This window comes from Olea europaea, chromosome 12 (assembly GCF_002742605.1).
Source record: "Olea europaea var. sylvestris chromosome 12, O_europaea_v1, whole genome shotgun sequence".
Classification (NCBI taxonomy): Eukaryota; Viridiplantae; Streptophyta; class Magnoliopsida; order Lamiales; family Oleaceae; genus Olea; species Olea europaea.
In genome coordinates, this window is record NC_036248.1 from 14859041 (window position 1) to 14931129 (window position 72089).

The following is a 72089-nucleotide window of genomic DNA, read 5'->3' on the forward strand; positions in this document are numbered from 1 at the left end:
AAGATTCCGTATTCTAATGCTGTAGGATTAATAATGTATCTTATAGTTTGTACCAGACCTGATTTAGCTCATGGCATTAGTACCTTGAGTAGGTTTATGTCAAATCCAGGTGAAACACACTGGTTAGTCATGAAGTGGATGCTGAGATACTTAAAAGGAAATTCTGATTTAGGTTTAATGTTTAAAAGAAGCAATGAAGGAGTAATGTTAAAAGGCTACACAGATTCTGACTTTATTGGTGATTTAGATAGAAGAAGATCAACATCTTCTTATGTTTTCACTTTGTGTGATGGTTGCATTAGTTGGAAATCACAACTGCAGAAATTAGTTGCACTTTCTTCTACAGAAGCTGAATATATTGCTGCATGTGATGCAGTAAAAGAAAGTCTTTGGCTTAGGGGTTTATTAAATGAAATGGGTTTTGGAAATAATACTGTTAAGATTTATACTGATAACCAAAGTGCCATACACCTGAGCAAAAATCTTGTATACCATGATAGGACTAAACATATAGATATAAAATTCCACTTTGTGAGAAACATGGTAGAAAAGGGTTTGATTGAATTGGTTAAAGTTCCTACAGAATTCAACCCATCAGATTTAGAAACCAAAGTGTTACCCCTGAATAAATTCAAAAATTGCTTGAAGATTTTGAATATTACATGAAGGTGTAACATTGAAAACTTCAAGTGTTTATGATAAAATTTTCGAACTAATTTTTTCTTTGTTTTTGCAGGTACTGAGAGCAAATGAACCAAAATGTGAGATGAAACTTGAGATTCACTAATTAAAATCAAGAAATAGTTCAGCAATGTGGAGGTTGTTAGTAATAATGGGCTGCTTCACTATTACTTGATGGCCCAAAACAAAGAAAATCCACTCAATGGACTTGGACCATTCTCATTTTCGGGTTGATAAAAACGTGCCTTTGTGAAATGCGATTTTATGCCTCTTGTGGGAGGGGATCTGCCGTCAACGTGGCATCATCCCAACCCTTGGATGTGGTAGTTGACTGATCAGGTATTTATCATGTTTTGGCTCTCATTCTGGACTCTTTGCTTCATTCAGTCCTTTCGTCTCTTCCATTTTCTCTGAGTGAGAGACTAGGGTTTCGTTTTTACTCTGAATACTGAAAATGTTTTTCGTGATCTTCTCAATCTGTATAATTTGTGATATTTTAGATTGTTGTGTACGATCTATGAGTGATTGAGAGTCTTGTAGTTAGGTTTTAAAGGAGGCGAAAGGAATATCGAAGGAACTTGGTTCCTTCATACATCTGTACTAATTCTTGGTGCTTTTCTTAGGGAAATCTTGAGCTATATCTCCCTTGGGGATGCTTAACGGGTGATTAGGCGAAAGCTGAACATCCAGGCTCTCTTTTGAGGGCAAAACCATATCGTTGTGTTTCGATTTCTTTTCTGAAACTTTATTTCTTTTTTGAATATCTCACAATCCAACAAACACTTAGGGTGTTTTGACGTAACAGGGATAATAGTCCCCATACTCCCTTCTCGTCCTCCCTTTCTCGAATCAAATGTGAGCTAAGTTCTCTCATACTAGATCAAATTTTCTACCAGACTTAAAAATGCAGGGAACCTAATTCCTTATAAATCGAGATCAAGCAACTGAGCTGCTCCATCATAAAAAACAGTTTCTCTCCCCTTCTGGAGCCATCTGATCAACTCATTTGTTACCCTGTCTTCAGATGTTCTGAACTTTCATGTCGAAGGCATTGCTAGCAATCTTCCAACATCTTCTTTGATATGTATATCTCGATGTCAACAAGAACCCACATCCTTGATAAGTTTCTCCGTTAGTTCGAAGTGACTTTTAGTCTCCAAGAGTGGGATTCTCATTTCATTGGCTTGCTTTTTGCCAAATCCTTTAGCCAAAGAGAGACATTTGATAGCCGACTGCTTTGAAGCACAAACAAACTGACTTTATTTGTCACCAACATTTGCTGGACATGTCCGAGATGAACTCGCAGCGAATAATGTTGGCAAGTTTCATGAAAAAGGGAAAGAAAATCTATCACTGGGGCAAAGAAATTCTTCCAAAAATAGTATAAACAATTGATAGTTTTCAGCAAAACAAATTAGAACAAACCATGACGAATCCAACAAAATAGTCACTGTCGTGAATCTCTTCTTTGTTGGTGATATCAGAAGGTAATTAATGACAGGGAGATAGGAGAGATGTCTGCGCAAGAGAGATAGACAACTTGCGGAGAAGGGGAGGGAGAGTACATGGGGCTGCACTAGAGAGGAGGGACAGGGTGGACACATAAAGAGAGGAAAAGGGGAGAGATGGGAAATGGAGAAGGAAGCTTTGGTAGAATGCGTGCACGTGAAGTAGTTGGAGATTGGAGAAGTGAAATTTTTCGTTAGCAACCATGGTATGTATTAATTGGAATTTTTTGGGAGAAATTTGTCATTAAGTTCATAACAATGAGAGAGTGGCCGAAAGGGGAAAAGTTTGTTTTTATGAGTATTATATTTGTTGACCTATTCAGGTTAAAAGCTGGTGGAACACAATAGAAACACAATGACAACCAGCATCAAACAAGGTTGAATTCAGGAGAGAAAACTATGAAAACGAAACTCAACCCTAATTATGAAATAGAAACAGCGCTAAACAATGTCCCTACTCAATTTAAAAGATAATAGAGTTCTAAGAATAATAGAGTTTTAATTTAATGAATTAAGTAAAATAAAACACCACTAAAATAAAATAAAACATTAGCAAATTGAATTCCATCAGGCTTCCTTCTGGTCTCCTGGTGGGAGTGCAGCCCATTAAAAATGAGCATCACACTTATTCTATTGGAAAACTAAAAAATTGTTTAAAGATTAAATAATTTTAAGTGATATGTCACTGTCCTACTTTTAAAACTTCTGCATTTATGTCTGTTCTTGATAGGCTGAGCCTGACAATTCAACCACGTATGTAGGGATGTCAAATGGGTCGAACTGCTTGTGGACGGCTCGGGCTAGCCATTTGACGTGGACGGCTCGGGCTAGTCATTTGACGAGCCCGAGCCGAGCAGGGGGTTCAATCCCATGAGCAAAGCCTGCTCGGCTCGTCGAGCCCACGAGCCATTTTGACGAGTCCACGAGCTCGTCAAAAATATGAAATTTTTTTTAAAAAAAAGGTCCAAAAATGTGCAAGTTTACAACCAAAAAAAAAATCACGAGCTCATGGGCCACTCGTCTTTCACGAGCCACAAGCTCGGCTTGGGTGGGCCGCTCGTCTTTCACGAGCCACGAGCCCGAGCCGGGCTCGTGAGTTAAAGGGCCGAGTCGAGCCGGCTCGACCCATTGCCATCCCTACACGTATGTGACGCACTCCGAATCTATCAAAGAAACCTTGAGACGAAAGCGGACAAATTGTGACAATCCCCTATCTTCTTCTCAATGTAAGCTCATCCGCCACACCCATTTTCAATTTTTCAAAACTGAGTGAATGGTGGCAACTTAATATGAAAATAGGCATAGGACTCTTTTTGTTGACCAAAGAGATTGAGCCTAGATGAAAAATAAGAAAAGGCCCGAGAAAATTTGAAGTGATGCATATTTCATGAGAGAGTCAAGTGGCACTTTAACGGAGATTTAGCGCTATGTGCAACTATAATGACTGGTTAAGCATCAACTTGCTCTGGGAGATCAAATTGCTACTTCGGCAGTTGGTTGGGAAAACTAATGGTTTAATGTTGCAGATTAAAATTTCTCATATTGTCAGCTCGATTATAAGACTAATTTTAAATATGCATAGTTTTATTTTTGAGTTGTTATTCTTTCGGTTAATATTTTACCATTATTTTTGTTTTCCTCATGGTCAGGGGGAAGCCGCATTGGTAGTTGTGACAGAACATTTTTGCCCGTCTCTTAAATGAAGAAAGAACTTTAAAGTGGTGCTGAATATTCATGGAATTACACCTTAATGTAAATTATAATAGCCTTAAACAGGCAGATAATATTTATTTTATCAAAATAAAGTTCTCACTGGCTGATAAAAAGTAATAATGGTTTTCTGATACTTCCACAAATGCCCTCTGATCATCTGATGTCACTTAAACTAGTTCAACGGATACTGTTAGCACGAATTGTTACTTCCATTTTCAGTTTGTTTGATTCTGTGAGTTATTCTTTAATTTTTGTTCCCGTTTGCCTTTTGGATTTGCACAAGACAGTCAATGATCTGTTTTCGCACATTGTGCACAAGTACTGTTTCAATTTATTAGTTATAAGTTTTCACTGCTTAAATAATTATATAATACATACTGTTAAACTACACCAGAATGGAGAACTCGAACCTTTGCCATCTGATGCCGTTGCCAAGAAGACACAGAGTTAGGCCAAGTTCAATATCCTTGAAGGGATCCCCGGCTCTCACTCCGATGATTTTTGTGACAAGACTAGTAGATTTGTAAGTATTTACTAAATTTTCCAAGGTAAATGGTATCTGGATATGGTTTTACTTTTATTACAACGATGAATGCATTCCGCAAGTATTGAAGACTGCTTAATCATATTTCTTCGAGGAATCTCAATTGTCTCAAATTCATGAGAAGCATGGTGAAATTGAAGACTTCTAGCATTTGCCTGCCCCCCGTTTTTTCATAGTTTTATAAAAAGCCAAGCACGTTCCTTGGATTCAGTCACTGGTGGAGAGTGCAACTAAAGCCAAGTTGGTTCCTATTTTGGAACATGTAGATATGATATGGGATTTGCTTATCAATGTCTTTTTACATGCTGAGAAAGTGTTACCTTTTATAAATTAAATATTAGTGAGAATTAAAGGATTGAAGCATGATATATACCCATATTCATACACAAGCAAGCAAGGTGTTGTATTAAATATTAAACAGGAGAGGAATTCTACATTTTATGACATGGGATGGGATTGCCCTCATTCGACTTCCTGGATTTCATCCAATGCATAGTTGTTTGTAGATACATTTGCATAATTCACTTTGTTGAACCGCACGACGACTGGGTACCGAGTCTTGGGGTCCTGCATATATATATCATCAAACATTTCTGAATATCGAAGTTCGGAAAAATAACATCAATGGCGTATTTTGTCACACAATTCACCATTGGTCATGTCAATGGTTCTGTTTGTTACTTGAATGCCAATGTGTGTATAAAAATTACAAAAACATATATTCACCTGGTCAACTGCAACAACTGAGCCAACTCCCTTGTACCAGTAGGACTCCTTCCTCAGAATTCTCACCTGAGATGCGGATGCCAACAATATCAACTCAATACTCCATCCTCTGTAGTAAACTATGCAATTCACTTTCTTGTTTGGTCCCCTTTTTTCAAAATCCTTTTTTTTTTAATTAAAACTTATTTTCAACCAAACATTTCCTGGCATAGACGATATTTCAAATACACATTTCGTCAACTTTCATTAAAATCTACCTTTTTTTCCTTTAATCAAAATCAAATAGGGGATCGATCTTGATCGGCACATTGAATCGAACTAATGAGATAGTATAACTAACGAATTCGTTACGTATTTCGTTTTTTAATCTATTCAAAAAAAGAAAAAAGAACATGTACGTAAATACAAAGGAAGTTGTCACTCACCTTGGTGCCCCTCTTGGGGCCAATCGGAGGTGGCTTGGCCGCTTTTGCAGGCGGGGCTTCACCTTCGGCCGCAGGCGTTGCAGTGGTGGCCGCCGGTGCTTTCGCCTCTTCTGCAGCCTTCACAACCAGCCTTGAATTGCTGTTGTTCTTGGAAGAAAAGAATAGTATACCACTTTTGGGTGCACTTACTGAATTGGCTGTGAAATTTGGTGCCACCACAAATCCAGGAGTTGCCAAGCTGCTTGTTGCCATATTATCCCCTCTCTCTCAATTCTATGCTGCGAAAAAGGAACGAATTTTGAGTTTATTAATGAAGAATGCAATACTTCAAATATGTTTAGGATATCTTTTTACTGGACAATGATCGATCTAAGAAAAGCATGTTATCTCTCCAACCACTAGGAAGCTGCCATCTGACACCGTATCCCACTGTTTAGGATAATGTCATCTACTTATTTATTATTTCTTATATTTCTTTAGAAAGTTATGACTACGTGTCATTTCTCCAGTTCTTTGTTAGGCTACAGTCGATTTTGATCTAAAAAATGTAAATGTGGAAATTGGCCAAATAGTCCCTTTCATAATACATTTTGCTATTTTAGCCTTTGACCAGAGTAAAAATTTTAAAATAATTATAGTAAATTAAATTTAATAAACTACCTAAATTATCCTTATTCAACACTACAGAATTTCCTCTTCCATTCCAAAATCGCAAACCCTAGATTGGCATCCAGTTCTTCTCTCTCGAACAAGGGAGACACAACTGATTCTTCCCCTTCGAATCCCCAACGCGAAATCAATATATTCAGCCCCATCTCTTCTTGTCTTCTTCCTTCACGGATTACGGAGTTCATACACTATAGCAAATCGTTATCGCCATTGTCGCGAGTCGGAGTTGTCACTGTATAAGAGTTATTCACCAACTGGAACCAATATCTGTAGGTATGAAATTTCTAACGATATTTAGAGTTATTGTCCCATAATTGCATAGGAAAACCATGGTATATAGTTTTTTAGAATATAATGAGTGCCGAGCAAAATCTTGATGTACTGCATTTATCATGCTTTATAATGTGCTGTGTACAGCTCTAGATGATTCTGCCTGGAAGTGTTGTTGATTTGAGTGCTCTTAGTGTAATTGAGTCAAATGAAAGTTGTGAAGCTTGGAAGAAAAATCGATTTTTTATTTTTTTTTTCTCGATTTTTGGCAAAAACAAACAGTGCTGCTGTTATTTTTATCAGAATCTGACTTACAAATCTATTATAATTGATCAAAATATATCACAATGTAAAGATTAAATAAATGATTAACATTCATTTGTCCGTAACAAATGCGAATGAACAAAAATGAACACGAAATGAGTAGACATGGTACCCATACATTTAAAATGACCTGATGCCGTTTTGGTCTGAACAAACTGTGATGCTGTCATATTTACCAAAAATCTGTCTGAAGTAGCTATCATACTTTGTCAGACAACTATCACAATATATCAAAAATCATCATAATCTATTATAATTTCAAGATTAAGTTAAACAAAAAATGTTTTATGCATTTGTCAGCTAGTGTAGAGCAGTTTTGCAAGTCAGACGATTATGGCCCTCTGGCCACTCCTACTACATTTACGAGTCTTTTTTCCCTCTCCTCTTGATGGAATTCGACGATTTTTTGGACGTCCACTTTGTCGTCGATTCGAAAGGGGTGGTAACATCTTTGGCTGATTGGAGATTTCCCAGTCAACCTCATTTGCCACTGGATATATACATTCAGCATATACTTGTTTCCAACTAGCACTGGTATAATAAGGTGAGCAAAACTGTAACAAGATATTCCCTTAAATTTCACTGCTGAAGTGCATGTTTGCAAGGAAGCTTTTCCAAATCAAATTCCCTAAAACTACAGGTTCTTGCCTCCAAGTTCACGATATGCATTTCATTCTCAACACCGACGTGCAACTCATACTCATTTACTGGTACCACTATCAGTCCCTTTGCATCATTATACTTTTTACGCATTTTATCCTCAATGGGCAGGGTTAGAGTAGTTGCACATTTTTCTGCCTCAATGTGTCTCTCATAAAATTAATTTTGTAAAGTTTTTCTTATTTGCTCAACCATAGCAAGTACCGGAAATTCCCGAGCATTCTTGAATAATGAGTTCAAAGATTCTGCATTGTTAGTTATCATAATATTGTAACGGATTCCTTTGAAATGTGCTCGGGGACCAAAATTCATACCCAACTTTCTTTTCTAGGTATTGTCCAACTGCCGACTTTTACGATATAGATTTGTCATTGATTTTTCAAAATTAATCAAACTATACTCCTTTGCAGTTGCCATAAACAATGGTAGAATATCGGCCTTATGATAATTTGACTTTATGTTTAGTTGTAGATGCTACATGCAACATCCATGATGTGCATAAGGATAAACAATTTTTATAGCGTTACCAATGCTATCCTTGCGATCAGAAATGAAAACAAGCCTTTCCAACAAACCTGTTACCTGAAACAACTTATCGAAGAACCAAGTTCATGATGCATCATTTTCAGAATCAACAATGCCAAATGCAAGAGGATATATCTGAAGATTTGCATCTTGACACGTGGCAACAACCTACCTTGAAATTTTGATTTCATAAATGTTCCGTCCACAGAAATGACATGTCTCATTGATGAGTGAAAACGACTTATGCTTGGTCCTAAAGCCATAAAAAAGTATTTGAATCGGTTCTCATTATCAACCTCAATGAATGTCACTGTACCGGGATTATTCTTCTTCAGAATATTGCAATACTTGGCCAATCTATCATAACTAAGATCAGGTGAACATCCTAATAGCTCTATAGCACATTCTCTAGTCATCCATGCCTTATAATAATTTATATCTATGCCAAACTCCCGACGAATATCATTTTGAATGTTCGAAGGTCTGTATATAATATTGGGATCCTCAAACTTTGACATGATGTGTTTTCCTATCATCCAACAACTAGCTTGTCTATGATCTTTGTGGCAAACATCCAATGAACAATTATGATAACGTGAATACTTTTGAATTTCAAATTCGTCACTTTCCTTCAATCGTGTTGTCCGCAAACGCCATTTGCAAATTTTCTCAACCCAAACTACTACATATGTACTCTTATTTGATTTAATGACCTTAAATTCGAAAGAGTTTCTTACAGCAAGCATTTGTAGTGATGCCTAAAGATCCTTCTTGTTGCGAAAAATTTGGTTAACGTGCACATCATCGACGTCAGGAATCTTAACTAATGTTCCACAAGGATTCGGACAGGCAACAACTTGGGAAATGCCAATGATCTCATCTACCAATGTAAAAGGTGTATTATGAGTAACATTGTCTTCATTTATCACATGAGAATCATCTATGTAGTTGCCATGTACTACTTCTAACCCATCCCAATAATCATCACTTGTAAAGTTCACACAATCGTTTTCACAATTTTGATTACATGGAGACAAGGTCGCATATAATTGTCATCGGACTGATCATTTTGCATATACAATTCATCCATATCCACCGCATTGTTAGTTGCAACAACATTTGAATTGTATTCATGATTCTCCTGAACATTTACAATATCAACATCCATGTCTTGTTGATCGACATAACACTTTTCTACAAGGGTCACACAAATTGGAACTTTGTCATGCAAAGAAAGAAACCAACTAACATCCATATCGCAAGTAATCTTCATTGGCAGAACTGATAATTTTGACATGTCGAGAACGAGAAATTTCATCTCGATGTCATACACGTTGGGATCAACCTTAACTGCTTTTCGGATTTCGTTATACAACTTTGCATATGAGATTGTTTTTGATACAAAAATATTTGTTGCGGTGTCTTCATCATTCCCTATCCATTTCCAACTCCATCCACCTTCATCACTCTTTTCAAATTTAAGAAAATAACAAATAACAATCATTGCATAAGAGTCTATATCTGCAATTCAACAAAAAAAATATAATATATTACTACATTAATTGTCAAAACTGAATACTATAAATCACAGCTTCAATAACAAACAAAATGCTACTCATATTGTTACATAACTGATTTAAACAAAACAAAACGGCATTCCGTAGTTTAAAATGGGTATATGCCGTTTAAATTTATTTATGATAATAAAATGCTATAAAAAAATGGAGAAACAACTAATTTACCAACAAGTATATCAATACCTTCATTGTCTTATTAAAATGGCAGCCAGCTGGGAAAAAGGGCACCCAACTACTGAGAAACGACACCATTCCGTTTCAATATTTTACAGCAAATTTTAATTACCCAATTGATTTTTCTCATAGTATACAACTAAAAAATAACAACAAATCGATAATTTTCAATTTATAAAGCTCACCTTCAACTGTGTGAAATCGATTCTTGCTAACCCACCTATAAAATTTGCACTTTGTCATTTGTTCTTGGTTCAAAAAATGGAACTTCAACATGCAATCATTCATTGTGAGCAAGAATAATACATATGAAGAAGAATAAAGCTGAATTTAAAGATGAGTTTAATATGGTGAAAATGGACTTGGAAACAAGAGAAATGAAGGGGATTTAGCGATTTATATTTGGGGATTTGGGTAATATTCATTTCCAAATTGGACATTTTAGTCATTTCAGTTTAAGGGTATTTAAGACTTTTAATATATAATCAAATAGACTATGGATTACTTGAACAAAAAGTATTGATATAGGCTATTTTACCAAAGATTATGGTTGACTGGGTTTCTTAAACAAAAACCCCCCTAATATATTGACAATTAAAAGAATTATTTTTGAACTTATTATTTGAATTAAAATTTGACTTGTATTATGCCCAATACATAGATACATAGAAAATAAAGTTACAGTTATGAGGGAAATTTGCACTTTTCTGGTCCAATTTTTATGATTCGTTATTAGTCCATGATCAACCTTTTATTAACATCAAACACCATCAACCTTTTGAAAAAGTAGCAAAACTCGTTCTTCTAGCCATTTTGTTGTTAAAGCCACGTAAATCACAAAATTTCTCCACTCTTCACACAAACACAAAAACAAAGAAGCAACTAAATAGAAAATGAAGGGTCAAAGTAAAGTATGATCATCCACCAATTCGATGAACGGAAATGAAATTTAAGGGGTGTTTGAGAAGCATTTTTTTTCTAGAAATAGAAGAATTCCTACCGTTGCTTGTCAAATCCAACCCACAATTGTTGATTTCATGTGTGTTGTGTAGGGCCCACAACGGCACAATTTCACATTCTCATTTTGTCAAGAATATGACCCAAATAGGGGCTTAGAATTACGACGTATCAACCACCTAGACTCGAGCATCAAAGAAGAATAATGAGATTTTATACCTGGCCAGATAAAGACGCAAAAATGCCTATGTTTACTTGTGTTTGTCAATTGAACCCACCCAAAAAAAATCCCATGCTGTGGTATTCAAAGTTTTTTAAGATAGAGGGAGGCCAACGGTACTTGAGAAGAATGCAAAAATGAACCAAGGATCACCAAGTTAATAAGACACGACCAACTTGCCATGAATAAAGTGAGGGAATTCCAACTTGCATTTAGTCCTACCCGCCCAAGGAAGTAACCAATAAAAAGGTGGACGGCTAGATAAATCATAGAATCACCACCTCTTGAATACTGGACATGAGAAGTTAATGATTCGAGTCCCTAAAATTAACTCTGGCACGAGAGGGAACCATAAAGCTCAAAGGTACCGAGGAGAAGCTCAATAGGACAGTAAAAAATCATCAGCATAAACAAAATGTATTTGGATATCTTAGAGTGCATTTGGTTTACCGTTTTGAAGTCATTTTCAGTTCTCTAAAACTCTTAAAATGTGTTTGGTATGTTATTTTCAAAAATGTGTTTTTGAAAATAAGGAAAATTTTACAACATAAATTTCAAAATGATTTTTTTTTTTTACTTTAATGAAAATACTCACAATGCTCGAAACAAGAAAAATGAAATTAAAAATTTCTCAAATTAAAATAATTAATAAAATCACACAAAACCTACCCAAATACAAATACATCTCTCTCTCTCTTTCGCTCGTTCCAAGCTCTAATTGAGAATTCATCTTTCTGGTGCTATTTCTCAATCTTACAATGATTTTTTTTTACCAGCTTTAAAATTTATATTTTTTGATCATATATTAACATACAATTGATATGTTTTACTAAATAATCAAATTAATTGAAAAAATGTTATAAAATTATTTTTAAAATTTTTAAGTCAAACATATTTTCTAGTTTTTTATTTTGAAAAACTTTTTTTCAGAATGAAAAATTAAACACGTTTTTTACAATCTTAGAATAATGCTTTAAAATAGAAAATGGAAAATGAATGTTTACTTTTTAAAAGTGACCCTCTTAAGTTACTATCAAAATAATTAACTAAATTATTTTTAACTTTAACTAATAGATAAGTTATTTATTTTAAAACTTGCTCATTTACTTTAATTTAGCTCATTTTTTTAGTAAATTCTTTTGGACTTTTTTTATATTCTTTTTAAATTTATGTTTGAACTAAAACCCTAATATTCATAAAATATCCTTATCTACAAAAGTCAAAATAACAACGAAAGAGACACGAGTAATGCCTTTTTATATTCTTCTTGTCATCGTCATTTTTCTTGGACCTTAATGTGCATTAGTCCTTTCAAATTACAAAATAACCAATAAAGCCAAGATTTCTTTTAACATACTGTTTTTAGATACTGTAACCAACCTTAAGAACACTCTTTTTTTGTCTTATCCTTTGATTTTTCTCTAATTTTTATTATTGCCCTTTCCTTACCCATGCCATGCTATTAATTCCATAACTTTTTCAGCTCTCAAATACTATTAGCAGAGCCGGCCCTGAAATTTTGGGTGCCCTGTGAAAGATTTTAAAATAGTACCCCCTTCAAGTAACTAAAACATATATGAAAAGAAAATATTTCAATAATATTATTTCATTGCAAAAATATGATATTTTATTTTAATTTTTTTTTTACATACATAAACAAGAAAAACATAAATAAAACTCAAAAACATCTCTCGAACTTCATTAAAATTCATATGTCATCAACAAAGAACCATCCAAACCACTAACCTCTTCATGCAATTCTATATAAGCAAACCTTGAAAAAATATATGTGTCAAGTGTAAAGTTTGAAATGCAATAAATCATGTAAAAATATTTCTTCTCGCATTTTTAGAAGCAAACTCACTAATTAAATTTTCGTAATCAATATTTTCTAAAAAGTCTTGCTCAATAGATATCAACGCTAATACATTCAATCGTTCTTGTAACAAGGTTGATCGCAAATAAGATTTTAATAACTTCAATTTTGAAAAAAAAAATTCTCTCAACAGATGCAACAGTAACAGGAATTGTCAATAATATTTTATAAGTAATACATGCATTTGGAAAGCAATTCAACCTTTTCAAATAAGTCAATATATCAAAAACTATATTTATTTCTTTTGGTAAAAGATTTCGCAAAACTTTTAACTCTTGAAATAAATCTTCGCCATAAAAATCACAAAAATTTACATGTTTTAAAACAATATCAAGATAATCACAACATGCTTTCAAATTAGCATCATCCAATGAGTTTAACTTATCAGAAGAAAATAGAAATTCAAATTTGTTTTTTCATATGAATTGAATTGATCAAACCTTCGTTCAAGTTTTCCAATTGCTTGATCCACTATATAAAAGAAATAATTGGTTTTGAAAGAATTTTCAGGTGATTGTGCATTGTCTACAGTAGCATTTTCATCAAAATGTTTCTTCCCACGTTCTGGCAAGACGAATTTAGATTTTAACAAGTTCTTGCAAAGCGAATTCAAATCAGTGAAATCATGGAACGATATTGACGAAAAGATAATAAAGAAAAGATAACAGGTAATTCAAATTTTCAGCAAGTGTTTAATGAAAATTATAAATCGTCAATCGTCGCTGAAGGAAAAATAGAGAATTTTTTGGAGCATTAGAGAAAAAGACGATTTCTCCAAAAAAAAGGGTTGGTTTTTTCTCTTCTTTGCTTCAATTATCTTTGATGCAATTGGAAAGACAGTTGGTTTTTTTAATTCTTTTCTTCAAAAAGATGATTGGAAAACGCAGTTGTTCAATTTTTCTTTCTTCTCTCAGTTCTCTGGCCGGCCTGATCTCTTTTTGACTTTTCCCTCACATTATTTAAGGTATGAATACTATTTAAGAATATTATATTCAAGAAAATTATATTTAGTTAATCACATTATTCTTAATTTTAATATCTTATGCATAATAATAAAAATTTATATTTTAAAATTAATATATATTTTAAATATTTAATTATCAATAATATACAACTATAAAAAAAATAATAATAATAAAATTTGGTGCCCCTACAATTTTGAAATCCTGTGCGGTAGCTCAACTCGCGCACCCTCAAGATTGCATCTGACTATTAGTTTCCAAATCCATAGTCAAGTTTGTTGTTTGTTCAATACACAAAACCCTGATATTATCTTCTTTCGACCAATCCAAAGGTAAAGGAAAAAGAGCGAAAATTGAAAACTAAAGTAACTTGCAAAATAATATTAGAAAAATGAAATATGGAGGCATATCAAAGTTCATTAGGGAGTTTCCAGCCTAGATACTTTCTGTGAGTTGGATTGGTCTGCAACTTGGCTGTATAGTACTTGGCTGTATAGTATTTTACTTTGTGTAATCAAATGGTATAATTTTTTTAATATTTATATATGCCAGCGTCCAATGGCTAACGTGTTTGAAGTAGGAGGTGACAACCTTATTGTTGCGACCTTCGAGTTGCTACGCTTGGTTGGGTTGGGGGGCGGGGGGAGTGTAAACATCTCCACCTTGACACAAATTCCAAAGCAATAAACGAAATTTCAAAATTTTTCCACTTGAAAAAATTGATCTGCTGCAATGATAAAATCCGAACTTTTCAATAAATACCGAACTTTCTCCAATAAAAAAAATACTCCTCATCTTCCACTATATCCAACACGAATACATGAACCCAAATACAGGATTTCCCAAAATTCACAAAGAATTAGAAATTATCAATATTTTAAAAATCGGACCGATCATCGAGCCGGAAAAGATGAAGGGTCAAGGATTAGAAGGTCGAATTGGGGTCGAACTGGTGACTTTCGATGAAGGAAAAGGAAAAAGAAAAAGAAATGAGAGACCCAGCTGGCTGCCCAAAAAAATTGAAGAAGAAGAGTTCTGGTCTTGGTTGAATGTTTTAAACTAAAATCTAGAGGAAATTGCAACATTGGTCCCTAAAATTTTGAAAACAATTAAAAACGGCCCAAGTGGCGCCTTGGCGCCATAGTTTCTGTTTTCTTCTCGCGGCGCCCAGCTCTATATATATATATATATATATATAAAGAAAGAAAAGAATGAAAAGTAAATATTTATATCAAATCACAAAACCAATTAATTACAATCAACTAAGTCTAAGTGCTACTCAATGCAATTATATAATTTAAGATAACTTATAAATCAATAACGTAAAGTAAACAATAATGTCAATAACTAAATAACATGAAAACTTAAATAGCTGAAATTTAAAGTTTCACATCAACTATCACCTCAATTTAAAAGTAAAGATAAATACAAAATTTTAAATACTAAAATAAGATTAGATAATAGTAAATACTGCTAATTAATGTTAGAAGAATTTTAAATTTTTTAATAATTAAGGCAAGGTTAAAAAAATGATTAATTAACTATAAAGGTCCTTTTTGGTAGAGATTTTGAGAATTGATTTTTTTACTATTAGGAGAAAAGTGGGGCCACCTGTGAGAGAAGAAGTAAAAAATTATAGCTCGAATAATGAAATAACGGTCAAAAAACCAATTTTTTGGGTGAAAAATTACTCCCAAACACCCCCAAAATGTATATGAACAATAACACGATAGATCCCATATTGAAATCCACTATATATGTGTACACAAGTGTTCAGTGTTCCACGGCCAAAGGAATTGATCCCAAATCGGAATCCTTTTAATAAAGCACTAGAATGGTGTCCTGGAAATAGATGGGCCAACAAATACATGTTTGACTTTTCGGGCCTATCAATTGCTGGGCTAAAAGTTGGAGTTTATAGTTTATGCTTATACAATAAAAAATCGGTAAAACTTGATAAATTGGTTTTGGGTCACCGGTTAGTCATTAAACTAGATAAATAGAATGATTTTTTCCTGGGTTTTAGTTAAACGAGTTTTAAGCCTTGACTGAACAGGATATTTGACTGGTTCCATGTCTAGTTTTTAAAACATTGAAAATTATCAAACGGTGTCAAAACACTGTAGCAAAATCAACTCTCAATGCTTTCGTAGAAGGTCCCTTACCTTGTCTAAACGCCTTCAAAAACGTTAAAAACGTGTACAACTAAATCAGCATTCACGTACATATCTCAAATAAGTTTATCCCTAGCAATTGAATACGATCGCAAGTCATGGTGGCAAAATGGAATTATCCATATCTTCTAAACTTATCTGAGTAGTATTCTTCAATATGGATCTTAAACAAAATATCAAAGGTGTAGTATCTCCACCACAGTAATAAATCTATGCTGACTTTTCTTTACAAATTTTGTCCGACCTTGCAAGATGTATAATTGGGACCTCTTCTGCCCCTCCAATAAAACATTAACACCCTTTCGAACCCTCAAGACTCCACCTCCTCCAAAGAAGGTATATCATTTTGAATCAAAAAGTACTTAACGAAATGAGATCATTCTTAAGTCTAGATTAAGTCGAACGTGCAAGTGTTCTATATATTTCATCCACCTGCTTCAATCTAACTCTATCAATACCAACTATGCGACAAAGTTCATTGTTATCCATGACAACGACACCTTGCATCACTGTTTCTTATGTTTCAAAAAAATCTCGATTAGGGGACATATGGAACGTGCAAGCTGTATCCATAGCCAACCCCTCGTTAGGTTTGTATTCCATGTCAAAAATCATCAAAGCATCTCCATCACTAAAATAGCTCTCGATATGTTGGTCTTATCTGAAATATTTGATTGCTTTACATGATTTGTAGTCAATTTACCTCTGTTATGAATTTGTCCCACTCAATGTGTCATTTCTTCTTGCAATAATAACAAATCTGATTACTGATATTTGACCCCGACTTACCCTTCTCTGATCACCATGAATAACAAGGTCTTCTCCATATTCGGCCTTAGATCAACCAAATACTTCATCTTCTCTTTTAAAAACAAGGTATCATAGCACTTCAATAGTGAGAGTACCACGACTACACAAGATCGTGTCTCCAAACAAAGAAAACGAAGCGGGCAGTGAACACAAAAGGATTAAGGCCAAATATTGTTCATCATACTTTATCTAAAAAGTCTCCAAATCAGCGATGATCTCTTTGAATACAGCTAAATTATCTTTCAAAGATCCGCCTTCTACCGTGCGATGAGAATACAACCTCTGCTTCAGCAATTTGCTTGTCAAACTTGTACTCAAGCACAATTGCTCAAACTTTAACCAAAACGCAGCTATCGTTTTCTCCATCAAAACATCTTGAAGTAAATTGTTAGAGAGATGAAGATAGATTTGTTAAAGTGCCTTTGATCCTTTTGTTGTTTCTTCTCCGTTGTCCAACTTGTGAGCATTTTGTTAAATCCCAAAATGCATCATTCAAATTCATTTGCGGGAGTACAGCTTGTATTTTCACTTACCACAACAAGAATCTTGTATTTCAATCCAAAAGCAAAATTTCATACTTGATTATCAACATAACCCTTTCCTACAAGGGTCACACAAATTAGAACTTTGTTTTGCAAAGAAAGAAACCAACTAACATCTATATCGCAAGTAATCTTTATTGGCGGAACTGATAATTTTGACATGCCGGAAACGAGAAATTTCATCTCGATGTCATACACATTGGGATCAACCTTAACTGCTTTTCGAATTTCGTTATACAACTCTGCATATGAGATTGTTTTTTATACAAAAATATTTGCTACGGTGTCTTCATCATTCCCTATCCATTTCCAACTCCATCCACCTTCATCACTATTTTCAAATTTAACAAAATAACAAATAACGATCATTGCACCAGAGTCCATATCTGCAATTCAACGAAAAAAATTATAATATATTACTCCATTAATTGTCAAAACTGAATACTATAAATCACGGCTTCAATAACAAACAAAAGGTTACTTATATTGTTACATAACTGATTTAAGCAGAACAAAACGGCATTCCGTAGTTTAAAATGTGTATGTGCCGTTTAAATTTATTTATAATAATAAAATGCTATAAAAGAATGGGGAAATAACTAGTTTGCCAACAAGTATATTAATACCTCCATTGTCTTATTAAAACGGCAGCCAGCTGGGAAAAAAGGACACCCAACTACTGAGAAACGGCACCATTCCATTTCAATATTTTACAGCAAATTTTAATTACCCAATTGATTTTTCTCATAGTATACAACTAGAAAATAACAACAAATCGATAATTTTCAATTTATAAAGCTCACCTTCAACTGTGTGAAATCGATTCTTGCTAACCCACCTCCAAAATTTGCACTATTTCATTTGTTCTTGGTTCAAGAAAGTGAACTTCAACATGCAATCATTCATTGTAAGCAAGAATAATGCATATGAAGAAGAATAAAACTGAATTTGAAGATGAGTTTAATATGGTGAAAATGGACTTGGAAACAAGAGAAATGAAGGAGATTTAGGGATTTATATTTGGGGATTTGTGTAATATTCATTTCCAAATTGGACATTTTAGTCATTTCAATTTAAGGGTATTTAAAACTTTTAATATATAATCAAATAGACTATGGACTACTTGAACAAAAAGTATTGATATAGGCTATTTTACCAAAAATTATGGTTGATTATGTTTCTTAAACAAAACCCCCCTAATATATTGACAATTAAAACAATTATTTTTGAACTTATTATTTGAATTAAAATTTGACTTGTATTATGCCCAATACATAGATACATAGAAAATAAAGTTTCATTTATGAGGGAAATTTGCACTTTTCTGGCCCAATTTTTATGATTCGTTATTAGTCCATCATCAACCTTTTATTAACATCAAACATCATCAACCTTTTGAAAAAGTAGCAGAACTCGTTCTTCTAGCCATTTTGTTGTTAAAGCCACGTAAATCACAAAATTTCTCCACTCTTCACACAAACACAAAAAACAAAGAAGCAACTAAATAGAAAATGAAGGGTCAAAGTAAAGTATGGTCATCCACCAATTCGATGAACGGAAATGAAATTTAAGGGCTGCTTGAAATGCATTTTTTCTCCAAAAATAGAAGAATTTCTACTGTTGCTTGTCAAATCCAACCCACAATTGTTGATTTCATGTGTGTTGTGTAGGGCCCCACAACGGCACAATTTCTCATTCTCATTTTGTCAAGAATATGGCCCAAACAGGGGCTTAGAATGACGACATATCAACCACCTAGACTCGAGCATCAAAGAAGAATAATGAGATTTTAGACCTGGCCAGATAAAGACGCGAAAATGCCTATGTTTACTTGTGTTTGTCAATTGAACCTGTCCAAAAAAAAAAATCCCACGCAGTGGTATTCAAAGTGTTTTAAGATAGAGGGAGGCCAACGTTACTTGAAAAGAGCGCAAAAATGAACTAAGGACCACCAAGTTAATAAGATACGACCTACTTGCCATGAAAAGTGAGGGAATTCCAACTTGCATTTAGTCCTACCCGCCCAAGGAAGTAACCAATAAAAAGGTGGACGGCTAGATAAATCATAGAATCACCACCTCTTGAATACTGGACATGAGAAGTTAATGATTCGAGTCCCTAAAATTAACTCTGGCACGAGAGGGAACCATAAAGCTCAAAGGTACCGAGGAGAAGCTCAATAGAACGGTAAAAAATCATCAGCATAAACAAATGTATTTGGATATCTTAGAGTGCATTTGGTTTACCGTTTTGAAGTCATTTTCAGTTCTTTAAAACTCTTAAAACGTGTTTGTATGTTATTTTCAAAAATGTGTTTTTGAAAATAAGGAAAATTTTACAACATAAAATTAAAAATGATTTTTTTTTTTTACTTTAATGAAAATACTCACAATACTCGAAACAAGAAAAATGAAATTAAAAATTTCTCAAATTAAAATAATTAATAAAATCACACAAAATCTACCCAAATACAAATACATCTCTCTCTCTCTCTCTCTCCAAGCTCTAGTTGAGAATTCATCTTTCTGGTACTATTTCTCAATCTTACAATGATTCTTTTTTTTTTACCAACTTTAAAATTTATATTTTTTGATTACATATTAACATACAATTGATATGTTTTACTAAATAATCAAATTAATTGAAAAAATGTTATAAAATTATTTTTAAAGTTTTTAAGTCAAACGTATTTTCTAGTTTTTTATTTTGAGAAACTTTTTTTTTAGAATGACAAATCAAACACGTTTTCTACAATCTTAGAATAGTACTTCAAAATAGAAAATGGAAAATGAATTTAAAATTGAAAACACAAAATAGAAACGCACCCTGACTTTTTCAGCTTTTTCTTATTTTAACTAAGAATATTTACTTTTTAAAAGTGGCCCTCTTAAGTTACTATCAAAATAATTAACTAAATTATTTTTAACTTTAACTAATAGATAAATTATTTATTTTAAAACTTGCTCATTTACTTTAATTTAGCTCATTTTTTTCAGTAAATTCATTTGGACTTTTTTTATATTCTTTTTAAATTTATGTTTAAACTAAAACCTTAATATTCATACAATATTCTCATCTACTAAAGTCAAAATAACAACGAAAGAGACACTGTTAATGCCTTTTTATATTCTTCTCGTCATCGTCATTTTTCTTGGACCTTAATGTGCATTAGTCCTTTCAAATTACAAAATAACCAATAGAGCCAAGATTTCTTTAACATACTGTTTTTAGATACTGTAACCAACCTTAAGAACACTCTTTTTTTTTTTTATCCTTTGATTTTTCTCTAATTTTTATTATTGCCCTTTCCTTACCCATGCCATGCTATTAATTCCATAACTTTTTCAGCTCTCAAATACTATTAGCAGAGCCGGCCCTGAAATTTTGGGTGCCCTGTGAAAGATTTTAAAATAGTACCCCCTTCAAGTAACTAAAACATATATGAAAAGAAAATATTTCAATAATATTATTTCATTGCAAAAATACGATATTAATTTTAATTTTTACATACATGAACAAGAAAAACATAAATAAAGCTCAAAAGCATCTCTCGAACTTCATTAAGATTCATATGTCATCAACAAAGAACCATCATAGCCACTAACCTCTTCACGCAATTCCATATAAGCAAACCTTGAAAAAATATATATGTCAGGTGTAAAAGCTTGAAATGCAATAAATCATATAAATATATTTCTTCTCGCATTTTTAAAAGCAAACTCACTAATTAAACTTTCGTAATCAATATTTTCTAGAAAATCTTGCTCAATAGATATCAAAGCTAATCCACTCAATCGTTCTTGTAACGTGGTTGATCGCAAATAAGATTTTAATAACTTTAATTTAAAAAAAAAAAAAGATTCTCTCAACAGATGCAACAGTAACAGGAATTGTTAATAATATTCTATAAGCAATATATGTATTCGAAAAGCAATTCAATCTTTTCAAATAAGTCAATATATCAAAAGCTGTCTTTATTTCTTTTGGTAAAAGATTTCTCAAAACTTTTAACTCCTGAAATAAATCTTTGCCATAAAAATCGCAAAAAATTACATGTTTTAAAACAATATCAAGACAATCACAAAATGCTTTCAAATTAGCATCATCCAATGAGTTTAACTTATCAGAAGAAAATAGAAATCCAATTTTTTTCATATGAATTGAATTGATCAAACTTTCATTTAAGTGATCGAATTGCTTGATCCATTATATAAAAGAAATAATTGGTTTTAAAAGATTCTTCAGGTGATTGTGCATTGTCTACAGAAGTATTTTCATCAAAATGTTTCTTTCCACGTTCAGGCAAAGCGAATTCAGATTTTAACAAGTTCTTGTAAAGCGAAGTCAAATCAACGAAATCATAGAACGAGATTGATGAAAAGATAATAAAGAAAAGATAAAAGGTAATTCAAAATTTCAGCAAGGATTTAATGAAAATTATGAATCGTCAATCGTCGCTTAAGGAAAAAGAGAGAATTTTTTGGAGTATTAGAGAAAAAGACGATTTCTCCAAAAAGATGGTTCGTTTTTGTCTTCTCTGCTTCAATTATATTTGATGTAATTGGAAAAGATAGTTGGTTTCTTTAATTCTTTTTTTTTTTTCAAAAAGATTATTGGAAAACGCGGTTGTTCAATTTTTCTTTCTTTTCTCAGTTATATGGCTGGCCTGATCTCTTTTCGACTTTTCCTACACATTATTTAAAGTAGGAATACTATTTAAGAATATTATATTCAAGGAAATTATATTTAGTTAGTCACATTATTCTTAATTTTAATATCTTATGCATCATAATAAAAATTTTATATTTTAAAATTAATATATATTTTAAATATTTAATTATAAATAAATATACAACTATAAAGAAAAATAATAATAAAATTTGGTGCCCTTACAATTTTGAGGTCCCGTGCGGTTACTCAACTCGCGCACCCTCATGACCACATCTGACTATTAGTTTCCAAATCCATAGTCAAGTTTGTTGTTTGTTCAATATACAAAGCCCTGATATTATCTTCTTTCAACCAATCCAAAGGTAAAGGAAAAAGAGCGAAAATTGAAAACTAAAGTAACTTGCAAAATAATATTAAAAAAAATGAAATATGGAGGCATATCAAAGTTCAATAGGGAGTTTCCTGTTTCCAGCCTAGATACTTTCTGTGAGTTGGATTGGTCTGCAACTTGGCTGTATAGTATTTTACTTTGTGTAATCAAATGGTAAAATTTTTTTAATATTTATATATGCCAGCGTCTTCCCGAAATGGATGAGTGAGGAATTTCTTGTTCATAGATCTTGAACCAAATCAATAATATTCATTTCTTAATAGATTTATCTATTTATTGATGAAACAAAAGTCCGTGATGATCTATGGTGATATGTAATTATGGCTCTCCCATTTGTAATTGCTCTTACTGTATGTGAGTTTGTGTGGTATGCTTTGGTGATTATGATTCCAGCAAGACTATGATGTCACAAATTTATTTCTTGAATTATCTATATTCTCAATTTCCATTTATGAAAATTCTAATATTATACTACTTCATTTTCGCCTTATTTTGTAAATTATCTGTTCCCAGAGATGCTTTGTTGTAATAAGATCACTTGTCGTGGGTGGGTCGGAGGCCTTGAGAGACTCTGAAGTAGCTTATGCGCTATAAAGTCATGTTGACGTTACATGTAATGGGATGAATATATTGTGTTTTTTCTTTTAATTTTGAAATTATAATACGAATAAATTTAGAGTGAAATAAATATATAAAAGATGCATAGATTGATAGTGTTTAAATGAATAAATTTAATAAAAATAAAATTGAAATGTGATGCGAAAGAAAATAGTAATTTTTAAAATTTTATTGGGATTAGTGATAGATATATCTCAGTCTTTTCACATTCCAATTTTCTGATCCAAAAGGGCCAAAACTGGCACTGAATGAATACAAGTTATCCTGACTTCTTACAGCCATGAAAAAGTTGCAGTGATGCCAAATTAAATAGCCGAAAAATAAGGTATTCATAAATGGACTTCTGATTTCTGACAGCCAGAGGTGACATAGAGCAACTGCCTCTGTATTTTGACTTTTCCTAATTTTGACTAATTCACAATTGACTATACCTATTAATTTTGCAACTTCAAGTAGAGTTGAACAAAATTTTCGAATCAAACTCGATTCGAACTGAATTGAATCGAGCAGTATTTTTTATGTTAAATATTCGAACAAATATTTGAATTGAGAACCGACAAATTTGATTCAATTCTCAATTTTAAATTAAGAACCGAAGAATCGAATAAAATTCGAATCTCCCTAATTTTTTAATTAATTTAAATAAATCAAATTATTTTATTTTTCTCAATAGATTTACTAAATAGTTAATTTAGTTCAAATCCAAAAATATAATTTTTCTATTTCTAATTTTCAATTCAAAGTCAACTTAATCAAATTAACCTAAATTTTATCCAAATCTGTTACTCTACCGTAATGTCATTTCTATCATTTTGAAAAAATTGAATTGAAGTTCGACGATGCCTCTTAATTTTTTAATATTTATATATGCCAGCGTCTTTTCAAAATGGATGAGTTAGGAATTTCATGTTCATAGATCTTGAACCAAATCAATAATATACATTTCTTAATAGATTTATCTATTTATTGATGAAACAAAAGTCTGTGATGATCTACGGTGATATTTAATTATGGCTCTCCCATTTGTAATTGCTCTTACTGTATGTGAGTTTGTGTGGTATGCTTTGGTGATTATGATTCCAGCAAGACTATGATGTCACAAATTTATTTCTTGAATTATCTATATTCTCAATTTCCATTTATGAAAAATCTAATATTATACTACTTCATTTTCGCCTTATTTTGTAAATTATCTGTTCCCAGAGATGTTTTGTTGTAATAAGATCACTTGTCGTGGGAGGGTCGGAGGTCTTGAGAGATTCTGAAGTAGGTTATGCGTTATAAAGCCATGTTGGCGTTACATGTAATGGGATGAATATATTGGGCAAAATATTTTATTTTATAAATTTATAATTAAAAATGAGTATGAAAATTTAAAAACTTTATTTTAAAGGGAGATAATCAAGTGCTAAATTAACATTGTTTTGAATCCTCTTTTTTCTTACTTCTTATTATGCTCCTATTTGGTGGTCATTATCGAGGAAAAATGATGTTTTGAATAGTATTTTTTGAAAAATATATAGTTAAAATGTAAGAAAAGATTTTGGATTTAGGTATAAAATATTTTATTGTGTGAATGTATGATTGAAAATTAGTATGATAATTAAAGAATTTTGTTTTAAAATGAAACAAATAAGGGGGTAAACTGTAAAACGGTGTTCCTATAGTTGTTACAAGGTTAAGTGTCATTTATGGATTAGTATGGGAGTCATTTACTACAAATGACTTTGAAACTTTTAGGGACGACCTCATTTAGCTCTTGTTTATTTTTGTTAAAGCTTAAATTTTTAATTAATTTTAATTTTGGTAAAATTTGATGAAATTTGTTATTAAAAAATTGATAATAATGAATCAAACTTGATTCGAACTGAATTGAATCGAGCAGTATTTTTTATGTTAAATATTCGAACAAATATTTGAATTGAGAACCGACAAATTTGATTCAATTCTCAATTTTAAATCAAGAACCGAAGAATCGAATAAAATTCGAATCTCCCTAATTTTTTAATTAATTTAAATAAATCAAATTATTTTATTTTTCTCAATTGTGACCTAAAAAAAATTGATAAAATATAAAGACCATACTGGAGCTTAATTTATAACGTACTCCTAATTTAGCTCTTGTTTGATGGTCATTATTTTGTCAAAACAATATTTTGAATAGTAATTTTAAGGAGAATGTATGATTAAAAATACAGAAAAAAGTTTTAAATTTTCTTGCATAATATTTTATAATGTGAATGTATATATAAAAAAATTAATTTTTAAATGGAGTTTTGTTATTTGTACCCGGAGTTTGACACTCCAAGTTACCTGATATGAGTGAGGGGGTCGGGCCCTACACATTTATTGACGTGGATCCCCCGACCCTCATGTAAGTAGCAGGTAATTCGGAGTGTCAAACTCCGAGTACTTGTAGTAAAACTTTTTTTTAATAATAGTTATTAAACAGGGAATTATTATAACCCATACAAATGACATGACAAAGAGGCAATACAGAGTTAAAAGAAGTAGCTTGTCCCAGATGATACGTAATACTGTATAGCATCATAAATTAAAATTTTAGTTTGTTTTCCCAAAAAAATTAATTATAATACGATACTTTGGAACCGAATGAAACCGAACAGAATGATTCCATAATTAAATTTGGACTCGACGATTCCACTTAAATACTCAAAAATCTCAGGTCCGATTCAATTCTCATTAGAACCAAATCGAACCGGACCATATTTAGCCTTAACTCCAAGGGTGAACTTTAAGCCGATGTCAAACTGCCAATTTTCATCAATGGTCTTTCTAGAATGTGTGGTTAAAAAGTAGGAAAAAATTTAATTTTACAGGCAAAATATTTTATTTTATAAATTTATAATTAAAAATGAGTATGAAAATTTTAAAACTTTATTTTAAAGGGAGATAATCAAGTGCTAAATTAACATTGTTTTGAATCCTCTTTTTTCTTACTTCTTATTATGCTCTTATTTGGTGGTCATTATCGAGGAAAAATGATGTTTTGAATAGTATTTTTTGAAAAATATATAGTTAAAATGTAAGGAAAGATTTTGGATTTAGGTACAAAATATTTTATTGTGTGAATGTATGATTGAAAATTAGTATGATAATTAAAGAATTTTATTTTAAAATGAAACAAATAAGGGGGTAAACTGTAAAACGGTGTTCCTATAGTTGTTACAAGGTTAAGTGTCATTTATGGATAAGTATGGGAGTCATTTACTACAAATGACTTTGAAACTTTTAGGGACGACCTCATTTAGCTCTTGTTTATTTTTGTTAAAGCTTAAATTTTTAATTAATTTTAATTTTGGTAAAATTTGATGAAATTTGTTATTAAAAAATTGATAATAATTGTGAGAAAAAATTTACGTGACCAAAAAAAAGTTGATAAAATATAAAGACCATACTGGAGCTTAATTTACAACGTACTACTAATTTAGTTCTTGTTTGATGGTCATTATTTTGTCAAAACAATATTTTGAATAGTAATTTTAAGGAGAATGTATGATTAAAAATACAGAAAAAGTTTTAAATTTTCTTGCATAATATTTTATAGTGTGAATGTGTATATAAAAAAATTAATTTTTAAATAGAGTTTTGTTATTTGTACCCGGAGTTTGATACTCCAAGTTACCTGATGTGAGTGAGGGGGTCGGGTCCTACACATTTATTGACATGGATCCCCCGACCCCCATGTAAGTAGCAGGTAATTCGGAGTGTCAAACTCCGAGTACTTGTAGTAAAACTTTTTTTTAATAATAGTTATTAAACAGGGAATTATTATAACCCATACAAATGACATGACAAAGAGGCAATACAGAGTTAAAAGAAGTAGCTTGTCCCAGATGATACGTAATACTGTATAGCATCATAAATTAAAATTTTAGTTTGTTTTCCTTGTATAATGATAAGTAATGTTCATTCATATAGATGCAAAGGGCAGAAGTGAGGTTATCTCAAATCTTTCTGGCAGTCATAGTGTGAGGGTTCGATTCCTGAGATATGAAATTTGACTCTTTGTAGGCATAGTGTATATGAAACTCTTGTTCCCTGATTTGTTGGGGCACATCTCGCGATTTACCTCCTTCACAAAACTCTAAAGATGGAGCTGTAGGGACCCTCAGGATTAGAGTTCAACCTTTAATAATGTTGCTTGGACCGGGGCGAGGGGGGCGGGGGAATGTGCAATTACAGGATGATTTGGCAGCTCCTGATCAAGCATTTTTATCTTTTTTTTTTTTTTTTTTAAGAAGAGTTCTGTGATTGACTTGGAGTGTAGCAGAAACTACACTGTAGATATCTTTGGTCAGTAGGCTGAAAATTCTTTGACAGCCATGAATTAAATAACTCCTACACCATGCTGTGTAGAATAGTACACTGTATGTCCAGTCCTTGAGCAGACACACTCATAAATGGGCCTATCAGTGAGTAGGTCATACAGGATTCAGGTCTGTTTGCAAATTTATAGGTTGGTTGATTAATAGTTTTTGGTTGAATACTTTACTTTTTTAGTTATTTATTTTGAAATGTATAATGGTAAATAAATAAATTTATTTTCAGATATAATAGAAAATTATTCACGCCTACTGGTGCTCACTAAACTCAAATTAAGGCATATAAATTTTTACCTTTTTACACATATCTTTGATAAATAGAGTATTTTTCATCTACATGTGTCCTTTTAAATTTTAGGCAAATTTCAAGGCAAATACAACTTGGTTAAAAGTTCTAAGTGCATTTTTGGGCTTAAATTAAAATTTAAGTGATAATATACTTTGAATTTTACGAAATGTGTGGATAACAAGTGTGTAGTAATTGTGAATCCTACTAAATATGAAGATGAAAAGAATGTTTGATCATAAGTAATTAAATAATGAGTAATGTTATTTAATCTCATTAGGGTTACAATCTCAATTTAAGTAATGTCAATGTGATATTAAATGATAGGTGAAATTAAATAAGTACACTTATTATTTAACGTCACCTAAATTGAGGTTGTAATTTCAATGGGCTATATAGCATTATTCTTAAATAATAATCACTTCCCAAACATGCGATAAATTTATTCTGAATATCTATTTAGTTATTCCGTCTCTACTAACTACATTAACAAAGAATCCCATCACCTCATTCATGCATCCTTGTCACATACATACCTATGTATTGAGGCATCACGAATACAGTATAACTAAGAAACTAAATCGATACGGCGAAATTAACTAGAGCAATGGACACTCCTAAAATGTATTGTTACAAAATTGGGAAATAAAGATTTTGTAAATTCATAATTATAGATCTGATATTGGAATAGATTCAATGACAGATTTTTATACACGGGTACACTTGACAAATTTTCATTAACAGTTAAAAATATTAAAACAAAAAATTGCAAATCAAAAACTACCAAATCAATTTTTAAAAAAGTGGCCTATCATTGAGCCTGCTAAAACGGCATTATTATAATAACTAATACCTCATGGTTGTCAAAGATGACAAACCTTAAAATCTAGGATTTAAAGAAAACAAGAAACCTTAATCAGCGCGGGGGGGGGGGGGGGGGGGTGGATTTTCCATTGCCAAAAATAATAAGTGTATAAAAATAGTATCAAAATAAAGCTAAGGCCACGAGGGCCTTGCCTAGAACTGGATCAGTCCTACAGCAAAATTGCTGTCTTTCTACTGCATCATAGTTGACCACAGTTTTTATTCAATATCTCATGATTTGGACACTGCCATTTATTAGGGTTCAACCAAATATCACTATAAATCTATTCATATACTTCTCATACAGACTGCAACTCACATACTTCACTGATATATACATATATAAAGAGAGAGAATCTCCTTCTAAGTATTTTAAACATGTCTGCTTCAAAGTCTTTCACCATCTTGGTTGTCTGCCTAGCGATGATCATGATCAGTATAGTTGCACCACCAGTCGAGGGTGCCCGTGCTTTCTTTGTGTTTGGGGATTCACTTGTCGATAATGGTAATAACAACTACTTGGTAACCTATGCGCGGGCCGATTCTCCTCCTTACGGCATTGACTATCCGTCCCATCGTCCCACTGGCCGTTTTTCTAACGGCTATAACATTCCTGATCTCATCAGTAAGTTTGAAAATCGTATATTTTGTTCAACTCTTGCTACCAACCATCTATTCAAATATTATGCTTATTCGTGGAGCACATCCTGCGATTTATAAGTTTTAGAAACGGGACGGTGGGATCCTCAAGATTGGGGTTCAACCTTTTTTTTTTTTTTTTCAAATATTATGCTTATACGTTGCTGCTTAATTATGTTATTGTATTTTGACGTGACAATGTTTATTAATAGGCCAATATCTAGGTGCTGAGTCGACATTGCCCTACTTGAGCCCCGAGTTAAGAGGGCAAAGACTTCTGGTTGGGGCAAATTTCGCCTCTGCAGGAATCGGAATTTTAAATGACACCGGGATTCAGTTCGTAAGTACTGTCAACTTTCTTGTACAGAATTTCGTCTACAGTCCATATTTTGCTTAGAAAATTGAAAAGAAAGCAAAAAAGAAGGCGCATATTTGTATCTATTTATGAAAAATCGTCTCATTTAAAAACTTAAACGATTAAAGAAAAAATATCGTCTCTAAAAAATTATATTGTAAAGGAAAGCAGAATTTGATTTATAGTTATACATATTAAACGATATTTTCCTTCAAATCAACCCTTCTCTGTCTCTCCCTCCAAAACTTCTATGAAATTAAAATTTGAAGAGCATGTACAAAATGGTGCAATATTTCCTCTAATGAAAAGGACAGTTTTCTAACCATATATTTACAAATGTCTTGATATGCAAGAAAATGACATTAAGGGCATCTCCAACCTTTACACCATTTTGCACCAAATATTTGGTGAAATCCCTCTCCGACTCAACACCAAATTTTACATCATTTCATTGATTTTGCAACAAAATAGTGTAAGTGAATAGTATTACACTAAGTAAAATGGTACAAGGGAATAATGTTGCAATTTACTTGCATCATTTTACACCAAATTGGTAAAAGTCCTTTTTGCCATTTTTCGTTTATCACCAAATGATATCAAGGGTATTTGTGTCATTTTGCATTATACATAATTATTAATTATTAATTAAGTAATTAATTAATTTATTATTATTATTATTATTATTATTATTATTATTATTATTATTATTATTTATTTTATTTTTTTTGTAGTAAATCCTGTAATTAATAATAATCGAGGAATGTAGGATGAATATATGAATTTCGATAATTAAATTACGAAACTAGGTCGAATTTGTCGTATCATAATTTCGGGATTCAAAATAAACTACGTTGTTTTTAATAACATGATTTAATACTTTCTTAGTTGTGGTATTTTTATTAATTGTACTATATTTTTAATTTATTGACGAATTTAATATTTTCGTAAACGAAACATAATTATGTATGTAGTAATTTATGTAGTAGTAAATTAAATAAATAAATAATTTTTCAGCTATATAAATTGTTAAGTATAAAAAAATTGAAGAAAATGATTAAACACCATTCATTTGGAGCAACTTTTGGTGTAATGAGTTGGAGATGATTTTTAGTTTGATGTAAGATTTGGTGCAAAATGATGCAAATTTTGATACGGAATTGAAGATGGTATAATTTCTTTCTGCATTTGGTCTCGTGTTATACATGGACCACCTCGTCTATAAGGTCAAAATTCTTAAAATAATGGCATTTATTTATTATAATTTAGTCTTCAAAACAACCCATCATATCATTTATTTTGGTATTTTCATTCTCCAAATTAATTTTGGCCTGCAGGCAAACATAATAAGAATCTTCAAGCAACTAGAGTTTTTCCAAGTTTACCAGACGCGAGTTACTGCTCTCATTGGGGCAGAAGAGACACAGAGGCTTGTGAATGGGGCCCTCGTTCTTATCACACTTGGTGGCAATGATTTTGTCAACAATTACTTTTATACCCCCGTTACTGCTCGAAGGCTTCAATATAGTCTCCAGGATTTCTCACGTTATCTCATTTCTGAATATAAGAAGATTTTAACAGTAATTACTTTTCTTTCTTTGTTGTTTTTATAATCTATTTCCTTAGCACTACAAGATGATTTTAGAAGTAAATCTTATGATATATTCGGTAGGAATATTTACATAATATCGGACAGTATTAAAGAAAAAGATAAAATCTTGTTAATTATAAATTTGTAGTGTATGTCTACTAATTGATACCAAACATGCTTAGCTCACCTTAAATTTATTGAGATAAGATAAAGACTCCATCCCTATTTGGTTCTTATTTTTTAAAATTTATTAATTTTTTTAAAAATAATTTTTAATCTTAGAAATGATGGGACCAATAAATTTTATCAACTTTTATAAAAAAATTGTTAAAAATCTGATTTTTAGTCAAAGCAACACAGGAGTTTCATTTACTTTTGTAATTGGAGTATGTTATTAACATGTTAGGACAATTAAAAAAGCAATCACTTAATGATTTGAAATGAGGGATCAGTATTCAATGCTAATGGGTCAAATTTCACAGGAAGAAATTTAATGAAGTTATTGACTTATTATTGCAATAAAAATACTGCAAAAGTTGACTTATTTGGATGCACCGCAGAGACTTTATGAATTGGGAGCCCGAAGGGTCCTTGTCACAGGAACTGGACCATTAGGTTGTGTTCCAGCAGAACTGGCGCGAAGGAGCCTTAATGGCGAATGTGCGGTGGAGCCACAACGTGCGTCCGAAATATTCAACCCCCTTCTCGTCCAAATGGTTCGAGATCTCAATCAGGAGATTGGCTCAGACGTGTTCGTTGCTGTTAACACAATGCAAATGCAAAACAACTTCATCAACAATCCTCAAACCTACGGTCAGTACATCTCACTCCATCCTTTGCATGTCTCGAATCTTTAAAAAGGGTCATTTCGCAAACATTTTAAACAATCTAGTTCGTTTTCTAATATAATGTATTTTTTCATGCTCCTAGTTGACTCTAAAATTATGGAGAACATTTGAACAGGTTTTATCACGTCGAAGATAGCATGTTGTGGACAAGGACCCTATAACGGACTAGGAATTTGCACACCTGCATCCAGTTTGTGCCCCAACAGGGATTTATATGCATTTTGGGATGCATTCCATCCATCAGAAAAAGCGAACAAGATTATTGTCAAAACAATACTCAGTGGTTCTCAGAACTACATGTTTCCTATGAACCTAAGCACAATCATGGCCATGGATTCCAGGACCTAATTTAGTAATGATATGAGATCTTGAAAATAAATCTATATTAAATTTAAGTATGTAACCAGTTCTTAAGTTTGCTTCAAGTTGTTTGTAATCCATGCTCCATTCACTGCACCTCAATGCAGCTGATCAATATGTGCGGTGAAAGGGGTGGGCGGTTGGGTCTAAGTGTGAAAGATTTGTCAACTAGTTTAATACAATGCCCTGTCATATAAGAGTGCAAGCAATTACTGTGTAGGGACGGTTCTCTTTTTTATAGTTTTATATTATTATGTAATTCTAGACGTTGATTGTTTTCATTCAAGAAATATAAGTATTAAAATAAAATAATAATATATGATTTTTTTTTGTCTTCTTTACCTTTTATATGAAGTAATTAAATCATGGCTTGAGAGTAGATATAGGAATTAATGCATTAATGAAATTTGAGGTAATGGATAGTCAAAATTAGAATAACTAGTCATACTATGTGTAGCCCCTCAAGCAATAATAGAAAAAGTTGGTTGTGGGCAACATATATAAGGTTGTAGAAAAAAAATATGTTTGATCTAAGAAAATAAAACAAATACAAACTTCAAGAATGTTGGTTGGGACATATAGATATCTTCGGAGAGATAACCTTGTAAGAATGCATTATTAACATCAAGTTGGCGAAGAAACCATCCCCTACTAATAGCATAACTAAGAGCAAGTCTTATAGTTGTTGGCTTGAATATAGGGCTAAATGTATCATGATAATCTACTCATGATTGTTGATGAAAACCTTTTGCAATCAAACGTGCTTTGTATCTATCAATAGAATCATCATATTTTCTTTTAATGCGAAAATCCACTTACAACCAACTATATTGTGACTAGAAATAGATGGCACTAGCTCCCATGTTCCATAGACATTGCTCTAAGCCATTTTGGATCCTTGAGTGCTTGAGTGGCTGAAGAGGGTTCAATGGCTGTGGTGGAAGATATTTGGGTGGAAAGGTATAATTTTTGTATAGGTTTGTGGATGTTATTTTTAGCTCTTGTTGTCATCGAGTGGGCACGATGTCGAGAGGTGGATGGATTTAAGGTGTTAATTGATGTGGGTTGTATGTTTGGGTTAGACATAATGGTAGTTGGAGGAGATGGTGGAGATAATGCCTTTATTGGTAGGGTTGATAGTGTTATAGATGTTACATAAAAACTCAAGAAATACACAAAGTATTTTCAGATCTCAGATAGAGGAAAAATCGACCAAGAACTGGACCAAACCAACTGTATATAGTTCAATTAATTGTTAGGGCTCAGAAATTAACATTGTACCCTTCTGTACAATGGTAGAGACACCAAGAACCAACCCAAACCCACAAAAAGACCTCGAACGCAGCTACTTCAACGAGCCAAAATGAAAAACCCCTTCACTAACTCCTCTAACTCCTTTCAAAAGAATCACTAAGATTTACTGTTCACACAAAAAGAATCAATTTCCAAATCACAGAGAACTTGGAAGAAAAAACACGAAGCAGACGAAGGCGAAGAGAGGCAGAGAAAATGACTCATTCTAGAGAGTTCAAGAGTCACCAGAAAATATCACACACACGGTCAACTAGGGCATCCACAAAATGTCCCTTATATTGAAGACCAAATCACCGTAGATCAGCTGGGTGATCCAATGGCTCGGAGTAGCACACGTGGCCTCATGTTTGGGCTCGGGTAGTTAGGCCTCCACATTTGAATTATCGGGCAATGAAAATATAATACCAGCTATTGGGCCAAGCCCTTTTCATCATAGCCCATTGATTGATTTTGGCATCACAATCCAAACAATCTCCACCTTAATGCCAATTACCATCAGACACACTACAGAGATATGAAACAAATTCGTTTTCTTCTTTAAGTTCCACAGATCATTGCACCAAGAGGTTTAGAGTACCTGCATTACAACAAAGGTTACCCTGTATCAATTTTCAGCATTTTCAAACAAGACCTAAACTTGTTAAGAGGCAGTACCTTAGTTTCCATATCAGCAGGATTAAATTCAGTTGGGATCTTTTCAAGTACAACAGATTCTTTATGAATTATGTCTCTTATAAAATGCATTCTAACATCTATATGCTTGGTCATTTCATGAAATATAGGATTTTTACATAGATGAATTGCACTTTGACTATCTGAGTAGACTACATCAGGTTGTGACAGAACATTAATTTCACATAACAAACCTTTGAGCCATAGTGCTTCTTTTATGGCTTCAGTAACAGCTACATATTCTGCTTCAGTGGTTGAAAGTGAAACAATAGGCTGTAATTGTGATTTCCAACTCACACAAGTGCCACACAAAGTAAACATATAAGATGTGGTTGATTTTCTATTGTCCCTGTCCCCAGCATAATCTGAATCTACAAATCCCTTTAATATAACATCTTCTTTACTAGGATTAAAACATAAACCTAAGTTAGATGTTCCTTTTAGATACCTAAGTAACCATTTTAAGGTTGTCCAATGTTCAGGGTCAGGATTGGCCATAAATCTACTTAGGGTACTAATTGCGTGAGCTACTTCAGGTCTGGTACACACCATAGTGTACATTATAGACCCCACAGCATTAGCATAGGGGACCTTTTGCATGGATTTCACATCAAATTCATCAACTGGACACTGATCTATACTCAATTTAAAATGATTTGCAAGTGATAAAGTGACAGTTTTTGATTCATGCATTGAAAATTTAGATAAGACTTTTCAACATAGACAGATTGTGATAGAAAAAGAACCTATTTGGATCTATTTCTCTTAATATCCATACCTAAAGTTCTTCTAGCATGTCCCAAGTCTTTCATTTCAAATTCAGAGCATAAAGATCTCCGAATATCTTAATATCACTAAGATGTTGTCCAATTAACAACATATCATCCACATAAAGAAGTAGGTAAACAATCACAGATTCAGCTTTATCCTTTTTCAAATATAGACAATGATCAAAAGAGCTTCTAAGAAAACCTACAGATGACACAAAGTTATCAAAGCGTTTATACCATTGTCTAGGTGATTGTTTAAGTCCATACAATGATCTCTTTGACAAGCACACACGCTCAGGTTTCTTATTATCTACATATCCAGGTGGTTGTCTCATATAGATAATTTCATCCAAGTCTCCATGCAAAAAGGCAGTTTTTACATCCATTTGTTCAAGTTCAAGATCATAATGAGCAACTAATACAAGCATAACACATATGGTAGTATATTTAACTACAGGTGAGAAAATTTCATTATAATCAATACCGAGTTTTTGAGTAAACCCTTTTGCCACTAATCTTGCCTTAAATCTTAGGGGCTGATTTGCTGTATTTCCTTCCTTAATTGTATAAATCCACTTACAATCAATTAAGGATTTATCTTTAGGTTTATGAACCAAAATCCAGGTTTCATTTTTTCTTAAAGAGTTCATTTCCTCTTCCATAGCCAATTGCCAGTCTTTTGAAGACTGACAACTCACAGCCTCCTCATATGTTATTGGTTCCTTAAAGACCAGATCTTGATAAGTCAGTAAAGCTAGAGATAGGTAGTCTCTCATTCTAATGGGTTCCCTTATTTCTTTTCTAACCCTATCCCTGGCTAACTAATAACCTTCTAATGAATTTTCTTCTTCACCAACTTCTTGAACATCACCTTCACCTTCTATATTTTCATCAAAAACTTTCCCAATCTCTTCCTGAACATTATCAGTATGTTCAGGAGGTGACAAAGGCTCCACCTGCAGCCTAGTCATCACTTCTTCCTCACTACTAGGAGCACTAATCTGATGTTTATTAGTCATGCATGGCATATCACACTTATTGAAGGTCACATTCCTACTTGTGATCATTCTAAATCCCTTCACACTCCTCTCCCACAATCTATACCCTTTAACTCCTTCAAGGTATCCCATAAAAACATATTTTTGGGATCTAGGTTCAAGTTTACCACTACTTTGATAGGAAAAGGCTGCACAACCAAAGGTCTTCAGGTGACTATAATCTGGTATTTTTCCGGACCATACCTCCTCGGGTGTTCTGCCATCTAAGGCACTACTTGGGGTTCTATTTATGATATGCACTGCGGTCATAGCAACTTCACCCCACAGTACTTTAGGAACTCCAGAACTGATCATCATGTATCTTACTTTGTCTAGAATAGTCCTATTCATCCTCTCAGCAACTCCATTTCGCTGAGGGGTATAAGGAACTGCTTTATGCCTAAGGATCCCACTATCCTTACATAATTGATCAAAAATAACATTACAAAATTCTAGACCGTTATCAGTTCTTAATACCTTAATTTTCTTCCCAGTTTGATTTTCGATCAAGGTTTTTCAAACTTTAAATTTTTCAAAAGTATCTGATTTTTGTTTTAGCAGAAAAATCCAAACTTTTCTTGAAAAATCATCAATCAAGGACAGAAAATATTTGTTTCCTCCTTGAGTAATAGTAGATGAGGGTCCCCAAAAATCAGCATGTACATACTCCAGAACAGAAGTAGTCTCATGCTTTCCCGTATTAAAGTGAAGTCTATGTTGTTTACCAAGTATACAGTAATCACAAAAAAAAATTTTTGAAACATTATCTTTTCCAAAAACATCCATTTTATTCAAAATATGCAGACTTCTTTCACTAACATGTGCCAGCCTGTTGTGCCATTTTAAGGTGGCATCAACTCCAGCAGCTAAGGACCCGACAGTATGACTTGAAACTATTTCAGCTCTAGTGACATATATACCATTTCTTTTGGCACCCTTGAATATTACAAGAGAGCCTTTAAAAACTTTTAACAAACCATTTCCAAGTTTGGTTTGGAGACAATGTCATCTAGATTACCCATAGAAATTAAGTTTCTATTTAAATCAAGAACATACCTTACTCTCTCTAGGGTAAAGATATATCCATTTTCAAATTTTAAAGTCACGTTGCCAATTCCTAAGACTTTACAAGCTACATTATTACCCATTACTACCTCACCTCCATTCATTTCTTTAAAATTTTCTAAACAGGATCTTTTAGAAGTCATATGGAAAGTGCAACCAGAGTCAAGAATCCATTTTTTATTCTGGTCTATATTTTCTGAAAAATTTACAGTATGCTCATCAGTAACAGGTTCAATAACAACATAGACATCCACAGTTTTATCATCTAGAGATTCAACAACATTACCCTCACCTATTTTCTTATCCCTCTGTTCATTCTTTTTCTTAAAGCAATCCTTAATAAAGTAACCTGATTTCCCACATATATAAAATTTCCTATTCCCAGTCCCAGTCCTAGACTTTGACCTAGGTCTTCCTCTCCCTTTCTTCTTGTTATTATTATTTCCTTGATAATTCTAATTAGCCTGACTATGGTTTTGCTTATTAAGTGACCTCCCTCTAACAAATAAACTCTTAGAATCTCTTCCATGCTTCTCAGTTTTAAGTTCCAGATCCTTGCTCCTTAAAGACTTAATAACAACTTCTAGAGTCAAAGAATCCCTACCATATTTAATGGCACTTTTGACATCATTATACATTTTAGGTAATGAATTTAGAAGAATCACAGCCTTGTATTCATCAGAGACTTTGTCTCCAGGATTGGTAATATCTTGAACCAATTTATTAAAAATGTTAAAGTTATCTTCTAAGTCTTTAGTCATGTCAATCTTAAAACTAAAAAATCTTTCTAAGAGAAACAATTTATTAGGTAGGGACTTAACTAAATAAAGTTCTTCGAGTTTTTCCCACAAATCTCTAGCACTATCATGTTTCCCAACTTTTCTCAAAACTTGATTAGATAGATGCAATATAATAGATGTATAGGCAAGTTCATCACATTCAGTTTTTTGTGCTTCAGTCATAGTATCAGGAAAATCACCAGTAATGGCTTTTGCAACTTTCTATTGAACAATGACTCCTTTCATTTTTTGTTGTCAAATGGGAAAATCCCCTTTTCCATTAAAAACTCCAAGTTCAAACATAGTTGTTGTCATTTGGAATGTTTAACCAACACAAGAAAATTTATTTTGAAGTTCAAAGTTCAACAGAAAAAGAGGTGGTGCAGAATAAAATGTGATAATACACAAGATCACAGAGATTATTATGTACCAAGAAGCTTCAAGAATCAAGAGAATATTAACACACACAGTGTTCAAAAAATAACAAGAAATGGCAATGTACTCAATGCAACAAACTTCAAGTTCCAAATGCCCAAATTCACAAGGATTCCGTAAGGATCATGTCCTTAGGTCAATGCACAATTTGGGTCATTAGAACAGGAAGCGGGAAAGTGATTATATGAATAACAGATAAAATCAATAAACGAATGTAATAAAAAAAATTTAATTACATATGTATATTAGTATACTTCAGAAATATGAACTTAGTAATTCACCAATTTACAGTGATCATAATAAGTATATTTCAGAAATATCAACTCAGTAATTCACTAACTAACAGTAATAAAAAATTATGTAAAACATATATGGCTAGGAAGTATGGATTAAATTTTAATAAGGGGAAAAATAGTCACAAACCAGAGGAGTGATCATTCAATATCGATCACTCAAGCTAGTGACCTAGAAAAACCTCACGAACAGTATGGGTTACTCAAGTGGCGAACCATTAGTTCACGAAAGCAAGACCTACATTTGAAAAATGAGAACTCCACAAGAAATCAATGGTTAGTACACATAAAGTACTGAAGTGATTTTAAAAAATATATATCGAACGAATCAGATCTGAAAAAAAGGATCTGACTGTGAAAATGAATTTTTCACATCCAGATTACGATCGAAGGAAGCCTTGAATGCTCTGATACCACTGTTACATAAAAACTCAAGAAATACACAAAGTATTTTCAGATCTCACATAGAGGAAAAATCAACCAAGAACTGGACCAAACCAACTGTATATAGTTCAATCAATTGTTAGGGCTCAGAAATTAACATTTTACCCTTCTGTACAATGGTAGAGACACCAAGAACCAACCCAAACCCACAAAAAGACCCCGAATGCAGCTACTTCAACGAGCCAAAATGAAAAACCCCTTCACTGACTCCTCTAACTCTTTTCAAAAGAATCACTAAGATTTATTGTTCACACAGAAAGAATCAATTTCCAAATCACAGAGAACTTGGAAGAAGAAACACGAAGCAGACGAAGGAGAAGAGAGGCAGAGAAAAGGACTCATTCTAGAGAGTTCAAGAGTCACCAGAAAATATCACACACACGGTCAACTAGGACATTCACCAAAGGTCCCTTATATTGAAGGCCAAATCACCGTAGATCAGCTGGATGATCCAATGGCTCGGAGCAGAACACTTGGCCTCATGTTTAGGCTCAGGTAGTTGGGCCTCTACTTTTGAATTATCGGGCAATGGAAATATAATACCAGCTATTGGGCCAAGCCCTTTTCATCATAGCTCATTGATTGATTTTGGCATCACAATCCAAACAATAGAGTGTGTTGGTACGTGGCATTGAGGCTGCCCATGAGGTTGCACACTGGATGAGGTTCTGGCTGGCGAAAGTTGATGGCAATGGAATGGTAATTGGTGGAGGAATATAAGTTGATATGGTATTTGTCTGTGGTCGTGGAGACTGAGTAGAGTGTGTAAGAAAAGAAAAAATTGACTCAACAAACCTAACATGCCTGGAAACATATGTTTTAGCAGTCGATGGATGAAAGCACAAGTAAGCAATTTGAGTAAGAGAATACCAATAAAAACACATGATTTTGAATGGGCATCAAGTTTATGAGAAGAATACGGTTGAAGCCATGGATAACACGAACATCTAAATATTTTAAGCTTTGAATAGTTTGGGTTGTGCGAAAAAAATTTCTGGAGAAGAAAGTTTAAGAGTTTGCATTGGCATTCTATTAATCAAGTAGATTGCAGTAGCAAATGACTGAGACAAAAATGTTAAAGGTTCTGAGGCATGAGAGAGTAGGGAGAGACCCGTTTCAATTAAACGGTATTTTCTTTCAGAGTAGCCATTATGTTATGGAGTGTGTGCAGGAGTAGTGAGATTTGGCTAAATCTATGTATTCACCACCATTATCTAAATAAAGTGAAAGGATTTTTAGTTTAAAGTGATATTCTACTATAGCTTTAAATCTTATAAAAACATCTCTAACTTCTTATTTGTGTTTAAGAGGATAAAACCAAATATATTTAGAGAAAGTGGTAAACAAAAATGACATAATATCTAAAACCATCGTGGGATAAAACATGTGAGGTCTATACATCAGAGAAAATTATTTCATGAGGTTTTGTAGAGACGAGTGGAATTAGAAAATGATAGTTTATGACTGTTTATTGCAATGACATGCATTACTCAAAAAATTAAATGACAAAGATGCAAATAGATCTAATTGATAATTAGAAATAATATGTTTCAAAATAGGAAATGCGGAATGGCCCAAACTATGATACCAATCAGAGGAAGTTGTCTTGACAGTAGAAAAGGATAGAGGTGATGTATTTGGAGAAAAAACTGGCCATTCATACACCCCATCCTTCGTTTGACCGTTCAAAAGGACTATCCCTTGCAAAATTCTTCACAAGAAAAGAAGAGGGTAAGAATTCAATAAATACATTATTGGAAAGACAAAATTGTGAAATTGAAATTAAATTTTTCTTCATGTTAGGAATGCAAAGAGCATTGTTTAATAAATATGTTTTATTAGAAGTCTTGAGAGATGTGGAACCATTGTGAGTGATTAGAAGGCTTGTTCCATCACCAATATGATATGATCGAAACCGGTGTAGGGCACTTCCAAGGACAGATTGTTCAAGTCGGTAGTTACATGGTGAGAAGCACCACTATCTAATAGCCACTGTGGTGTGTGGAAAGTTGAATTCGCTGCAAAGTGTGCTTGAGGATACCATGGTGTTGAAGAAGTTGTTGTTGGAATTAATTGAATGAAATTGGGTAAAAACATTAAATGTAATATTTAATGATGTGGGCAATTGCAATTAATTTGGGTGAATTGGAAAAGTCTCTAATATAGGCCCATATGTTTATAAGCCCATTTTAGGTGTTTTATATATGGAAAGGAATCCCACATCGAAAGTTTACAAGAAAATAGTCTTGTTTATATAGTGGGTTGTGTGAATAATATGTAATTTAATAAGTTACTTACCACTTGGCTAACTTTAGTTAGCCAAAGGCTAGTCACCACTAGAGTGGTGCTTAGCACCACTCGCGCCGCTCTCCAGACCCGATCCCGGTCCCGGCACGCGCACGTCGCAAAGTACGTATTGGGCGCTTTAGAGGCGCACTTGGCACTTTGTACGTATGCATCGTCGCGAGGATATGCATCGTCGCGAGGAGCTGGAGAGCCTTATAGTTTTCGAAAATGGACTCGTGGTTCGATGACGTGGCAGCGCAAGGCTCGGAGAGTTGGCATTCTAGGTGGCGCACGCGTGGTAGGTCGCATCCCTTCATCCTGCGTGGCGATTAGATGTACGCGTGGCATCTGCATGGCTGTGACTGTTCAGAAATTGGTGAATATGCATGATAAATGGACACTTCACTTCATAGTTCAATCTGGGCCGTCAGATCATGAAAATAGTGCGATCCAATGGCTAAGACGAATCAAACCAAGTAGTGCACCAGTTCCTGAAATGTCACACACCTGTTCCATGAGACACTTCAATCTCTATAAATAGAGACCCCCCAGATTCGTGTTTTACATACCAAATCAATTACGAATTCAATTGATTTCTAAATTCTTCTCTCTCCATATTCTGCTCTAAAATTTCTCTTATATTTTTGTGGTTATTCCGTTCGAGTATGATCATTCATTGGTTCGACCGACAAGGTTGGTATTGTGCAGTATCAACTTTGGAAGAAGCGTTGTATCTTGGGAGACAGATATCCATAATCCCGTTTGTACTTCATTGGGGGGCGAAATATGTCTTAAGGAGATTTGCTTTGGCATACCTCGCTTTATCTACTGTTTTCTATTTTTCTGCTTATTTTATTTGTTCTTTTGATTGCATTAGTCGAATTTCCGATAACAATCTTAAGATAGATACTATTTTCTCATTCTTCTACATTTCTATTATTGATTATTTTCTGTAATTGTGGCTTTACAGAAAATGGCTAGTACATCAGATAATAATACTAGCGCTGTGATTGGTACTGTTGAGAGCAATACTAATGCTGTGATTGTGCCAAATTCTAGTTCCAATCAATTTGTCATGCCACCGGCTTCACAACATGAGAAACCGAAAAAGTTCAATGGCACGGATTTCAAACGTTGGCAACAGAAGATGTTATTCTATTTGACAACATTGAACTTAGTAAAATTTCTGCGTGAAGAATGTTCTGCACAAACATCAGAAAATGCTACAGATAAAAATACTCAGTTAGCTATTGAAGCATGGAAACGAGCAGATTTCTTATGCCGTAATTACATTCTCAATGGATTGGATAACACTTTATATAGTGTGTATTGTAATTACAAGACGGCTAAAGAACTGTGGGAGTCTCTTGACAAAAATACAAAACCGAAGATGCCGGAATGAAGAAATTCATTGTCGGCAAATTTCTAGATTTCAAGATGATTGATTCAAAGACAGTTATAAGTCAAGTTCAAGAGATACAAGTTCTACTTCACGATATTGAAGCTGAAGGTATGACTTTGAGTGAATCTTTCCAGATTGCTACTATGATCGAGAAACTACCTCCACTATGGAAAGATTTCAAAAACTATCTCAAGCATAAACGCAAAGAGATGACGATGGATGATCTAATTGTTCGACTTCGCATTGAAGAAGACAATCGGGCTGTAGAAAAGAAAAATAATGTCTGCAACATGAAAGCAAAGGCTAACATGGTGGAAGAGTCGGGGTCTAAGAACAAGAAAAGGAAGCGTTCTGGCTCATCTATGGACAGAGAAAAAGTCAACAATGCAAAATGGTTCAAAGGTAACTGTTATATTTGTGGGAAGCCGGGACATCGGACTAAAGACTGTCGAAGCAAAAAGAAGAATACACAAAAAAAGAAACCGCCCAAAGCCAATATAACCGAAGTGGATAAAATTTCTACGGATGTTGGACACATCAACCTATCTGCTGTTGTTTCTGAAGTTAATTTGGTATCTAATGCTAAGGTTGGTGGTTGGACACAGGAGCCACTCGTCACATCTGTGCAGATAAGAGTCTATTCGTTGAATATAAGATCTTGAATCATAATGAGTGTCTTTACATGGGAAATTCTACAACATCCAATATTGAAGGGATTGGAAAGGTTATTCTGAAATTCACATCGGGGAAGGAACTGACGCTTAATGAAGTTGTACATGTCCCAGATATCAGAAAGAATTTGATTTCAGGAGCTATTCTTAGTAAGAAAGGATTTAAAATGGTGTTTGAATCTAATAGATTTGTACTTACTAAGGGCGGCATGTATGTTGGGAAGGGTTATTTACTTGATGGTCTATTTAAGACCAATGCTGTTGTAGTGGACAAAAAATCCACATATTTGTATCCACAAGTTATCAATAAAAATAATGCTTCTATTTACTTGCTTGAATCTTCGAATTTATGGCATAGCAGATTAGGACATGTAAATCGTGCTTTCTTAAGAAAACTTGTAGGTTTAGGTCTTATACCTAAACTTGACTTCAAAGACAAATATAAATGTGAAATTTGTGTTGAAGCAAAATTTGCTAAAAAACCTTTTAACACAATTGAAAGGAGTAGTGAACCGTTGTGTTTAATACACAGCGATATTTGTGATCTAAAATTTGTTCAGACTTGAGGCGGTAAAAAATATTTTATCACGTTTATAGATGATCACAGTAGATATTGCCAAATTTATTTATTAAGTAGCAAAGACGAAGCATTGAATGCATTTGTTACTTACAAAAATGAAGTTGAAAATCAACTTGGAAAAACAATTAAGGTATTAAGATCCGATAGAGGTGGTGAATATGATTCGTCCATGTTTGATGAATTATGTGTAAGTTTGGTATTATTCACCAAACAACAGCCTCGTATACTCCGCAGCAAAATGGGATTGCTAAGAGGAAAAATAGAACTTTAAAAGACATGGTTAAAGCAATTCTTATAAGTTCTGGATTACCACAAAACTTATGGGGGGAAGCAGTGCTAACTGCTAACTTTATTCTGAATAGAGTTCCCCATAAGAAAACTGGTTCGATACCTTATGAGTTATGAAAAGGTAGAATGCCTTCCTATAAATACTTAAAAGTGTGGGGGTGCCTAGCTAAAGTGGCTATTCCACCTCCCAAAAGGATTAAGTTAGGTCCTAAAACTATTGATTGCATTTTTATCGGATATGCAATAAATAGTAGTGCGTACAGATTTCTTGTGCTTAAATTTGATATAAGTGACATTCATGTCAATACAATTTTTGAATCTCAAGATGCTGAATTCTTTGAAGATGTGTTCCCTAATAAAAGAGATATTCTTGAGAATACTCAAAAAAGAACACGAGATAATGCTATTGAAAACAATATAGAACCTGAATCAAGAAGGAGTAAAAGAGCAAAGGTCGTTAAATCCTTTGGTCCAGACTTTATTTCTTTCGTAATTGAGAAAGAGCCCCAAATATTTAAAGAAGCTGTGACGAGTCCAGAATCCGTATTCTGGAAGAAAGCTATAAATAGTGAAATTGAATCTATTATGAGTAATAATACTTGGCAATTGGTTGATCTTCCTAAGGGAACTAAACCAATAGGATGCAAATGGATCTTTAAAAGAAAGTTAAGATCTGATGGTTCAATAGACAAATACAAGGCTCGACTGGTTGCAAAAGGATATCGTCAAAAAGAAGGAATTGATTTCTTTGACACATATTCTCCAGTAACAAGAATTACTTCTATTCGAGTTTTAATTGCTATTGCAGCCTTGTACAACTTACAAATACATCAAATGGATGTTAAGACTGCATTCCTGAATGGTGATTTAAACGAAGAAGTTTATATGGAACAACCAGAAGGATTCATAGTGAAAGGACAAGAGAACAAAGTTTGCAAACTAGTTAAGTCCTTATACGGTTTGAAGCAAGCTCCTAAACAATGGCACGAAAAGTTTGACAGCGTCATGATTAGGAATGGATTCGTCATAAATGGATGTGACAAATGCGTATATTCGAAAAAATTCGAAAAGGCATACGGACTCGTCTGTTTGTATGTTGATGACATTCTTATATTAGGGACTAATATAGAAGTCATCAATAGAACAAAGAATATACTTACCAATAACTTTGACATGAAAGATATGGGTGAAGTAGACGTGATTCTAGGAATAAAGATATCTAGAACATCAAATGGAATAGTCTTATCTCAAACCCATTATGTTGATAAAATAATTGAGAGGTTTAAGACTCATAATATTAAAGAGACGAGTAACCCATTTCTTCCACATATAGTTCTTCACAAGAATAGTGAAAATGGGAAACAGCAGTTAGAATATTCCCAAATTGTTGGTAGTTTAATGAACCTGATGAATTGTACAAGACCTGATATAGCTTACTCGGTAAGTAAGCTGAGTCGTTACACAAGTAACCCAAGTAATCAACATTGGGATGCATTACTTAGAGTTTTGGGATACTTGAAATAGACCAGAGAGTATTCATTACATTATGGAAAATATCCTCCAGTAATTGAAGGATATAGTGATACCAATTGGATGTCAGATACAGACGAGTCAAAGTCTACCAGTGGCTATGTATTTACTCTCGGTGGTGGCGCTATATCATAGAAATCTTCTAAGCAAACGTGTATAGCTCAATCTACTATGAAATCTGAGTTTATTGCTTTAGACAAAGCAGGAGAAGAAGCAGAATGGTTAAGACATTTCATAGAAGATATTCCTATATGGCCAAAGCCTGTACCGGCTATTTGTATTCATTGTGATAACCAGGCCATAATAGCCAAGGCTGAAAATTTTGTGTATAACGGTAAGTCGAGACATATACGTCGTAGACATAACACCGTTCGGCAGTTGCTCTCAAATGGAACAATATCAATTGATTTTGTTATGTCAAAAGAAAACCTAGCGGATCCGTTCACTAAAGGGTTATCTAGAGAGCGTATAGACTGCGCATCGAGGGAAATGGGTTTAAAGCCTAAAACCCAATGATTCATCTTAGTGGAAACCTAACCTGGCAACTGGAGATCCCATGGACTAGGTTCAATAGGTAAACTAATTATGAATGACTCGATAAGAAGCACTTAGGAGTTTAACTCCTTCCCATTTATACGATGCAAAAAGTGCTGACTATGAAGTGCATTAAGGATAAGCTTTGCTTTTAATGATGACTATAAATGGTACAAGTAATTACAGTAGGATACTCTTTATAGTACATCACCTATGTTAGTGCGAACTTGGCCGGTTCTATGAGAATTTACTTTGGCGAATTCTCTAAAGCACTCACAGAACCCAAGTAGTTCAGGGCCGAAATAATGAACACAATAGATAACCAAGTTTGATATGAGAGATAATGTGTTTGGTCTATTGTCTGAGCTTGCAATAACGGTCGACAGTTCAAAACGTTGCGTTCACTGATTAGCCAAGTAATTTCGATGGATTCTTACTAAAGAAGGTTCAAAGTGAAAGCTACATATCTTGATGCGTTATCTTTCAGATAGTACTCTTCTTCCGTCTTCCTTGATTTGAGTCAACTTCTTCCATTCATGTGGGGGATTGTTGGAATTAATTGAATGAAATTGGGTTAAAACATTAAATGTAATATTTAATGATGTGGGCCATTGCAATTAATTTGGGTGAATTGGAAAAGTCTCCAATAGAGGCTCATATGTTGATAAGCCCATTTTAAATGTTTTATATATGGAAAGGATCCCACATCGAAAGTTTACAAGAAAATAGTCTTGTTTATATAGTGGGTTGTGTGAATAATATATAATTTAATAAGTTACCTACCACTTGGTTAACTTTAGCTAGCCAAAGGTTAGCAAACTAGCCAAAGGCTAGTCATCACTAGAGTAGTGCTTCGCACCACTCGCGTCACTCCCTGGTCCCGATCCCGACACGCGCACGCGTACGTCGCAAAGTACGCATTGGGCGCTTTAGACGCGCACTTGGCACTTCGCACGTACGCATCGTCGCGAGGAGGTGGGGAGCCTTATAGTTTTCGAAAATGGACTCGTGGTTCGATGACGTGGCAGCGCAAGGCTCGGAGAGTTGGCATTCTAGGTGGCGCACGCGTGGTAGGTCGCATCCCTTCATCCTGCGTGACGGTTAGATGTACGCGTGGCATCCGCATGGCTGTGACTGTTCAGAAATTGGTGAATATGTATGATGAATGGACACTTCACTTCATAGTTCAATCTGGGCCGTCAGATCATGAAAATAGTGCGATCCAATGGCTAAGACGAATCAGACCAAGTGGTGCACCAGTTCCCCAAATGTCACACACCTGTTCCATGACACACTTCAATCTCTATAAATAGAGACCCCCAAATTCGTGTTTTACATACCAAATCAATTGCGAATTCAATTGATTTCTAAATTCTTCTCTCTCCATATTCTGCTCTAAAAATTCTCTTATATTTTCGTGGTTATTCCGTTCGAGTACAATCATTCATTGGTTCGATCGACAAGGTTGGTATTGTGTAGTATCAACTTTGGAAGGAGCGTTGTATCTTGGAAGACAGATGTCCATAATTCCGTTTGCACTTCATTGGGGGGCAAAATCTGTCTTAAGGAGATTTGCTTTGGCATACCTCGCTTCATCTACTGTTTTCTATTTTTCTGCTTATTTTATTTGTTCTTTTGATTGTGTTAGTCGAATTTTCGATAACAGTTGTCATTGAGGCAATTGCAACAGAGGAAGGCTGAACTGGAATAAGATTAAAAGAAGGGCATTTCTTGGCTGTATGTCCTTGAATTCCACAAATATGGCAGTGACCAAGATAAGGCCTAGGAGATGATCGATCATTTTAAGAGGTATTTGGCCCAACATTGTGTGATGCGTGTAAGAAATTAAACCCTAATACCAAGATCTTTAGAATTCATGATTTTCACATATGAAATTTTAATTGATCAAGAAACAAACCTTGATCCATGGCAATAATTGAGAATTTTAGATCTGCAAAATAATAAACTGTTAAATTAAAGAAACTGTTATCTCACTTTTCCTCTCTTTTATTGAATGAATTAATTGATGGGTTTCATTCACATTTATAGTCAGAGAGAGGCAGTCTCATTTGTGCCATAAAACTCTCAACTTTCCATGAAAATAGACAATTATAAAACTACCATTTCTCAATTGGGCCAATAGGATTTTAGTAATATTAATCACCTTTAATTAATTCTTTAATATTACATGGGCGATAAATAATTTGTTTTACATTCTCCCACTTGGCCCGTGTAATATTGTTTTGTTATGTGGTATATAACATAATGCGCATACCATTAGCTAAAATCCATCATACATTGGTCACTTAATATATCATCCTTAAGTAAAGACTAATAAGAGTCATGTCGGCTTTACACCATCATATAAGCATAATTCCTTCCATGTACTACAGTATTAGTCCCTACCCAACATGACACATAATGAGAAGTTCGATAATCTCATTAATGTCTTCGAAAAGACTATTCCTGTCAGCATTTGCATAATTCATTCACGTACATGTACCAACAGTTATGACATGAATAATATTTTGTCAAAAACAATACATAAATGAGCCCAAAATGTCAATACATAAGCATCATAAATTGCATAATAATGTTAATGATAATTTTCAATAATGCCCATTCTTTCGACATGTTCATTGAATGTCTTTGGTGGCAATCCTTTTGTTAATGGATCTGCAATCATAAGATTGGTGCTAATATGCTCGATTGACACCCTTTGTTTTTGAACTTCTTCTTTAACGGCAAAGTACTTCAATTCCATGTACTTAGCACCTTTAGAGTACTTGTCGTTCTTTGAAAAGAAGACTGCTGCAGAATTATCACAATAAAGTTTCAATGGCTTGGCTATACTGTCGACGATCCCAATTCCTGAAATAAAGTTCTGCAGCCAATTTCCTTGAACTGTGGCCTCAAAGCATGCCACAAACTCGGCTTCCATAGTGGATACAACAATGATTGACTGCTTCGCACTTTTCCATGATATAGCCCCTCCAGCTAAGAGGAACAAATACCCAAATGTGGACTTTCTAGTATCCACACATCCAGCAAAGTCCGAATCTGAATATCGAATGACCTCCAAGTTATCAGATCTCATATAAGTGAGCATGTGATCTTTCGTTCCTTGCAAGTATCTCAATACTTTCTTTGCAGCTTTCCAATGATCAAGTCCCGGGTTACTTTGATACCTGCCCAGCATTCCAACAATAAAATTGATGTCTGGTCTGGTGCAAGTTTGAGCATACATTAAGCTCCCAACAAGATATGCATAAGGAATAGCTGTCATTTGTTTGCGTTCCAATTCGTTTTTAGGACATTACATGAGACTAAATTTGTCTCCTTTCTGAATTGGAACAACACTCGCTGAACAATTTTTCATATTGAATCTCTCTAAAACTTTATTGATGTATACTTTCTGAGACAACCCTAACAACCCTTGTGACCTATCACGGAATATTTCAATTCCAATTACATAGATTGCCTCTCCCATGTCTTTCATTTCAAAATTTTTAGAGAGAAATTTCTTAGTCTCGTATAATAGACCAAAATCATTAGTAGCTAGCAAGATATCATCAACATACAGAATCAGAAATATAAACTTGCTCCCACTGACCTTCAGATATATACATCGATCAACGACGTTTTCCTTAAATCCAAAGGAAGTAATGGTATCGTTGAACTTAAGATACCATTGACGGGAAGCCTAAGTCCATATATTGATTTCTTTAACTTACATACCATGTGTTCCTTTCCTTTAACTGAAAAACCTTCAGGTTGATCCATAGAAACTTTTTCATCTAAATTTCCATTTAGAAAGGCGGTTTTCACATCCATTTGATGTAGTTCTAAGTCATAATGAGCTACTAAATCCATTATAATTCTGAGTGAGTCTTTCTTAGATACTGGTGAAAATGTCTCCTTATAATCAATGCCACTTTTCTGAGTAAAACCTTTGGCAACAAGTCTAGCTTTATGTCGTTCGATATTACCATTAGAGTCGCGCTTGGTCTTAAAGACTCATTTACACCCAACTCTTTTACATGATTCTGGTAATTCAACGAGATCCCAAACTTCGTTATGTTCCATAGATTTCAACTCATCTTTCATAGTATCTAACCACTTATCAGAATTAGCGCTCTCAATAGCTTGTGAAAATGAAACTGGATCATCATCAACAATTCCCAAGTCAAATTCAGACTCTTGCAAGTAAACCACATAATCATCAGAAATAGCATGTCTACGTTGTCTTTGTGACCTTCTTAATGTTATTTCTTGTGGTTTATTTAATGCAGGTTCATCGGTGGCAACTTCATTGTAAGGTGTTTGACCATTTATTTGTTGTTCAGGTAAATTTTCATGTCGTTCAACAATTTGAGGAACAACAACATTAGAAGAAGTTGAGGGTAGAGAAACTTGAACTCTAACTTCTTGTATTTCCACATTTCGTGGTTCAAAACTCACACTAACTTCACCATTCTCAATGAACCTAGCAGTTCCAGTTTCAACAATTCTAGTACTATGGTTAGGATAATAAAATCTATACCCTTTTGATTTTTCTGGATAACCAATGAAAAATCCACTGATTGTTCTTGAGTCTAGTTTCTTTTCATGTGGATTATAAATTCTTGCTTCTGCTGGGCAACCCCAAATATGCAGGTGCCTTAAACTGGGTTTCCTTCCCGTCCATAGTTCAAAAGGAGTCTTTGGAACTGCCTTACTAGGAACCTTGTTTTGTAAATATATAGCAGTCTTTAATGCAAACATCCACAAAGATATGGGTAAAGAAGAATTTCTTAACATACACCTAACCATTTCTATTAGAGTACGATTACGCCTTTCAGCCACACCATTTTGTTGTGGTGTGCCTGGCATAGTGTATTGAGAGCATATGCCATGCCTTTCAAGAAATTTAGCAAATGGACCTGGGTGTTGTCCAGTTTCATCATACTTTCCATAATATTCACCACCTTTATCAGATCTAATAATTTTCATCTTTCTGTCTAATTGTCGTTCAACTTCATTGACAAAAATCTCTAAAGCATTTACAGCTTGAGACTTTTCATGTAGTAGATAGACGTAACCATAACGTGAAAAATCATCGATAAAGGTGATAAAATACTTTTTCCCACCAAATGATGAAACATCAAAAGGCCCACATATATCGGTATGTATTATCTCAAGAAGCTGTGTGCTTCTTGTGGCTCCTTTCTTTGTGTGTTTGGTTTGTTTACCCTTAATACAATCCACACAAGTTTCAAGATCACTAAAATCCAAGTCAGGAAGGATTTCATTCTTTACTAATCTTTCTATCCTTTCCTTGGATATGTGACCCAAACTTTTATGCCACAAGTTAGCAGATCGTTCATTCAGTAAACCACGTTTAGTACCAATATTATGATACAAGGTCAAAAGAGTCTCGACAAAGAGGTTATCAAGCTTTAATTTATATAAGTCATCACAAAGAATAGCGGAACCGATAAGATGATTTTGTTTAAACAAATTTAAACATCCATTTCCACCATCAAAAAAATATCCAACAGAATCAAGTTTTGATAAGGAAACTAAATTACAAGAAATAGAAGGTACATATAGAGTTTGAAATAAATCTAAATGATGTCCAGTATCTAAAATCAAACGATAAGTTCCAATGGCTTCAACTGGAGCTTTGACTCGATTTTCCATGAGGACAAACTTTTCATTTGGATTTATGGTCTGGGTTGAAAGGAATCCCTGCATCGTATTAGTAACATGAGTGGTACATCCGGAATCAATCCACCAAGTATTATAAGGAACTTCTGCCAAATTAGATTCGAAACATACATAAGAAATAATCTTACATTTACTTTCGAACCATGCCTTACGTTTCAGGCAGTCCTTTTTATGGTGCCCAAGTTTGCGACAGAAATGGCACGTATCCTTTTTGTGTTCCTTATTGTGGATATGGGCAGAAGACTCATTTATCTTTAGTGGTCCTTGCTTAATGCCCTTTCCAGATCTTTTCTTATATTTCTTTCCAGCTCCTTGATGACTTACGAGATGAACAGAATGAGTTCCTTGATTCTTAAGCCTCGTCTCCTCTTGCACGAGCATACTGTGCAATTCATTCACATTCCATTTATCCTTTAAGGTATTATAGTTCATATGGAATGGACCGTACTCGGGAGGCAAAGAGTTGATGATAAATTGTACCAGAAAGTTCTCATCCACAGTCATCCCAAGAGTCTTAAGTCTTGCTGCAATGTTACTCATTTCAGTAACATGCTCATGCATGGTACGAGAACCATCAAATTTCATGGTGGTTAAGGTACTCATCAGTGTGCCAGCAAGTGATTTGTCAGCTGTTTGGGAACGTTCTTCCACAAACTTCATATATTCCTTAGCATTTTCAGTTTTAGAGATAGTAGACTTGATATTCTTTGCTAAGGTCATCCGCATAAACATTATGCTTAATCTGTTTGACATTTCCCAAGCTTTATGGACAGATCTTTCATCAGCACTGCTCTCATCAGTAAGATCAGCAGGTTTCTCAACTTGAAGTGCCAAGTCCAAGTCCAAAACACCTAAGTTGAACTGAACTTGTTCACACCAGTCAGAGAAATTTAGCCCATTGAACAGTGGTACAGATGAAGCATGCGAATGCAGAGAAATGGGAATAGATACTGCAAAACATAAAATGCTCTAACATTAATACTTTGAGTTTTAATTTCAAATTCAGATAACAATAAATGTATAGCGTAATTTCCCTTTGGGTGATATTACGTTATACCATCATAATAAATATAATGATGCTAATTAAATTTCACTTAATTGGTAATTAAATATACTCTAATCAAACATGTATAATATCTTTGGATATACAAAACACATCTGACCAAGTAAATCAATTAACCACGATCATGTTCAAGATTAACAAAATTAACTGATAAACCTTTGGGCGATCCATAATAATTTTATAATCTTTGAACGTCAATATACTCTTGACACCAATAATAAAGTCTTTTTCATTTACAAGCATCAAACTATCAAGAGTAATTGATAAATAAATTATGTAATTTAGCGTTCAAAATACCATAATATTTGGCCACTTTGGTGACTAACAAACAACATCAATCGAACATTAATTACAAAAATATAATGTGAATAATGTAAGTAATTAAACTAGACATAATCTAATTTAATTCATAATTCAAATTAAAATGTGAAACAATAAATGTCCAATTGCCAAAAACAGTCAATATATATGTACTTCACCGATATTGAACACAAACGCATAAACTTCAGCCAATGTTATGCCTTAAACCAATACGAGGGATTGACATTTTCTTAAACAATTCAACATATATGGCAGAAACATATACCTACAGTACGACATTCTAGGTACAAATTGTCAGCCTCATTTGATTTTCCAAGGAAGGGGTTTAATTAGGCCATGGGATTATAGAAAGAAACAGTATGTGTCTTGCAAATGTTTTCATGCATTAATTGGTTTCTGCAATTTCGATTTTACACGTTTCAGCCCCTCCTTTAATTATTTATTTATTTAAACTTTGAATGATTAATAATGACAAACAAGAACACATAGCCAAAATAATGGACTTTGAAGTGCTGTCTCTTTCTCTCATATGCATGGAAAAGCCAATTAATTTGAACACGATATAGTCTTCCCAAATCGGATCCATGGAAAAAACCAATTAATCGACGTAGATAGAAAATGGGATTTGATGTAATGATTTGATCCATAAATTAATAAGAAATTAAAGATCCCATACGAAAAACAGTAAATTTTTAAGGAAAATCAAGAATTCATCAACTTGGCTCTGATACCACATGTAAGAAATTAAACCCTAATACCAAGATCTTTAGAATTCATGATTTTCACATATGAAATTTTAATTGATCAAGAAACATACCTTGATCCATGGCAATAATTGAGAATTTCAGATCTGCAAAATAATAAACTGTTAAATTAAAAAAATCGTTCTCTCACTTTTCCTCTCTTTTATTGAATGAATTAATTGATGGGTTTCATTCATATTTATAGGCAGAGAGAGGCAATCTCATTTGTGCCATAAGACTCTCAACTTTCCATCAAAGTAGACAATTATAAAACTACCATTTCTCAATTGGGCCAATAGGATTTTAGTAATATTAATCACCTTTAATTAATTCTTTAATATTACATGGGCCACAAATAATTTGTTTTACAATACGGGGGAGCGATAGTTGGGGGATGGGTTCTAGCCCGTATTATTGTTTCCAAAGATTGATGACGGACTCCGGTTGTTGTTATTATTTCCCAAGTTATTTGTAGGACACTATCCTGAATTACTGCGAGTTGTGGATGCAGGAAAATGTACAGATTCTAGTTTTTCTTGAGATAGAGTAGCTTCAAAGTTCAACAACTTTTCATGAAGCTTATTAAAAGTATATTGGTGTCTCTAGCTTCTACTGCACAAATAAATCTTTGTAATCATATTTAAGTCCATCAAAAATTTCTTAGTAATGTCATCTTCATCCATTGGAGCTCTGAGAATAGCAAGCTCATCAGCACGAGCTTTTATTGCTTGTCAAAACAGATCCAAGTAAAGTATAAAGGAAAACTTGATAGGCTGACTTGATCTTTCTTTATCTGTTCGTTAAGTTGAGATTCAATAATTACATAAATGAATCGAAGCTGCGCTCTACGCTTCATTCTTTGAAATTACATTTTGATTCATTTCCCACCCTAGCTAACCTTCCAACAAATTCCATATGATCTCTAGCTATTTTATTGAGGGGCTTCCATCATTTGCATGGGCTACTCACTCCAAGGTGGGTGCTCCAAACGTGGAGTCAAAAGCCTACCAACTCATAATTCGATTCGAGCAAGAGCCCTAAAGGGAAAGGCGAGAAGTTCTTGATCACTTTTTTTTTTTTGTTGCGCCTCTATCTCTAACTCTAAAGGCCGAGGGTGGCGGCTTTCTTGATTTTGACAACCTTTGGTTACATTTTTAAGATGATTTTTAAATTGCTCAAAGCGTCCTCATGGTGGCTTAGTGTAAGTATTTGTCAAAATTTCCTATGCTTCCTTGGAGGTTTTGGCTCTAGCCTCTATCAATGAAAGGAATTATAGTGGGAGAAAAAGATTCAACAAGAGCATTTTAAATTAATTGATCTTGTCAAACAAATATAACGTGAGCATGATTTGATGTAGTTGTATTGTTTTGAGTAACAGTGGCAGGTGGACATGGTTTTGATCCATCTATGTATCCTAGGAGATCATATCCAACAAAAAGAGTGTGGAATTGAAGTTTCCAGGAAATATAATTACTAGTAGTGAGTTTGATAGGTGCTCTTGGGTTAAGGTATTTATGGTGATGAGTGTATTGTTTGGTTCGTTTGTGTTTTGCGTTGGCTGTGGTCATGGTTTTTAGTGGCTTAGAAAAGAATAGCAGTAGCAATTTTATTTTATTATTTTTTAAATAATTGCTTTGATACCGTATGAGAGTAAGAAAGAACAGAAAAGATAGAAAACTACACACACTTCTATTCCATTTATTGCAGAGTATTTATAGGCTTCAAATGAAACCATAATACGACGTAGTTCCTGAAGTAACTAAACTAGCTTCCTAAAGTATCTATTGAAGTTGAAAATAGAACGATGCAAATTCAAAATTTAAAATATAGATAATAATAAATGGAGAAATCCATGGAACAAACTGCTCTAGTGTGTGTGTACACACACACATTTAGTGAAATCCACAATTTTTCAACCACACATTCTATCAAATTTTATCAAAATTTAGTAAAATTCTGATTTTTATCTAAACAGTGTTATGTATTACTACGATTGATTACGAAAAAAGAACGTGGGATACAAGAATAATTAGTATATCATAAAAACTCCTAAATTTTCATTGGTCAACTATCTAATTATAGATTATTCTTGAAATTACTTCATAATTGATGCATAGATATGCTCTGATTACATACAATTAGCTCATACCTTTCGCACTTTCCTCACTCGAAAAAGCATTGCATCCCCAGCTCGCATGAAAGACAACTAAATTGCCCGTTGTTTAATCCTTTTGAGAGTACATCTGTGGCAATGGCTCGTGTATGGACATAAGACACACATTCTCCTAAAAAATCATTTTTCACTTGAAAAAATCTCTCCCGCAAACTTTAATGAGTGATCAGAAAGGTAATTTCTTAATTAATTAGCCTACAAACCAAAACAGAAAAAAGATGTATCCCGTGCAGCAGACTGGCATTTATAAGTCCAGTGAAACGAAGACTTACCAGAAAATTCTATCAATCACTGCCCATAGAGGAGTTAATATAGCCGAATTACGAACATTGAGCTCTATCAGAGAGTATATTTACTAGGAACATCGCAAAAATTTTGAGATCAATGGAAGAATGGAAGTTCAGTTTAAATTTTTTTAATGATGTTTATAATGAAATTCTCATACAACATTTTTAAAGTTTGAAAATCCGTAAAAAATAGTTGTAGCGTATCATAAGATTTTAAGAAATGATTTTAATATGTCGAAAATACAATATATTTATTAAAATTCCCATGTTATTACCCTGTTTTTTCTGATTAGTTACATCACGCCTCCCTTGATCACATTCCTAACTCAACCCTTGCGAAACTGAGAGCATTTCCAATGGATTGTCATTTAGGTGGTGTGAAAGTCGAAAAAAATATTGTTTGTATGGTATTGATGTCTAATAAATAGACAATTAAGTTCAAAATTGGTCTATAATGGGTTCTATCTACAACTCAATGCTATGTTGTATTTGTTATGCCTCGTCACATAGGCTCCATGTGGGCGATGAAGCCATGTGGATTGTTGTGTTTGTAAATCCAAAGCACCAGCGCCATAATTATTGAAGCGGTCTCATGTTAATGAGAAGCTCCAAAGTCTCCTTGTCGAAGTGATGAAGCTCAACAAAGGTCAAAATCGAATCTTAAGTGATGACCCACTCGTGAAGATGTTGAATTTATATATGATCATTTTGGAATGATTGATGGGATTTTTGTAATGAGTGGAATGTCAAAATCTTGTCAATTCAGGCTATAGAGTGGCTGATCTCTGTAAGAGCATTAAATGCGTCATAAGCTAGTAAGTTTGAATTAATGTCTAAGATTGAACGCTTCGAGTTAGAAGATGATGCCACGTATATATTCATCCTATGGACACTATTTTATGTGCAATGCCATAAATACCCCCCTCCTTGTATCAATTGAAGAATAATGTGTTGACTTATGATTGACTTCATCCTTAATGTTTTGATATTACAAACAAATTGTGTTTATATCTAACAAATTGAATTCAAGTGTTGATAGTGACTATTGCAAAATCAAGATTAAGAGACATGCACATGGACAAATGATTCTGACGATTGATGAACATAAAGATGGAAATCAAGCATTGATTCAAGAATCACTTTGAAGAAAAGATCGATCGCTAACCATGAAAATATTAGATATAGACAATGTAAATTTATATGTAAAGGTAAAACACCTCAATTCTTAGCATTGAACATAGCTCAAAAGAATTTTTATGCACGAGAACAAAATCACATCACAAAAGAATATTGGCATAAAAATTAATTTTGAAAAGCTAAGTATTTTGATTTCATAATCAAATATTTACAAATATACTTATCTTTACAAAATAAGTGAGAAAATCCTTAAAAACGTACATGGATCATAATCATCACGAAGGAAAATTGTCCGGCGGCATTTCTGTCCAAACAGGCATCCAGATGACCCAATGGTCACTTTTTTTACCATTCCGAATCTGACACAAACGGCTACTTTTTACCTCGTTCGATTGAGTCCGGACGTCCAGATGGACAGAAGTCTTGCCCGTTTGCGTGCTATAAATACTTATTCTCTTCCTTATTTGCAACAACTTTCTTTAAGCATTTAAGTGAGGCTTTTATTGATCTCAACCACTCTATTTTCAATCTTTAGAAGATCAAAATATTTACATTTTGAAAATCTTTTTGAGTAATCAAAGTTATTACAAATTCTTCATCTCATTAAAAGTTTTTCAAACTAACCCTTGAGCAATATTCATTGCAATCTATTAAAGTGTTAAGCATAATTGTCTCTCAATACTTAATTGTGATCATTTCATTTATTAAAAGAGAAGTTTTTACTTATAACTAGTCACTATTACGTGCTTTGCACAAATTTTGTATTTATCATATTTTTATTAGCGTATGAATTTTAGTTTTTTGAAAAGTTTTTGAAACAATATCTAGAAATATTTACGTGATATAAGAAAATAATTACAAATTATTTTTACAATTGCAACAGTATTGAGTTTTCTAAAAAAATATGCTTGTATATTTCATACTTGAATAAAAAATATGCAAACTATTTTGAATGTATTCTTTGATAGTATTGATATGATTGAGTTGAATGTGAAGATCATATTTCAAATTCAATATTAAAAAATTGAAGATTGAGCATAAAGTTATAAATCAACTTGCATATTTATATGCGTTTATATTTTGTGCTTCATATATTTTAATATTTGTTTTATACTTATGTCGAAAAAATAAATATCTAGAATTTTTTTTTGACATTCTAAACAAATATTAGTTGCATGATTCAGTAAAAAAAATAAAGGGAGTCCTCACTTGTGCGGAGACTCCACACAAGTGCAAACTCCACACAGCAAGTGTAATTTTTTTTCATTTAAATTATTAAATCGGTAAATTAGATGAAATTAAAAATAGGTAAATGCATTTTGTTTACTTTTTAGTTACTAATTTTTTGAGAAATTTGATTTGTATACTTTTTTTATTGTATTTTTTATTAACTTAATAATTATTATTTTTTAAGTATTTTATATAAATAAATTAAACATAATTGTATATAAAAATGGAAATGCACTTATCAAGTAATGATATCGATTAAAAAAATAAAAAAATCTCTCTGCACGGTTCGAAGAGATCAATTGATCTCTCCGAACAGTGCGGAGGCACAATGCGGAGAGATGGTCTCCAAACAGTTCGAAGAGGTTTCTTTTTTCAGTGATGACGAAATTTTAACTATAACATATTGTTTATCAAAAGTGAGATCAAAAGCTATGGCAAACCAAGTGTGGAGAGTCCGCACCATAGCATAACTCTCCGCACAGTGCGGAGAGATGGTTTGCAAACCATGTGCGGAGAGTCCATACCATGGCAAAACTCTCCGCACAGTGCGAAGAGAGTTGATCACTTCGTGCAGTGCGGAGGGATCAACTGATCTCTCCGCACTATGCAGAGAGATTTTTTTTTTATCCGTAATTTTTTTTCTTTTTTTTTCTTTCCCTACTTTTCTTTATTTGTTTACACAATATCTATTTTTCCTTACTTCTTTACACCATTTATCTTTCTTCTCTTCTACAACCCTATTTTTTTTAATGACGACAAGATCTTAACTATAACTTATTTTTACTAAAAGTGAGATCAAAAGTTATGACAAACTATGTGCGGAGAGTTGGCAAACTCTTCTCACCATGGCAAAACTCTCTTCAAAATGCGGAGAGAAAAAAATCTCTCCGCACAGTGCAGAGAGAGTTGATCTCTTCGCGCAGTGCGGAGAGATTTTCTTTTTTTTTTCTTGGTAATTTTTTTTCGTTTTTTCTTTCCCTACTTTTCTTTATTTGTTTACACAATATCTATTTTTCTCTACTTTTTTACGTCATTTATCTTTCTTCTATTCTACAACTCCATTTAAGACACCAAAAGATGACAACATGAAATTTTGTCAAAAAGCCACAACTTAAAGTTCATTTCTAGTAAAAGAAGGCTTCTTGAATTTCTTTGCAACTCATACTCCAATCAATAATTTATAACTACAATAACAAGATGATATCCAAAACTTCTATCTCAATTAGCAATTTTTTATAAAATAAGACATGAAATAAATAAATGAATGAAGAACAGAATCATTTACTTATTTACCACTGGTGAATGCACAAGTCAAGCCACCATAAAAGCAATAGAAGTAGTGAACAATCCAGCAAACAATAATTTGGAAGCAGTAAATCGCAGAAAAAGCGACCACATGAAGGAGTGCCGACCAAAATCGCAGAAGGATGAAGAAAAGGAGATGTAGTCATTGTTTGATTTTCTCGATGGTTTTCTTTCGCCTACATCAAGTTAGAAGAAGAGCAGAGCAATGGTCGTAAGAGTGAAAAAATGGGATAGCCGAAAACAATAAAAAAAGGTACAAAAAATGATGCCATTTTTTTCTCTTGTACAGTATTTTCGGATTAATTTACTTTCCATCCACAGTAACATCTCATTCCCGTTTTTAATAAAAGTTAGATATCTTCTTCGCTTATTTTCGATTGTCGATCGTGTTGAGGTCCCGAAAAACTCAACCTTGTAAAAGGATTGGTGCTCATTGGTTGTAAGACACTGAAAACTTTATAGAAGATTAGATTGCAACATAAGTCAATCAAATTTAGTGCAAAGGCTTTGTTCATGACGGAGAGTTTGGTAACATGGGACGTATATCATTACGTTGGATCGAACCTCCAATCAAATCGTTTGCATTCTCTATCCATTTTACTTATTGCTTTTACATTGCAATTATTACATTGTTTTACTTGAATTCTTAGTTGTGCAAACTTACTTAATCATTATATTTGTTAGCATATTAATTTTAATCTTGAAACTCATCTTCGAAAAAGTTATAAAAACCAATTCACCCCCTCTTGATTAGTCAATCTTGGGCTTTCATAATGCAATTCAACACACTTAAAGCTATTCTTTGCCTTCTCTATTGCGGATTATACATTTGTTTTACTGGAGTTTAGTTTATTTGGCTTTCTTTAATTTGTTTACAATTGGTAATTATTACACAATCGTTCCCAAAATATATTGTCGGAGCCCAATCATATTTGTCTCGTGCGATAAAGTTCCTCTTACATCGACTAGCAACCTGACCATACGTGTTGAAACTTTCTTACACATACACTAGCGTGTCCTGTATTTGTTGTCCATGTCACCCTAACAAAAATCGGGGTTTTAAATTACATTGGAGATTAATATTTTAAGCACAACTTATTTTGCTTACGTGGCAAGATTTTTTAACAATCTATTGAAGCATTGGAGATGTTATGTGTAGACCAACACTAATAATATGGTCACCTTGGTTGCCAGAAATCTATTTATTTTTAAACATTTTAATTGATATTATTGAGAGTTGAGAATTCATCTTATAATATCAACTTTGTTAAGGAAAATAACACAAGCCTTCATATGTGGGTTAGTATTAACTCATGTTTGATAACGATTTTAATTTAAATCAAAGTCAACAATAAATTTTAATCATATATTTTATGAGACTGGTAACTTTTTCAACCACACATTTCATAACCTTTTATCAAAATCTACTAAAAATCTTATTTTAATCAACAAATATAAAATTATATCATTAACATGCCTCAAATTTGAAAGTAGTTGAGAAGCTAGAAAGGCATTGACTTGAAATCCTTGCACTGGTTTTGATGTTGGAAAAAGAATAATAAGAGGTCCACAAGATTGTGGCTCTTTTGATAATTTCAACCTGAAATTAGATAGTTCGTTCAATTTCTAGACAAATTGAACGGCTCGTTTTGAACATTATATACTGAGACTTGAGATTCTTTCTATCTTAAGTCAACATTTTTAGAAAGAAGTCTTTTTATATATGTTGACAAGTATTTTCGTTTATATCTTATTGATGTGAAGTTTTATGCTTGACATATACAAAAGTAAATCAGACCAAAAGATAAAACGTTTGCGGGTATCCAATCTCAAATTTTTTACCAACAAAATTTAATTTACTTGTGTCTACTTGTTTTCATCAAGCTTGTGACGCCTCCTGCCTAAATTATAAAATCACCTCCTTACACAATTGCTAATTCAAATCATCTCTTAATTAAGCTTTGTCTCTTGCTTAGGTGGTCAGTTTTTGAGCACTCTCTGTCTCATGCAATGGACGTTTGTAATTTATTAGGTTTCAACAAACTACCAGCAATCTTCATTACCCTTGAAGGCTGATCAAAACCCTCCATATATATCCGTCATCTCACTCACACACGCGTATATCTCTTTAGAAAGAGAGAGTCTCGCTCGTATTTTCAACCATGTCCATTCCAAATTCTTATGCCATCTTGGCTGCAGTTTCCTTGGCTGCGATCATAATGTCCAGGGCTGTGCCACCAATCGAGGCATCCCGCGCTTTCTTCATCTTTGGTGACTCACTAGTCGACATTGGCAACAATAACTACTTGGCAACAGCCGCAAGAGCCGACTCTCCGCCTTATGGCATTGACTTCCCGACTCACCGTCCCACTGGCCGGTTTTCAAACGGTTACAGCATTCCTGATATCATCAGTAAGTTTGCACCTCTTTTGCTTCACTATGTTAAAAGTTATCCTCCTCCATTTCCAAGACCCAAATTTAAATAAATAAACATGCCCGTATCATGTCAATATATTGATAGGTCAAAAACTTGGTGCTGAATTGACACTGCCATATTTGAGTCCCGAGTTGAAAGGGCAAAAATTGCTAGTTGGTGCAAACTTCGCCTCGGCTGGAGTCGGAATTCTTGGTGACACAGGGTTTCAGTTTGTAAGTATATTTTTGTTTCCAAACAAATCCAGAGAAGTCGATCTTTTATTGCTTTCAAGTAAAAATGTAAAAAAAAAAAAATTTTTTGGGCCCAGGTAAACATAATAAGAATCCACGAACAATTTTTGTTGTTCAAGCAGTACCAAGGACGGGTTAGTGCTCTAATCGGAGAAGAACAGGCAGAGAAACTTGTGAACAAGGGTCTAGTTCTGATCACACTTGGTGGCAATGATTTTGTTAACAACTACTTCTGGACTCCAATTACTGCAAGAAGCCTTGAATTTAGTCTCCATAATTTCTCCACCTATCTCATTTCTGAATACAAGAATATTTTGCTGGTATACACAAATTCTTTTACATGCGTGCATGGATACACGTGTGTGAATGCATGCCACGTGCACATTCTGTCCACTGCTAGATCTACTCATATAATTAAAGCATCTTATCTCTATTAACTACAACATTAAACTCATGTTAGTTCTGATCTATGTCCCTTTTTTGACTTGCGTACTCAAAATATCTCTCAACTACCTAATTTAATTATATGATGTTGCAGAGTCTACATCAATTGGGATTCCGACAGATTCTGGTCACCGGAATAGGGCCAATAGGTTGTGCTCCGGTTATGCTTGCCACTAGGAGCATAAATGGTAAATGTGCAGAAGAGCCTAACCTTGTTATGAAAATATTCAACCCCCTTCTCCGCCAAATGCTTAAAGACCTCAATCATGAACTTGGCTCTGCCGTGTTTATCTCAATTAACTCACTGGAAATGCAAAGCGACGTCATTTACCATCCTCGTGCCCATGGTTTGTCATCTTCCATCATTTTCAAATGCTTCTCTTGAGATTCTTGTTTTATAGGTAGCATTAATGAAGTAATAACTCGATTGGTAAAGGTACTATGAAAACCATCAAGTAGGGGCGGCGAACCATTCTACAATCTGGAAAATCTTGTTTGTGTACCAAACATATTCTGAAAAATTAACGTAAGAGATATCTGCAACAGGTTTTATCACGTCCAAGGTAGCATGTTGCGGACAGGGACCCTACAACGGGTTAGGACTTTGCACAGCTGCTTCCTGTATATGCTCGAATAGAGATCTATACGTTTTTTGGGATCCATTCCATCCAACAGAGAGGGTAAACAGGATAATTGTGGATGCAATGTTCAATGGTTCTGAGAAGTACATGTCCCCAATGAATCTCAGCACAATCATGGCCATGGATTCCATGACCTAGATAATAAGATCTTGATGGTGTGTTTAGTGCAGTACTGAAAGATATGGAGGAAGAAAAACAAATAAAACTCCTTTTCTTTGCACTGTATATTTCTGTCTAATATTCCGTAACAAATATGCCTTGAAAATGGTGTATTTGTATGTAAAGTTTATGTAATTCCGCTCTCAAGTTTTCTTAATCGGGGTTACGCTGTGGTGGTCTATTAGGTGAAAATCTGTTGGCAAGAAATTACTATGACGAGCGATAAATGCAACAGAAAAAGAAAACACAAATTTACATCAAATTCGTTTATGCCAAAGAAGAGGAGAATCAACAATTAGTCTAAATCAAAGATACAAAATCAACAATTAATGCTAGCTAATCCCACTTACCAACCACACTTATCTATCACATTATAACAAATAATGCTAGCCAGCACTAGTTATGCTGAAATATCGAGTGAATTACTCAAATGATCATTGAACTTTGCAAAAACTTTTCACTATGTCACTGAACTTCAAAAACTTTTCACTATGTCACTGAACTTTGCAAAAGGTTTCCGTGGGTCACGGAACTTTGTAAAAAGTTTCTCAGGGGTCAAACCTTTTGCACAATTCAGTGATAAATGAGGTAATTTTTAAAATTCGATAACCATTTGGGTAATTCACTTCTGAAATATCGGTGTATATGATACAAATTGATAAGTCCAATTAATTATATGCAGAAATATATAACTTATTTAATTAAGCATATCATTCAGTGCCACTCAGTATTTTAAAATCACTAGTGTTAAATATCATTACTACATAATAATTAATTTAAGTAATACATAATTTTGTCCAGCAAAAGCTTGTTTTATCTTATATTTTCAACCTAGCTCAAACCCCTATACATGTATTGATCATTATCTTATATTTAACCAAGATGAAATTATACTCCTGACACTTTTAATAGTTGGGGTTTCTCTTTAGTTATAAATGTAAGTGCATCGTATAATTTCAAAAGCTATGATAGGCCTCCAGGAAATTACGTTACTTAGATAAACTAAAGTTGATAGAGAATTGGACAATGGTCGGAGGCTCATAGAAGTCTCTTTACATCTATATTTATGAGAGTATTGAACTATTTGAGATAGCACTAGTAGAATTTATATAACTTGGACAGTCTTCAAAATATATATTTCATAGTTTACATGGATATTCTAACATCCTTAGGGCTAGAAAAATTTTAGATCCCCGATTTCCACCATCAGATTGTGATATGAATTAGAATGATGGACTAGAATGGAACATCAAATTGTGATATGAATTAGAATGATCATACCCGTCCAATGGCATGGAAATATATACAAGGAACCAGTTCATTTATGATCAGTTCTAACCTCTTGTAGTGAAGTTTTATTATAGTTACTAAGTATATATTATTTCAAAATAGTCGAATAAGTTTAGTTTTATTTCATTTTGGACATCCACGAGTTAAAATTTGTTAAGGTCATAAACAAATGCCCCATGGAATAAACCTTAATATTAATACCCCTTGGAATTGATTGTCTTGACAGGAACCAAGGGGCACTCAAGTGGTCGGTGTAATTAAAAGTGGACATAAGTGTGATTCTAAATAACAAAAATGCTAAAGGTACATCACATTGTACCTAAAGGTGTCCATTATGGACACCCGGTGCCTCGCCATTCGCGCCTCACCTATGGGCCCCTACGTGCGTCAGGTGCCTTGCCAATGACGAGGCACCGAGTGTCCATAATAGATATGGGGTGATGTACCCCTAACAAAACTGTTCTAAATAACCCCCTTATCATAAGTCTCTAAAAAAATTTAGATCATATTGACAAAAGGTTATTGGGCCTGAAATTCGAATGAGACGGTCCACCTAGGCCAAACTTTTTTTTTAACACGTGTTTGAGTAGTGAGTACTATTTCACATTGTTAACTTTTAAAGAACAACCTAATTATGTAAGTTTGAACTTTAATTCGCGTGCACTAACTAGTCAATAATGTTAGCTGAAGAAGTTGAATTTATTTGTTTAACCATTCAAGGTGATACCAATCACCTATAAGTTACATTAGTGTTAATTTACCTTGACTTCCCAAAAAAACCAACTTAAACACTTTTTATTCCACTATCAACCTTCATGTTTTGACTTCTTCCTACCATAGATACAAAACAATATGCAAAATCAATATTAGAATACTTGTAATTCAGATTTCAGTTTGATCAAATTATGATTGAATTTTAGTTACTACCTCCACTACTTCTTCATCGGCTCAAAAATTTATCATCTTCATCTTCATCTTCATCTTCATCAGTGGTATCCTAATTGATATCAACAAAAACCACTCACCTCGATCTGACTTCATGTTTCTACAATTAAATCTTCATTAGAAATTCAATAGTACACTTCCATCTAATAAACCAATTTATAAAGGGAAAGAAATACACTACACATAAATATATGAATTCTTTGAAATCACGTGACTAGATTTCATGAATCAAGGAATCATCGTCCTATGACGTGTGTAAAAGAACTTTGCATTGTGAAAAACAAAAGAATATATTGCTAATCAATTCATATATTGACTCATTACTTAGTTGTTTCAAATAGTTCTCGCTAGCAGATAAGAAGTCTTCTATCAATCACATGAAATAATGTTTATTCTATGATGTGGACACAAACAATTCAACATTGGATTCTAATGGTCTGCTGTTAACTGTGGATCAAGAGACAGCTATAGTTCATGAAATTGGGAAAATGTTCACAGGATAGAAGAAAGGAGGAGGTTGGAAATGTTCACAGGATAGAAGAAAGGAGGAGGTTGGAGTTGTTGGGAATTTACTTAAACATGCACAGTGAAAATAAAATATTTTCAATTTCCTCTTATGCTAGTAAGAATTATGAGATTCGTTGTAGATTGAAAACCCTAGCCATATATTTATATAAACTCAAACGAGTTTGGTCTGGTCCGGTCCAATATTTAATTAATCTATTTAATTAAATCCGGTCCGTGAATTAATTAATCCAATTAATTAATTTAGACTCATAAATAGCCAACCCAATTAATTAATTTATCCAACGATTGTTAAATTAATTAATTGACAAATTGCAATCTTCCAATTCTCTTTTGTGTGCGACTCATCAGGTTCCCAATCAGGATGCCTAACGACATGAAATATTATTTTGATCTAATCAAAATTGATAAATTAAAATACTCTTTTAATTTATCACCAATTCACGCTCGTCGTCCTAGATTGACATCTAGTAATGTATCAGGGCAACACATGTGACAGGAAATGTCATGTGGTATGACAAAATCAAATTTGTTCATTTACCATGAAACTTTAATCCCTTCGTTAATATGATCCAATCAATTACGAGATCTGTAAGTGTGTCAATCTCGATTATCGATCATATCTTTCATTCTATTATTAAGTCAATATGTGTCGAAAACTCCTTTTCGACTTATGTGTATACCTTGGCCAAGAATTTTGTTATTGACTTAATTGAACGAAATGCAGATCACAATTTCTTACTATCTAAGAGTGACGAATTCTCTATTGGTCATTCATAACTTTCATATAGTTCTTGACATACCCGAACGATGCCGTATTAGCGACCTTTGGTAGAGCGACATCAAATACCATCAAAGCATGACTGTTCTCATACAAGGCACTATAATGACCTCAAATCAAAGGACCAATTCCACTACCGAACGTTAGATATTAACCACTAACACTCGGATAATTATCCATGTGGAATCTTTTAGCGGGCCTCCAATCTTTCGTTCTATAACAAAACATTCACGTGTTCATTTAAGTGTCACCATACTTTAGCTTGTGAGATCAGCTACTTACTTCACAAGTAGGAAATGCCACACGTAATGATCTATCTGTAATAACGATATTCGTATCTCGCTATTACTTACGACCACAAATTATTCAAGATCCAATTATACGTAATTTGTATCTCACAATCACAACTCCTTGTGATTAACAAATCACTTAAACTTGAATTTTCGGATTCTATTATTTAATATTATTTATCAGAAAATTAATTTAAATAAATAATAGATCTTGCCAAAATTAAATACATTAAACATATTAAAAGTGTTTACAACTTAAATCGATTGGATTTAGGGCATAACACTTACAGGAGTGCGAAGCTTTGATGGTGGTAAGGAATGGCTAACGCGGGAGCCGGGGGTTGCCAAGTGGCAGCGCTTAGAGGTTTAAAAATTGAGGTCACAAAATGTTAAGAGAGCATCATATTAAACCTTTATTTGTCACCCATTATTTTACAATCTACCAAATTATTTTTTCTACAATACTCATTTTCAACCACACATTCTTTATTAAAATAATATTATATGCAAATCAAAATTTTTTCCATTTTTTAACCACACATTCTCCATCAATCTACATTTCATAATACATTTTTCAAAATTAAAAGGGTTCAAACACACTCTAAATAAACTTTTAGGTTCATGATGCAGTTTATGTTCACTTTTAAAAGAAAAAGTTCAAATGATTTGGTCTTGTAATTAAAAAATGTTGATTGAACTTTGAATTATGATGCATGCAGATGATCTAGTTTTGCCCCCCAGTGAGAACTCTAATGCCAAATACATGTTTACATTAATCACGATCTAATGGTCTTTTTCATCGGTTTTAGTTCTCGTGTTCATTTAACTTTAACTAACTGCAGACAATTTTTGCATCAAAAAGTTTTTAATACCCTTCTTGATACATTTATAATAAAATATGAGTGTTAGAAAAAAAATGTGAAAATTAAAATTCAAATCATTCTTCCTTGTACAAGAAAATTGGAGCATCTCGACTTGACTGGAAATTCTTTTGGAGAACAACACGCGGATTCCTCTGTGTTAACTGAATTTCGAGGCAATGGTAAACTATTCTCAAAAATTTATCATCAGTTGCTCCAAATGCACCTTATTATGATGATACGTAGTTGCTCCATTGGTACATACTTGACAGACTAGATGTGCATTGTTGTAGTGTTACACAGAATATTGTATTCTTAAAGTTCAAATTTTGGACAGAACTCGACTTAAAGTTGGCCATTGATCGTTGGCGTTTAGTCTTTCTGTTTTGAGGAGGGGCTCTTCTCCCTTCTCAATCAATAGCGTTAGTGAAGTGCTTTCTTTTTTATTCCGCTTCTCATAGGAAGAGTATGGGCTTCAAGACTATGAATCTTTAAATATTAGGTTAGAAATATACTAGCTTGCTCCCAACTTTCCTGATGAGCGAAGGTGATCAATCATCAATGCGGTTAGGAAAAACTTAAGCAGAGGAACTGTTTGAAAACAAAGAAAGCATTAGAACGAGTTTTGCCCCATCCAATTTGATTTCTAGCTGATTGATTTTATTTTCTATAATATTATTCAGTATATTCTAATTCAACATATCGAGTTGTTTATCTTGTTGAGTATTGTCTAATTTAACTAATTAAATTTGTCGTCTTGAATTGCCAAGCTGTAAAGGTCGACTATTATTTTGTATATTGCATTTTCTTTGCTATTAAATTGTTGGGAGAAACACATTCTCAAAGTGAAAGTTGACAGCTGGATTGCTTCTATATGTCCAAAAGTGAGCGGGTGGATTGGCTTTGTCATTAAGTTGTCTTGCATATATTAATCATACCCAAATGACATTTGACAAACTAGAATAGTAAACATAATCATTTGTTTATCTTATCTAATTAAATAAATGGACAAAAGCAATACTTGCATAAGGACTATTGACTGCAGTAATACTTCAATAATCATCTTATAGGGATGATTATTATGTATCCATATTTTATTTATCGGAGTAATTATCCCTTCGCAAGTATTGATTCCTTAAAATTCGAAATTTTGAATTAATGAAGGAATAATTTTTTTTTTTTTTTTTTTTAAAAAAATATTAAAAAAGATGATTGTAAAAAAAGATATTAAAGTAGATGATTGACTCATTTGATTGGTACTTAAATATCATTATGGAAGATGGTAATTGTGATGACCTTTTTCTTCATATTATACATTTCAGAAGAAATATTTTTATTTTTATTTTATTTCTAGATTTATTTTTAATAGGTTGTAAATGAAGTTGAATGTTTGATCAAGTAAAGAAAACTCGAAAGAATTCATAAACTTTTCAAGTTCAAGTTATAGGTGATTGTTGGCAAATTAACTCTTTTGTTTGGCACCGATAATCGACAAGCAATTACACCAAATCAATATTGAATAGAAATTATATTTATAATTGTAATATAAATTTACTTTTTTGTACACTCTCATGAAAAGAATGACTTGTTATAGCATGTTCATCTTTGGTTAAAAACTAAAAGAAACATTTCAATTGACTGACGTGAAGAAGGTACTTCTTTCGCTACATTAAACAAGCTTGAATCTAAACATGCTTAGAATCTTCAATTAAAGTAAGATTTTCTCTTGAATTTCTACACTTGTTCTTAATTAAGGGAATATTCCTAAGCAAAATCAGACCAAATTAAGTGTCACCGACAGGGCATTTCTCTAACTACTAATTGCGAGTTCACAAGGGGGGAAAATTAAAAATTAAAAATCAGAAAGAAGACTTGTACGTGGTATTGACTGGGAGGTCTTTATTGTCAAATAATAGAACTAGGCCAATTGTGCGATTTCTTAATAGCAGTTAATGCAATTGTATAATTGAATATATTAAATTGAATAATATTTAACAATATTTAACAAAAAAAAAAATTATGTACTCTTTTCCCATACCTACTCTAAGCATCCTGAAAAGCTGAGTTTTTCCAAAAAATGCGGTGAATAACAAGAGTCAATAAATGTAATCCTATGAAAATTTAAATATAAGTAACAATTTTAGCACCAAGTCATGCAAGTTGACAAGATTAACCTTGAAAGTAAATTATCCTTGCATTTTAATTTTCCAAAATATAAAGCTTTGAAGGGACTCAAAATCGATGCCTTAAAAATTAAGTTTCTAAATAGTGTGATCTAATTGCTTCGATTTTGGGTTCAAAATTGAAATTGCATAAATTGATCAATATGGCTCAAAGAATAAATAAACTTGGAATTTGGCTCGTATCTTTTCCTTAATCAATATTTCATGTTATTTTAGAATCGAGAAAGTAAGCCAAAAAAACATATGCTCTCATCGCCATTGATGTTTATCGACTTTACAAGTGAATAGATGAGATGAGGATAAAGTATATTTATATTAGTTTATTTTATTTCCTAACAATTTAAGCTTTTATCCGAGGTACCCATTTGGGATTGTTTGACATAATTTTTTTATAAAAAATTTAGTAAATTTTGATAGATGTTAGTGAGTTTGAGTGGAAGAAAAGGGAAGTAGACCATCACTGTTGCAACGAACTATGAATTATTGTACATGTGACAAGCAAAATGGGAGATGAAGAGAAACTGAAACATCTCCAATGGAAGTATGAATTAGGGAAATTGTAAGCCACGGGCCAACGTGCATAATAGACAAAGGATGGAGGACAAATGATATAGCCTATGTTCGACCTCCGTTTTTTTTTTTTTTATCAAATTCATTTTAAACCACTTATTTTATCATAAAATAATTTTATACATAAATTCAAAAATTTCATATTTTTTAATCTCACACTCTCAACAAAATCACTATTTTAAAATCCCTTTTTATTTTTTGCTTCAAAAAATCGACTCAAACGGGACCTAAATTATGAGAAATTAAATGAAGGATACTAAATACTACATCAAATGGAGATAAATTATTAAAAGTTAGAGAAGATGTCTATTACACCCTCCACTTAATTTTTATAATTCATCTTTATTGAATGATCAATGATGT

At 33.3% G+C, this 72089-nt stretch overlaps 3 protein-coding genes across 4 annotated transcripts; 2 read left to right on the forward strand and 1 right to left on the reverse strand.

The window, feature by feature from the left end:
* Positions 1-4787: 4787 nt before the first annotated feature.
* On the reverse strand, positions 4788-6026 carry LOC111405815 (photosystem I reaction center subunit IV B, chloroplastic-like). The gene is made up of 3 exons (XM_023034871.1): positions 5598-6026; positions 5173-5238; positions 4788-5013 (listed from the first exon to the last, which is right to left on the reverse strand). The coding sequence occupies exons 1-3, from the start codon at positions 5847-5849 to the stop codon at positions 4909-4911; spliced, it is 423 nt and encodes a 140-aa protein (XP_022890639.1). The 5' UTR covers positions 5850-6026; the 3' UTR covers positions 4788-4908.
* A 22808-nt stretch (positions 6027-28834) lies between these two features.
* LOC111405816 (GDSL esterase/lipase At5g33370-like) lies at positions 28835-32569 on the forward strand. The gene is made up of 5 exons (XM_023034872.1): positions 28835-29138; positions 29365-29492; positions 30842-31084; positions 31656-31908; positions 32059-32569. Exons 1-5 carry the CDS (start codon positions 28892-28894, stop codon positions 32289-32291), a joined length of 1104 nt encoding a protein of 367 aa, XP_022890640.1. The 5' UTR covers positions 28835-28891; the 3' UTR covers positions 32292-32569.
* A 29941-nt stretch (positions 32570-62510) lies between these two features.
* LOC111406990 (GDSL esterase/lipase At5g33370-like) lies at positions 62511-64417 on the forward strand. 2 transcript variants are annotated; one of them, XM_023036334.1, is made up of 5 exons: positions 62511-62783; positions 62893-63020; positions 63116-63358; positions 63577-63829; positions 64029-64417. In XM_023036334.1, the coding sequence occupies exons 1-5, from the start codon at positions 62534-62536 to the stop codon at positions 64259-64261; spliced, it is 1107 nt and encodes a 368-aa protein (XP_022892102.1). In that variant the 5' UTR covers positions 62511-62533; the 3' UTR covers positions 64262-64417. The 2 variants fall into 2 exon arrangements, with proteins under 2 accessions (XP_022892102.1, XP_022892103.1); XM_023036335.1 differs by having other exon boundaries at positions 63161-63358.
* The last annotated feature ends 7672 nt before the right edge of the window (positions 64418-72089 follow it).

Bases quoted from the DNA above. Each gene is read 5' to 3' on its own strand.
- LOC111405816 (XM_023034872.1), top strand. From the start codon at position 28,892: ATGTCTGCTTCAAAGTCTTTCACCATCTTGGTTGTCTGCCTAGCGATG. The intron at 31,085-31,655 runs GTAATTACTTTT...GATGCACCGCAG, and splicing joins AATATAAGAAGATTTTAACA to AGACTTTATGAATTGGGAGC. The intron at 31,909-32,058 runs GTCAGTACATCT...ACATTTGAACAG, and splicing joins CAACAATCCTCAAACCTACG to GTTTTATCACGTCGAAGATA.
- LOC111405815 (XM_023034871.1), bottom strand. From the start codon at position 5,849: ATGGCAACAAGCAGCTTGGCAACTCCTGGATTTGTGGTGGCACCAAAT. The intron at 5,239-5,597 runs GTGAGTGACAAC...TCCGCATCTCAG, and splicing joins GCCCCAAGAGGGGCACCAAG to GTGAGAATTCTGAGGAAGGA. The intron at 5,014-5,172 runs GTGAATATATGT...ATATATATGCAG, and splicing joins CAGTTGTTGCAGTTGACCAG to GACCCCAAGACTCGGTACCC.
- LOC111406990 (XM_023036334.1), top strand. From the start codon at position 62,534: ATGTCCATTCCAAATTCTTATGCCATCTTGGCTGCAGTTTCCTTGGCT. The intron at 62,784-62,892 runs GTAAGTTTGCAC...ATATATTGATAG, and splicing joins CAGCATTCCTGATATCATCA to GTCAAAAACTTGGTGCTGAA. The intron at 63,830-64,028 runs GTTTGTCATCTT...TATCTGCAACAG, and splicing joins TTACCATCCTCGTGCCCATG to GTTTTATCACGTCCAAGGTA.